General features: G+C 40.1%; 5 protein-coding genes across 7 annotated transcripts; 1 reads left to right on the top strand and 4 right to left on the bottom strand.

The window, feature by feature from the left end:
- Positions 1-11,098: 11,098 nt before the first annotated feature.
- LOC141780062 (uncharacterized) lies at positions 11,099-18,465 on the bottom strand. Of its 2 annotated transcripts, none has more exons than XM_074655126.1 (6): positions 18,287-18,465; positions 16,603-16,777; positions 15,473-15,667; positions 13,939-14,073; positions 13,393-13,548; positions 11,099-12,908 (listed from the first exon to the last, which is right to left on the bottom strand). In XM_074655126.1, the coding sequence occupies exons 1-6, from the start codon at positions 18,343-18,345 to the stop codon at positions 12,666-12,668; spliced, it is 963 nt and encodes a 320-aa protein (XP_074511227.1). In that variant the 5' UTR covers positions 18,346-18,465; the 3' UTR covers positions 11,099-12,665. The 2 variants fall into 2 exon arrangements, with proteins under 2 accessions (XP_074511227.1, XP_074511228.1); XM_074655127.1 differs by having other exon boundaries at positions 16,603-16,805; positions 18,287-18,441.
- Positions 18,466-20,917: 2,452 nt separating this feature from the next.
- LOC141781473 (growth hormone secretagogue receptor type 1-like) lies at positions 20,918-31,457 on the bottom strand. Its single transcript, XM_074657228.1, has 5 exons — positions 31,322-31,457; positions 27,711-27,886; positions 25,330-26,149; positions 22,181-22,479; positions 20,918-20,941 (listed from the first exon to the last, which is right to left on the bottom strand). Exons 1-5 carry the CDS (start codon positions 31,455-31,457, stop codon positions 20,918-20,920), a joined length of 1,455 nt encoding a protein of 484 aa, XP_074513329.1.
- Positions 31,458-36,084: 4,627 nt separating this feature from the next.
- On the top strand, positions 36,085-50,807 carry LOC141780092 (enoyl-CoA delta isomerase 1, mitochondrial-like). Its single transcript, XM_074655181.1, has 8 exons — positions 36,085-36,216; positions 37,045-37,170; positions 38,420-38,547; positions 39,683-39,829; positions 39,947-40,068; positions 41,850-42,028; positions 42,489-43,227; positions 50,666-50,807. Exons 1-7 carry the CDS (start codon positions 36,174-36,176, stop codon positions 42,653-42,655), a joined length of 912 nt encoding a protein of 303 aa, XP_074511282.1. The 5' UTR covers positions 36,085-36,173; the 3' UTR covers positions 42,656-43,227; positions 50,666-50,807.
- On the bottom strand, positions 44,833-51,073 carry dnase1 (deoxyribonuclease I). The gene is made up of 9 exons (XM_074655184.1): positions 50,937-51,073; positions 50,090-50,228; positions 48,668-48,756; positions 48,423-48,503; positions 47,568-47,683; positions 46,818-46,930; positions 46,544-46,698; positions 45,810-45,903; positions 44,833-45,018 (listed from the first exon to the last, which is right to left on the bottom strand). The coding sequence occupies exons 2-9, from the start codon at positions 50,225-50,227 to the stop codon at positions 44,962-44,964; spliced, it is 843 nt and encodes a 280-aa protein (XP_074511285.1). The 5' UTR covers position 50,228; positions 50,937-51,073; the 3' UTR covers positions 44,833-44,961.
- Positions 51,074-58,394: 7,321 nt separating this feature from the next.
- On the bottom strand, positions 58,395-70,750 carry LOC141780096 (deoxyribonuclease-1-like). 2 transcript variants are annotated; one of them, XM_074655186.1, is made up of 9 exons: positions 70,608-70,750; positions 65,088-65,226; positions 64,054-64,142; positions 63,743-63,823; positions 61,614-61,714; positions 60,923-61,035; positions 60,652-60,806; positions 59,939-60,032; positions 58,395-58,583 (listed from the first exon to the last, which is right to left on the bottom strand). In XM_074655186.1, exons 2-9 carry the CDS (start codon positions 65,223-65,225, stop codon positions 58,524-58,526), a joined length of 831 nt encoding a protein of 276 aa, XP_074511287.1. In that variant the 5' UTR covers position 65,226; positions 70,608-70,750; the 3' UTR covers positions 58,395-58,523. The 2 variants fall into 2 exon arrangements, with proteins under 2 accessions (XP_074511287.1, XP_074511286.1); XM_074655185.1 differs by lacking the exon at positions 70,608-70,750 and adding an exon at positions 65,998-66,137.
- Positions 70,751-71,734: the final 984 nt, after the last annotated feature.

Below are 71,734 nucleotides of genomic sequence, written 5' to 3'. Positions count from 1 at the left end.
AGTCAGGATTAATCATCTGGGATGATCAACCTTGAATGTCTGCACAAAATTCGGTGCCAATCCGTTCAGGCAATGTTGAGATATTTTCAACGTGAATGGCCCTATCTAGAGCCAGTGTTTGGTTTGTCCATTCTGGGCTACTGTAGAAACATGGCGGGTGCAGATTTAAATGGCTCATTCTAAAAAAAACACAACAATTCTTATTTTCAGGTTATTATACACTAAAGAAAACATACTTATTAATAATATATTCTATTTCTGCCAATAGATCCCCCTAAATGTTACCCACTGTTCCTTTAAGGTATGTGGTGCTAAATGCTGAGAAATGTTAAGGCATGCTTACAAATGATTAGACATAGGTATTGCATCATAGGTTATCATATTTCAGCTTGGGTTTGATGTGGTTACAATCTGAGAGCAGATAGTAAATTTGCATTCAGATAATACTCAAAGACCATCTTCAGTAATGTTCTGCACTGGTCTATGCTCCATTCCATTAGCACTTGTAATGTAATTAAAAGTGTGTCAAAGAGCAAAAATAAAATGTATGTTTTTTTTATTGTTTTTGCTGCATCCTTTAGTCAAACACATGCCCTGTCCTGGATACCGCAGACCGCCTGCCTTGACATGACGCTAGACTGCTGCATGGTCCACAGAACAAAATCACCAAGTCATTACCTCAGTTATGTTTAACCGTTCTACCATGATGTCTAGGTGACTCACATCATTGTTGAAATGAATGTTCATACTGAAAATGTCAGTAGGCTAAAGAACATGATTTGATGACCTCTGTTGGACTTCAATTATACTGATAATAATATTAAAAATGTATACACGTTTGTCTGTACAAGTATTAAAGAACATTTCTCTGACTGGGGATGTATTAAGTTGACGTCACTAGAGGTTGATAATTGCAATTGTCTTGCAATTTCATCAATAGCAGGATGGAAGCGCTTCGTGCTCCTGCCTCCTTTTCTGTGATTGGCCAGTCTGTGAAAGGCCTGATCAAAAAGTCACATTTATTATACAGTACCTCATAGCTTTCATCAGTATGAAAATAATTGGGCTGCAGGGCGTTTTTTTTTGTAACTGTGGTGTAGTTCGTTTATAGCCTAATTTTAGCTTTGTACTTCTGGTGATTGCATTCACGCTTCAAAAATCATAAAAGTAGTGTTCATTTGAGATTATTTTATGGCACAAAACGTGTAAGTATCATAAATGTTTGTTTACCACAGAGTTTATTTTCTGCAATAATCCAAAACCCAATGGAAAAATCCCACTGGCTCTTTGTCAAGGGAACCAGGGCGATGCTAATTTCCTGGTTGGCCTACAAAAACACGTCATCTCTGGAGCACTTTATTAGCACTAAATACAAGTACAGCTGATGCTGATGGGGATGTCATTAGTTTTGCAGGTATTTGTTCATAAACCAAAGTATTGGACGCATTTTAACCTGATGATGGTGCTAGATGAAAAGTTAATAGATCAACAAAGTTCTGACAGTTTATCATGACGGTGACATGAATGCATGCACCAGATTTCAATCCATCCAATAGTTATTGAGGCATTTCACACAAAATCACAAATGTTAACCTCATGGTGTTGCTAGATAAAACACCAGGGAATCACCAAAATCATTTTGATCCTCTGGGGGCCATGACATTCTGTAAAAAGAGTTTATCAACCCGTCTAGTAGATTTTGAGATACTTCAATGGATAAGTGAAAACTTTGACCTGCTGGTGGCGCTAGATGAACAGTCAGGGGATCACCAAGTCACCAATGTCAGTAGAATTCATCCACCGGGGACCATGAATATCTGTACAAATTTTATGATAATCCATCCAACAGACATTTCAGTCTGGACCAAAGTGGTGGACCAATCGACTGACCAACATTTGGATAGTCTATAAGGGTATATTCTAATGAGCCTGCGTGTAAGGGCATAGAAAGGGCAGTCAAATCTGATTGGCTTGTTGAATGACATGTTTTCTGATCTATAGACAGCCCACAACAAACTGACTGGGTCGTCTGATTTCACAGTTTATGGGTTGGTAGGCACTCCAGATACCCAAATGTATGTGCACCAGCGCTGAAAATGGAGTTTTTCATGATACGTCCCCTTAAAATGAGAACTATTGACATGGTCAGTGGTAGGGAATAACACTCTACTGAAAGATCGTGTGAGCTGTGTGTATCTCTAACCGCCTCTTTCCATCTCTCTCAGGCACAATGTCCATGCCACTTGGTGGTTGTCGAGAAAACTGCCTTCTGCTCCCGTTCTGAGCTTCCGTCACTTTCAGCAGCTGCATGACAATGAAGGTCTCAGAGGAGAAGTTTCATCGAGCACTGCTGCATCGACTCCAGATTAGATTAAATAGATTTATTTCGAACATGGGACAAATAAAAAGAAAACAATACGAGAATAACCAATAAAATGAACAGTAAACATATACAGCAGATTCTAAATAAACCAAATAGATAAATACCCCTTTCTAAAATATAAATAACCTAAACAATTAACTTAAAGGTCTTATTGATAACATTTTTATGTAGACAAATATAAAAAAAATAACAATACATCCACAGAGCCTTTAAAAAGGTTTTGAATAAAGGTATGGCTTTTCCTGAAATTATTATGATAATGAATTAATCATTTAAGAACAAAATGTAGGGGTCTAAAATTAATGTTTTAGTTATCTCTTTGGAAGATATTTGACATTTGGTTCCCACTTTAACAAGGCTAGTGTGGACAAAACAGATAAATGGCTGAGATTGACGGTAAGTGCCTGGCAACAAGTTGTTGTGAAGTAAATGCAATGGAACGTGAGAAGGAGAATGCGACATCTAGTTGCTGAATGGTATCATCATCTAACCCATTCCGTAAAATTAACCCCACAAATTGATATACGCATGCTCTTCCTGGTGGTACAAACACATTGTTTTTAGATTAAATTTTCCTCTTAAGTTATAACCCTGTCTCTGTCTGAGAACATTGTTTGCAGGTTGCCAGGAAGTAAATTCTTTCTTGCTTTGTATGTAATTTGTGCAGTCTTAAATTCTTCCACTTCCGCAAACTTCAAAGCATGTGATTTTAAAAACAGCACATTAGTGTGTTATTTTACCAACTCTCAGCTTAAGTTAGGGCTGTCAATCGATTAAAATATTTAATCGTGATTAATCGCAAATTAATCGCACATATCTTATCTTTTCAAAATGTACCTTAAAGGGAGTTTCGTCAAGTATTTAGTACTCTTATCAACACGGGAGTGGGCAAATATGCTTGCTTTATGCAAATGTATTTGTTATGGGAAATCAATTAACAACACAAAATAATGACAAATATTGTCCAGAAACCCTCACAGGTACTGCATTTAGCATAAAAAATATGCTCAAATCATAACATGGCAAACTGCAGCCCAACAGGCAACAACAGCTGTTAGTGTGTCAGTGTGCTGACTTGACTATGACTTGCCCCCAAACTGCATATGATTATCATAAAGTGGGCATGTCTGTAAAGGGGAGACTCGTGGGTACCCATAGAACCCATTTTCATTCACATATCTGGAGGTCAGAGGTCAAGGGGACCCCTTTGAAAATGGCCATACCAGTTTTTCCTCACCAAAACGTAGGGTAAGTTTGGAGCGTTATTTAGCCTCCTTCCCAACAAGCTAGTGTAACACGGTTGGTAACAAAGGATTCCTTAAGTTTTCTAGTTTCATATGATGCAAGTATCTTCACTCTAGCTTTAAAAGCTACAACCTAAAAATCGCAAGTTGCGTTAATGCATTAAAGACATTAGTGGCGTTAAAACAAATTTGCGTCAACGCGTTATTATCGCTTTGACAGCCCTAGCTTAAATATATTGCTTTCTACATTTATTGGCAGTGCCTGGGGTGGGAAAATTAACATATAACAATTACTTATACAATGTAGTGAAGTTTATGTGGATATAAAAATTCGACACCCTACATCTCGCTGGAGAGTCGGCGAGTGTTTCTCTGAAAACCCCAGATTCGAGTGCTGGCTGAGCTCTGGGAGAGATTTGACTCTGCAGGATGAGCTGTGTGAGACGGGCAACATGGGATTTTGATTTTGGGTGGATTTCTTAAAGGCCTAATTTGAGCTCTAGCTTTTCCCTAACAGCATATTAGCGGTGACATTATCTTGGTGGCATCAGCCCACAATGCAGCGACGATCATCAAGGATGCCGACAGGGTAAAAGTCAGAGTAGATAATTTGGTTTGTGCAGCTTTTAAAGATGTGTTGCCAATGGATGTAATGGGAAAATTATACCATGAGTTTTATACAACTCAGGCAGGACAACACATACTTGAAAGAAGAAGAAAAGTTGTTACCAAACACAAGATAATTCAATATTTATTTTTCAATTTTCCTAGCTCCCAGTCCATCCTTTTGTTTTTCATTCCTTCTGCTTTATACAATGACTCTAGTGAGCAATCCATGGACAAAGATGAAGCCGATCTTAAATCCAGTTATCCACCAAGGGAGCAGTTTTTGCCAAGCAAAATAGGAGGCATCACTCTGGCTGTCACCACTTTCTCCAGGGATAAGCAAAGACAACACGCCTGGTGGGAAGTGCCAACACACTGCAAGATTTCACTAACCCATTTAAGGCAAATTCCTTCCGTACTTTTTTCTCCCACGTCCTTATGACTGTATTGCATAGAAGGATTGTTAGTCACCATGATAATGATGATATTAAATCACAATAATGATACTCAGAAGAAAAAAAACAATATAGTCAAATAAACCACCAAAACATAGTACAAATTAATTTTAAGCTGTGTAATTGCAACACAGTCTCAGGGCAGTTCTTGAAGTAGTCACGATATTTAATCTATTTGGTGGTTTATTGGTTTTCGAAAGGCTTAAAGACAGGCACAGGTAGGTAGGGAGGTATGGGTACAGGTAGTTTGAATGCAAAAGCACATGGCAACTTGCAACAATGCCGAACTTACAGATGAACAAAGGATGTGGGCTGGTATATTGAGGGAATGAGGTGCAGGTGAGGAGGAGGACGGGGCAGGCCAGGCCACTGCAGAGCAGATGAGGGAAGTGAGAAGAGGTGTGTAGATGGGTAGGGCAGTCAGATGATGAGGGAAAGGAGGGTAATTCCAAGTGCATCTGGTGGGTGAATGGAAAAATGTCAATGAAAGGGCCTGGGGAATTAAAAATGTGACTGAAGAGGAGGGACCCGAGAGACTGTGGCTGTGGTCCAATCGCCTTTTTTTGATTCGGAAGGTTCCTCACTGCATGAAATGACCCTGAAGTATAAGTGGCAGCCACGATAAGAGCTGGTGGGATTCTCTAAATGCTAAGGAAAGGTGCTTTAATGCTTCCTTTTCTCCTTTAGCATAGGGGTCCTCTATGAAAGGATAGGAGATAATGCCTTCCCACAATTCCTTGCGACAGCACCATGGCAGACCCACGTCAATAACATCCGCCGTCGCACAATTACGTAGCCTAGTGTAAGTGCAGTCGGATACTCTGAGCACCATGATTATCTTTTCCGAAGTCCCTATGAATTCTCCTTCATGTTTCCTTGAACTCATTTTCCATCGAGGTCAAGGAAAATGTTATGTTGTTACTCTGTACACACGACATCTATTGCACGTCTGTCCATCCTGGAATAGACCATAAAGCAGGGTATACTTTAGGGCGGAGTTACCTTGTGATTGACAGGTCGCTACCACGCCATTGTCCTGTCTGGGTTTCGTCCCTAATTGTCACATTTTGGTCGCCTAAAACCAAGATGGCGACAACCAAAATGCCGAACTCAAGGCTTCAAAACCGTAGTCCACAAACCAATGGGTGACGTCACGGTGACTCCGTCCACTTTTTATATACAGTCTATGGTCAGCCATTGTGTAACTTTGAGCTTCCTTATGCAAATTACATTTTGTTTTTTCCATCGTGTTGACTTCCTCTCTAGTAAGAAATGTATCCTCACAGTTACACATACATTAAAAAGGTATATTGCCATTGTATATAAGCCATTGAAGCTGGCTCTCAGGCTACGAAAACAGCTATTGCTCCCTTGACTATGCAACGTCATGTTTATGCATGCATTTATCTTCCTCATATTTGTCACCCCCCGTTTTTTTAGCCCAGAAGCTCTGAATCCATATTGCATTAATTTGCTCCATATGTTACAATACAAGTCTCCGCTGAAATGCCTCCTGTTGAGCAGCACCACTACAGGTCATGAATACTGGTAGTAAACGACTGGATGCTTCCCCCCACTTCATAATTAGATCTCTCAATCATTTGCTGTAGAGATCTTTGCCTTGCTGGGGGCTTAGACTGAGAGAGAGGTAGGTCTGTGTGTTGTGTGAGGACATTTTAATGTCTGTGTGCGTACACGAGCGTCCATCAAGTACATGTGTGTTTAGCATGTGCTCCTGTGTTTGCTACATGTGCAAGCCTGCATATGATTTATTGATGCATGTGTCAAGAATTTACATCCATGTGTTCCTAGAACGAAACAGGAATGAATCCTGTTGAAACACCGGCTTGTTAAATGTAGCTTAGGTGCACTGAAATGTATTAAGATGTGTATTGAACTTGTGTCAGAAGGAGAGATGCATGCTGCTAATTTCCCCATTGTATCATGGCTTGGGATCACTTCCATGAAACGAATGCTGCTTTGTCTTTTGCTAATTGCACTCAATACTGTTCACAGTATTGTTTCTAGAGAAAGAGGGAGGCTGAGAGTAAATGAACAAGTAATTACATGCATTTTTCTTTTCAACCTCAGCTGCACATGGGCTGCACGATCAACCCAATAATCTACTTCACCACTGTCAGACATTAAAGGAATAGTTTGACATTTTGGGGAATACACTTATTTGCTCTCTGGTGATTGATACCATTCTCATCTCTGTACGGTAAATATGACGCTACTGCCAGCAGGTTAGATTAACTTTAGCACGAAGGATGGAAACAAGAGGAAACCAATGTCCTGACTTTGTCAAAAAAATAAAAAAATGCACACTGTTAAGAATTTCCCAGTAAAATAACAGTAAATAACTGGCAGCAGGGTTGCCTTTATGTTACTGTAAAATTAACATTATTATACTGTCGCTGAAATGTACAGCTTTGTGCTGTTAATGAAAAATACAGTTTGAACTGGTTGGTTTTTTATTAATTTCACAGTATTTTACAGTTAATTTACTGTTTAAAGATACATTATATAGCTGTTTTTCCACCTTTCTTTTACATTATCTTACTGATTTGTTTAAATGCACTATTTAGGTTGTATTTTTTACATACATTTTAATAAACATAATTTTTTGCCTAGATGAATAGACTTAGCAGGTTACAGACATAGGAATAGTCACACTAAATACAATTAAAGGCACTTGTTGGGAAAAAGGTTATAATAGACTTGTTGACACTTTTCCCAAAAATGTCTGTTTCTAGCTGGCTACAAGCACAGAATGCAAACCAGAACAACATGTGAGTGAAGAACAGAGCTCATTCACTGATTTCATGATTCATTTCAGAACTAATTCACTGATTTTCCAATCATGTACAATGTACAAGCCTCACATGTGCAGATCAGGTCCCAGAATTAAAAAAAATACTGCATGAAACTGTTACTGATGATACTTTAGATCAGCAGTAAAGTGCTGTTTTTTAAGAATGCATTATAGTTCAGTTAAAAAACGGCCTATGAGCGTAATTTAACAGATTTTCTTTTGTATTAACAGTAAAGCACTGTTTTTAGCAATAACAGGTTAATACTGTTGAAATCCTGCTGTAAATTAACAGCAGTTGTTAACAGTGCACCTACCAGCTCACTAATTAACATTTTACATCTTGTTGGTTTAATTTGTATAAAAACCAATGGGAGCACTTGCCAAGCAACCAGCAGAGACTCCAGGAAGTTACTGGCCCCAGCCAGGAAACACATAACCCCCCGTAAATTGGAGAATTGTTGTTTTTACGCTTTGGTTTCTGTATGACTGACCCCCAGGGGTCTGTGTTACTCTGTCAGGGGGTCCGCGAAATAATTAGCTATGAATTATATAATTGTGCTGTATCATTAAAAAGTACATATCTCCAGATGGGGACCATTTGCGAAATTAAAACAAACATATTGTGTCCATTATTCCCACCCACGTTAACTTTGGGCCAATAGAAACTCTGGTATGATTGTGAGAGCTGTGAAAGTTAACGCATTGACGCAAATTTGCCATTCAATTTCCTTTAAAAGCCATGAAGCCGACCAAGCTAAAGCAACATCTGATTACAAAGCAACTGGAATATCAGAGCAAAACAAAGTGGTGTTAACGTGATACAAATTGTTACTGCTGGCTCCAGCTTCGTATTTACCGTACAAACTTCAGAGTGTTATCAACCTTCTCATCTAACTCTCGGCATGAAAGTAAATAAGCCGACGGAACCTCATACAACGGTTCGTATGATATCCAAGGCATTCCTCAGTTTTTGTGCGTTTTCCTACCGATGTCCAGCAACACGTGTCAATTCCTACACGTTACATGTACACGGTCTTGTCAAAATAAACTTCTGTCTTGACAGGAAAAAACTTGGTTAGGTTTAGGCAACAAAACTACTTTGTTAGGTTTAGGGAAAAACTGTGTTTTGGCTTAAAATAACTACGGAAGAGGCTTAACTTAAGTACGGAAGTTCTGTAACTAATAAATCGACTTCGACTTCTGGTTTAAAAAATGTATATTCCAAAAAATGTTGAACTATTCTTTTTTTCCCACTTTTTTACGAGGTCTGTGAGAAGGATTGAGCTGGGCCTCCATCAACACACACACACACGCACACACGCACACACGCACATGCACACACACACACACACACACACACACACACACACACACACACACACACACACACACACACACACACACACACACACACACACACACACACACACACACACACACACACACACACACACACACACACACACATTGTCCTGCAATGGCAATGTATCCCATTCAACCCTGCTAAGTGATAGCCTTTCTATTAGCCAGATGACTGCCTGGTGAAAGACTGTTAGGTGAACATCTGCTCCACATATTGTCATTACAATTATTATTAATGAATAAAAAGATCCAGACCAGCATCATTTGATTATTCACCGGGTCATATTCACAAAGGCTTTGGAGGAGGATGGAAGTGTTCTTTATTAGGGAATTATATGGTGTGAGGCAGCGGGTTGATTGGATTTATCAGGTAAATTTAAAATGCAAACGGCTGTATCAACAATGAAGACAGGAAGGTGGTTCGGTGGTGAGTGAGTGATGAAGAGGTGATGGGGACATATGAAAAAAACATTCGTGCAGATAACAGTTTTGTACACACGCAGCATACGACTGAATAATCACGTCTTTTCTTTTCTTTCCATTCCCAGTGAATGGAACAAAATTAAGTGGCTCTAAATTGCTTAAATGTGCCGGCGGAGGGTGGAAGACGAGGGCATCGAAAAACTGATTCCATAATATTGATATCTCTGCTGCCAAAGCACCAGGGTTAATACCATTGACCGCATATATAGGTGGACGACACGTCACCACTTCCTCCCACTGTCAAAAAGTGAAGCCCATGGTAGCTGTTTGGCTAGAAAGACACAACAACTAACCATAATATCTCTATAACTACATTTACGATCAAACTGACACATGTTCTATTACACAGACTGGTGACAGTTATGGAAAGTTAAAGTTACATCTCCTCTCTCGTACAATTCCTGAACCTCCGGTGACGACTACTTCACTCAGAGCAGCTGTCAATCATAGCTGTCAATCTTGACGTCTCACCCCCTTTTTATAGCATCAAATCACTCATTAAAACCAAACTTATCAAAAAAAATTAACACTTGAACAAACATCAGCATGATAAGAACTACCTAAAATTACAGAAACCATCTTTGGGGAAAAACTATTTGACGTGTACTTTGACTTTTTAGTTTGGCCCATGTCCCATCCGCTACCATGGTCGATTCATCACCACAAACGACACCTTTCACATTACGCATAATATTTTGATCGATTATTGATTAAGAAAATACTTATTACTGCAGCTTTAATGTTTGGGCAGGATTAAATGAGGTTACCTGGAATGGAATGAGACCTTTTCATGTGTCTCAAGATGTAACTGCATGCAAAGACTTCTTAAAAACTGGTGAGGAAAGTATTGTGAGAGAAGAAAGATTGATTAACTTTTCAAGGCTATAACCTTTTTTGCCTAACCAGAATGCTCTCCCATATCCTGCATCCACCAGTTCTCAGCTAAAGCAACTTCTGCCGTGCCGCTGCGAACAAACCGAGACACTGTGCATCACACAGCCAAATAAGCATACTACAGTACTTGATAAGCATCTACCTGTATGGGGTTAATGCACAACACAATGCAGCAGCAGATTGACAAGTCAGTAAATAGTTTCTCCCCAGTTTTCTGCTCCACGTATAAAGGTGATAACTGTACCGCTACATGAGAATTGTAAGGTTAGGTGGAACCCAGTGAGTCATATTCAACAGAAAAGTACAGTAAAAAAATTTATAAAATGTTGTAAAATGTCTAAATTGAATTATATAAAATGCAGAAAAAGAAAACACAATAATGTTACAAATGTGTCACGAGATAGACTAATTGAAAAGAGAGGTATTTCTTTTAATAACTACCTATTTGTTCACTAATCATTAATTAATAGGTTGTCAAAAGTGAATCACTTAAAAACGTTTCAAGCAAATATTCACAAGTATTTAATAAACTCTGTGATTGTTGGATTGCCTCCATTAAATAATCACACAGAAGCTTTTTTTCTTTGGTCCACAGCGCCACATGGTGGTGCAGAGCATCTATTACATCATGTGACTGTACTGCAGTTAAACTCAAGAATCAATCACAAACACTCTAACTCCCACACTGTACTGAGCACCCAGGACTGCAGGACACAGTAGCAAATTGCTAATGTGAAATTATGTTGAGAGAAGACCCAAAACATGTTTCACACCTTTCTTCAGCCATGGTAGCTTTGTGGATTAAACAATCACCCTCACACTGATTTAGGACCAGTCACATAATGTGGTAAGCATATTTGATTGCTCTGTACCTTTATTATCATCATCAAACATCAGAAAGGTAATATAAATGATTTAATTTGAAGCACAAATGTCAAATATCATTGTACTATTGTATATCACACTGACAAGAAAATAAAGCAAATATCTGAAAGTTTACATAATACTTCATAATATCCTAAAGAGCAAATGAAAAGGACATGAAAACATAAAGGAATGATAGAACAAAGCTAAACACCAAAAGAAAATTAAAAGGAGAATATAATTTAAATTTCATTCAAGCACGGTGAAATTGTGTAACAACCTACAAGAAAAGTGTTACATATTAGATTGCATCTGTCACCTTCAGATCCCCTGCATTCACGATATCATACCACGTGTACACATGTTAACATGTGCATGTACAGCCAACAGTTAGCTCTATATACACACACATACACTTCAGTCTTTGTACAAATTAAAGCTTCAGTAGGCAACAATTTTTTGGCATCATTGGGCAAAAATTCCATAATAACCTTTCAGCATATTGTAATTCAAGTGTTCTGAGAGAAAACTAGACTTCTGCTCCTCCTCATGGCTCTGTTTTCAGGCTTTAGAAAATCTAGCCCGTAGCGGAAGACTTTGACCAATCACAGGTCATTTTATTGAGAGAGCGTTCCTATTGGCTGTATTCCAGTCATGTGAGCGATGCTTGGTATTCCCTCAAGAGATCTCAACGTGGCTGCCGGGTCACAAACTTTCTAATTGTACAGCTAAACAGTACACTACAAGATGTTTCTGAAAACATTTGAGGCGAGAAATAGGCATTAACGTAACATAATATTGATTCATATTTGATCAGCGCTGCCTAGTTTGACCATTTGGTCCGAGTTTGCGAGTGATTGACAGCCGGCTCTCATAGACGGCAGATGGACAGCAGACCTTAGATCAGCTCTGACTGCTTATTTCCCTCCAGTCTGTGAAATCCTGCACATGCCGTTAGGAGCACCGGAGGACACAGAGGCACATGATTTTTTCAGGTTACATGTTTCATGTACTACTGTCACGATATAGCGAGCGTTTTATAAAAATGCCTACTTCAGCTTTAAGTGCGAAAGTAACGTGACAAATAAGTCAACGTTTGGGTTAAAATATCTACAGAAGTGGCAGAACTTAAGTACAGAAATGACGTTGCAAATAAATCAATGTTAACTTCTATGTTCACCGGTCTCCTGGGCGAAAGTCTAGTGTTTTTTGACCCACCCATCCAACCCGACCTCCTCCCTACGTTTGTCGCTCTTTATACTTCCTGGTTCACGATTACGTGGATTACATACACATTGATTTTGGGGGATATATACAAATTACAGTGCGTTACTTTTCGTACGTATAGCTACGAATGGTGTATGAGAACAGCCTGATTGTATGGGTAACAGTTGAAACACCTGTACTTGTACTGCACCTTACTATGTCACCTGACAGGTTAACTTATGTCAAACCTGTTAAGCCTCTTACTGCTGTGCAGTATTATCTATATAAGCCGTTATGATTTATTCTAAATATCCGGGGCCAGATCATCAACAATAGCCTCTCAGTCGTAGTTGTCAAACCATGCTCAGCTGAAAGTGACCTCGCTGTGCTATCAGAGCATCATGGTGCTTTTGGGAGCTCTGGAAGAACTCCTTTCCCCTCTGCAGGTTCTGGTCTGACAGGAAGCGCTCCACCAGAGTCCGCTGGATGGCCCTATGTTCGCAGGCTTTATGTTGAACTCCATGGCTCACATTTCTCAGAGGCTCCACTATCAGCAACCCGCTGGGGCCAGGACTCAAAGCTGGAAACACTTTAACCTGTTGATAGAGGGAGGGATCATAGGCAGATGCTCATGTTCAATATGTTTCTATGATCAGAAGTACAAAATTCTGTAACTTAATAACCGGAAATATTCTGCAGACCTTAAAATGATAAAGTGGGTAAAATAAACATTCAGTTACCAGTTTATTAGGTACACCTTGCTAAAACTAATGCAGTCTAATACAATAGTCCTGCAATCCTACCTTCATGAAGGTTATAATGTTCAGTTTTTGTTGAAACTGATTTTAAAAAGGTGTTTATTCAACTGATCATTTAGGATGCTGTTGAATTGTGTTGTATTATAAGTGATCCAAACTTGTGGGTTACCTTCTAGACATGACTATTCTCCATAGGAGTTTTCAACCTCTCCCTTGGCTAGCGGGTAGTAAATCTCTGCACAGTAAACTGCATAGAAGAATCATTCATTTTCTCTTATCTATATCAAATTGAAAAGGATGCCATGAAAGAGTAGAGCAGTACCGATTTGACCAGATACTCTTCGTAGGTCTTGAACAGCGGAACAACCTGATGCAGGTAGTCCAGATGTAAGCCCTCTCCAGCTGATGGGTCGGTCAGACGCTTCCAGTGAAGGATGATGTGGACGTGGAGAGCAGCTCCGTTCACCCATTGCTTTACCTGCACACAAAAGTTACAATAATGTCTTTACACCCTCACTTTAACCCTGTGTTTAAGATTTAAACCTGGTCTTACAACATTTTGTTTGGATATTGGGCACATTTGAGCCAACCATGCAGCAGACCAGGATCAGGACCAGCAAACTAGGGTTAAAACAAGGATTATCATACTTCTTAGATTAACTGATGAAGTATCCCAGAGTTACAGGACCAAAAGCGCTATGATTCGTTGGATGGTTACAGTGTAGCAAAGGACATCCAGCCAGGTTAGTAGTGATAAGTACTAGCATTAATTATAGTTGTGAAAGTCGCAGTAATAACAGATGTACAAGCACCATCGTTACTATCATTTGTAACTCTGTAGTTGCTTTGTATCAACGACAAAGCCAACCCCGGCAGAGCTGAGAGCGCTCCACTCCAGTAGCTCCATCCTCCCATAGGAATCCATCAGCTCGGATCGCAGCTTTCGCTCGACGCTCTCCAGCAGTGCCACCATCTTCTCCTGGTCATTGGCTGCTCCGGGGACCTGCCATGGGTAAGATGATGTTTAGGTTGAATCTCCACAATGTCTTCAGACTCTCGTTCATTACAAAATATATTGTGTTGTGTTGCCTATACGGGTCAGTACAATACAAGAACGATACAACATCATTTTTGGATAGTTCTACATCTCAACAACTTTGGATATTTTGGAGACAGTTCTGCCCCTGCAGGTAAAATGCTGCAGGATATTTGCCATTTTGTGTGCTTAAGGGATTCTTTACTGATAAGAGAAAATTAAAGTTTTACCTAAATATACAAAATGTTATAATGCATGTTGTTTTGGTGATACTACTCAGTTTGACCATCAAAATGGTCCATTAGAGAATATGCCTCTGTGAAACTTTGCTATCAACTTATTTTGTGTATCAGTGCTAAAAACCAGCAAGGATCAACATTTGGTGAGATGAGTATGACCTAGGCAGTTCAAATATACTGTATGTAAAATGTTGCTAAGATTAAGACACTTTTAGTGGATAATTATTTAATCATATATTTGCTGAATTCTAGGGTTAGCATATAGCGGTAACACTGAAAATTGACCAGTTGTGGTTACTATGTGTTACTATGTTGCTACAGCATTATTTGGTCTGGTATAACCATAGACTGCATATAAGAAGTGGACGTATTCACTGTGACGTCACCCATCGGTTAGTAGAATGCCGTTTTGAAGCCTTGAGTTTGACATTTTGGCCATCGCCATCTTGGTTTTTTGCAACCAGAAGTGACACAAAACCAAACGCTGAATAAGACATTTTTAGGCACCCAAAATGTTACAATTAACTTTCATGAACTGAAACACGCTGTGAAATGGCTAAAGTTCTAAGACGGAAACACGGATAGCTCCCAGACTGGACAACGCCGTGGTAGTAACCTGTCAATCACAAGGTAGCCACGCCCTAAAGCATACACTGCCTTATTGTCTATTTTACTCTAAATGGGACCATAATTATAATGAAACAAGTGATTGAGATCATAAACTAATGTTTACAAGGTTTACTGAGGTAATAAATCAGGTGAGAAGTAGGCTCATTTTCTCAAGACTTCTATACAATCAGACTTCTTTTTGCAACCAGAGGAGTCGCCCCCTGCTGGCTATTAGAGAGAATGCAAGTTTAAGGCACTTCAGCATTGGCTTCACTGACCTTATGTCTCTTCTCTACTTGAGTGTCACCGTTACACTATATTTTAGCATTTAACATTATCACGTAATTGCCACTTGTAGCCACATTGGCCACTGTTTACAAAAACGTTATAGTCAATATAACCAATCAATTCCAAGTTTTTTTTAATAAATGTTATAATTTATGCTAATGAGTGGGTTCAACCCTTAATAAATAAAGTAACTATATGTTATTACTGTACTACATCTAAAATGCAGCCACCTGTTTGAGAAACTCGCTGGCAATGGAGCTGATGTCCGACCCGGCGTCAGGCCCGAACATTCTGCGTATGGGGTCTGGAGATGGGGGGCGGTCCTCGGGACTCCTCGAGCCCAACCCAGCGGTCCGGTGATGGGCTAGCATCTCAAACAGGACTGAGAGAGCAAGTGCAACAACACCCACACTCCCATAACTCACCTACAGAATCAACACACACAGACAATTATACTTCATCATTTGGACATTATTAAAAACCTTTCAGACAAAGCAAGTGCAGAATTATTGATGATATTTAGGAGTGGAAATGCTTCCTTTCTGCATTATATATTAATATATATGTAAGTTATATATTAACTTATATCTTAAAGTATTTTGGTGAGAAGAATCCTGATAATCGCAAACTTTCTCAAGAGAATTAATCAAATTTCTTGATTTTATGTTTTAGGAATACCCAACCCAATCTTACGGAAAGGTGTATAAATAGCATGACATTACAAGGATATTCTGCGTGTCATGGGAACGCATTTTAGCATTACGTTTTACGCTGTTAGCGTTTAGGCAACAAATCTACTTAGTTAGCTTTAGGAAAATCATCATAGTTGGACTTAAAATAAGTACATAAAATAAGTAAAATACATACGGAAACAATGTACCAGAAGTACACATCACAAACGTCACTAAAAATCATGTCACAAACTTCACTAACATAACTACAAAATAACTCAACCACACTTTGGGACACAAAAAACGGTCTCCTGGTTGAAAGTCCTGTGTTTGTTGGACCATCCACCTCAACTCCCACCGACCATAAGCTGTCTTTCTCACTTTTTATTCTACATCACTAGCTCTGAGCGTAGCATATTTACGTAGTTACGATTACATTGCAGTCAGTACAGACCACATGGCGTACACATGACACGCCAAAAGCAATAAAAGAACGGCGTTCTTATTGCACGCAAAATGACTTGCAAATTACCGTGGCATTCATACGCCATTTAGTGCAACTGGACTCAAAATACCATAATGTTCCTGGCATGATTAATGGGAACCCTGTATAACTTGTGTTTCTGCCTGCCAAGACCACCGGGGTTATAAAGACAATGACACATGATGGTTGCAAACAAAACACCAACCGTGGTGTTGTTTCCAAAGAGGGTGTGGATGTCGCGGTTGAAGGCAAACCTCTGCTGCCGGGTCATAGCGCTCTGCAGGGTGGAGTACTGCTGCTCCAGAGCCCAGGAGGAGTTCAGGGACAGCAGAGAGGCCAGTGAGGCGTCCAGGGAGGCATCAGGAACCAGGCCTGCATGGCTGCAGAGTTACGACATTCTGGGTTGGACTGATACGGTCAAATTTTCAGAACTTATATTAATGTCCTCACTAAGAAAAAAGCAATGGAAAAAGTTTCTCTTTGCATTTTTATGGCCTTGGGGCAAAAATAACAACAATCAATGATTTTTTTTAAATATAGGCCTCTACTAAACGGTAGAGATATCACTTCATGGTAAAAGAAAAATACAAACCATGTAGAGTTATTAGCCTATGCTGGTAATAGGTTAGTTAATCAATTATGTCAAGTTGTTACCAAGAAATTAATAGTAATACCAGTACTAGTATCATTTATATAATAGTATATACACTATAATGGAATAACATTAATTATATGATATTAACAAATTATATTAACAACGGTAAATGTTCATACGTTTTTCTATTTTATAAAAAATTGTAAATTAATTATCTTAGCATCATTACTTTTACCAGTTCACCAGGACTTATTTCACCCATCAGCTGCTATATACAATGCTGACTTAACTGTACAATAATTTGAGCAATAATTCAACTGTGTAATACTGTCATTAATACTGCATGTATACTGTACATTCAGGAAATATTCTTATTAATTTCTTATTTATACAATTCTTGCATTTATATTTAACACACTTAATAGATCCCCCTTCTCAGCATTTTGTATTTACTAATAAGTATTTTGTATTTACCTTTTTTTGCACTGTGGTTATATGCTATATATTGCACATCTTAATGCAAATATTTGTACATATTTCATATTTTTTTATATTCTCATTTTCTTATTTTTAATTTTAGTACTTATATTTCTTTACATATTTTTTATATTGTGGCATTATGTACACATTGTAGCATTATGTACATCATTTACATGTTATGCACTCCTTAATTTCTATTTTCTTACATTTCTTTATGTTTATACAATAGCAACTGTAACGCCCCAATTTCCCCTCGGGGATCAATAAAGTATTTTCTGATTCTGATATCATGGACTTACATTAAATGTATCATTATTAACAACAATAAATGACCAGAAGCTTTTATATTTAGTAGAAAATAGTCAATTTGAATTAACATCATTAGCTTTACTATCTTTACCATAAAAGGACAACTGAACCGTTTGGTAGAGCATGTTTTCAGAAAAATATTTTTTTATATAATAATTTCTTTTGGTATCAAGTTACATACTTCTGCTCAGTAAGGCCTTTTAAATTATGATATGTTGGAAAAATATGCCTACCTATAAGGAGGCAAACTGAAATGGCATGCTATTTAAAGAAACAGCGACATCTAGTGGATGTTTTTTAGCACAACATACCTAAACCGAGTGGTAGAGATGGCTCAATCAGGTTGAGTTAAGTTCAACACATGTTTCAGATATAGTGACTCAAAATGTGCTCTACCAGTCAAGCAGAACATTAAAGGGATAGGCTCAATTACAAATAGCAAAAAGACATATTCCAAGACACTACCAGGGTTGACAGGTGTTCAGTTTGCTGCCTCTTTGCATACCTGGCGGTGTCGTACAGACAGTCTACGGTCTTTGGAGAAGTACTGCAGTGTATTCCCATCTCAGCATCCAGAGCGACTGTAAACGGCCGCACAGAAACTGACGTGAAAATGAAAAACCACAGCGGAGTTCCTGTGTCTGAACATACAGAAGGAAATCAACAGTGTGTTTCACAAGCTTCAGTCACTGGGTACAAAGTCTAGACACACACACACAGCAAACAAACCTCTCAAATACAGAGATACCCATAAATACAGTACAGTACATGACACATCCCAGAATATGGTAAATCTAATGTCTAAATATTTGAAAAGGTTAGCATGGCTACTGTGTAATAAAAAGGCAGGTAAAAAGCAATAACTTTTTTGGCATTGGAACATAATAGAGCAAAGCAGCTGGGAAATTCCATTGTTTCTACAGTGTTGCTGTCTAACACATGAGCACAAGCCTTTACATGATCTAATGTATTAAATTGAAATAATAATTTTGATATTTTGGTAGGAGACGTATAGTGTGAGTAGTACGCTAGCAGAGCAGCAGCTTCAGTGTAAAAACGACACATTCCAGGGGGTTATGATGTACCATTTCTTGGCTGGGAGAATTCCTTGAATCTCTGCAGAAATAGTCCGCTACATAACCACCGTAAAACCACAACGTTTCATTTTTGTATGAATTAATAACCAAGATATAACAAGCTGGCTGTTTACCCTGTTTCCAGTCTTTGTGCTAAGCTTCGTAAAGTATCTATAAACATTATTTACATGGATAGTTAATACTTTGTCAATGGTTAATTATTAGTTTCTGGTCCATCTATCTATGTAATGTTTATAGATGTTTTACAAACAATTTCTTAAAGGTTTACAAATCAATTTGGTAATCACTAACAAATACTTGATATAATATATAAAATCTTATAATGTGTGCAACAATAAACTGTTAATAAATAGTGCACTAATGTAATCAGAATGTAATTGTTATCGTCTCTTATCAGCTATGATATAATATAGAATTTCAAAACTAATTATTTCATATTACACAAACTAATGATAAATTAATAAAAATTATAGCATTACTAATAATTAGTAAACATTATTAATTATCATTTCATTGTTTGTTAACAGTAAAATAACAATTAACTAAGTTTAATTAACCATTTATATATGATGGTTATTATAAAGTGTAACCACACTTTGTCTGACATTTGCGTTGTATGCTGAATAAATGTCTCTTATTTATTTCTTGTGTATTTTGAACACCTAGCATGCACACAGATTTGGTTCTCTAGGTTTTGTTAGGAAGAAGAAATGCAACGATCTGTCTACGGCCTGTAACCATATAATACTAATCCTTGTTTCTGCAGTGTGTTCAAGTGCAACAGAAGACATGAGGCAGTGCAAAGAATTTTGTAAATTTGCCAACATTTTACGTAAATACATAGCAAGCAAGTCCTACAATAAACAAACAAATAAAATGACCATGCACATAAACAGTTATATATCTTATATGAAACAATACTTAATAGATAACTATATTGATGTTGATCCCAGGGGATTCCTCGTGTCAAATACAAGCGAAATATTAAACAAATATGGTAGATCCTTTCATTTTACAATGTAACATTAAAGAAAATGACTAACACAAATGGTCATATTGATTTATGATATTATAGAGTCTCAGTAAACTACATATAATCTTTAAATATTTGAACATTTCTCATACTGATTTGGTTTGTCATCAGGTCTGTACTTCATATATACATACGAACGTACATACATTCTAAAAAGAGACCTGATCTCATAGCAGAAATTGCCTGGGTTACCAACACAATCAAATCAATTGTCCCTTAGCCCGAGGCCAATCTGTCCACCGAACTTCAGGAAATCCATTCTGAGGTGTTTCCCGCTGGCACACAGAGAGAATAACATGGGTGGAAACATAACTAGAGGTGATAAAACCTCAAGTGTGAATGGAATAAAGGCATTTATATCAGTATCTGACACATCAGGACTCGTAATGTAATACAGTATCATGTCAAAAACACATCAGCCCGTATGAAACTACATGAATCAAAGTGATAGCCCTATTTCATGTGTGTGTGTGCTTGTGGATCTGTGGATGTGTGAACATGTTTTGAGCAGGCCGCTGTTAACTTTACTTGTGTACACGTACAATTTCTTCTGTATAAAATACATATTGTGGAAAGTACCTCATTTAAAGCTGTAGTAGGCGAGATTAGAGCAAATATGATTAAAAAAAGTTATTTTTATAACGCTATATCGCGACAGTAGTACATGAAACAGGTAACCTGAAAAAAATCATGTGCCTCTGTGTCCTCCGGTGCTCCTAACGGCACGGAGAAACAAGCAGTAAGAGCTGATCTGAGGTCTGCTGTCCAGCTGCTGTCTATGAGAGCTTGCTGTCAATCACTCGCAAACTCCGATCAAACGGTCAAACTAGGCAGCGCTGATCAAATATGAATCAATATTATGTTACGTTAATGCCTAAAGTTTGTGAAGCCGCTGCCATTGTGAAATCTGGTGAAGGAACGCTAAGTTCCGGTTGCATGACCGGAGCACAGCCAATAGGAACGCTCTCTCTCAATGAAATGACCTGTGATTGGTCAAAGTTTCCCATCACGGGCTGGAGCTTTCTAAAGCCTGAAAACAGAGCCATGAGGAGGTGCAGAAGTCTTGTTACCTGTCAGAGCACTTGAATTACAATAGGCTGAAAAGTTATTATGGAATTTTTGCCCAATGATGCCAAAAATATACTGCCTACTGCCACTTTAAAAGACACAGATTCTTAAAGTTAGTTAGCCCTACTTTAAACATTAAAACACAAGATTCTCACTGTGCTAAAATAAGTAAACTGCAGTGACGTTTGGCTGGGTTTTGTATTTTTTTCTAAACCTAGTATAATATTCACATGCAATATATACACTGTTACTATAGGTGCTGTAATCAGTAGGCGATTTGTTAACTTTTAAAAGGGTGGACGGACCACAGTGCCACCGTTTTGCTAGTTTTATAAAACTGTGTTCTTCAAGCTTTTCTTTTTACGGCTATGGACGAGGACAGACTTATATGTGTGCAACGCACAGAACTGGCCGTAAATAGGCAAGAGGCTGTGTGTCACAAACTGACGCATATCCCAAATGCGCTGTATACGTATATGTCCAAAGAATGCTCCAAAACCTGAATAATATTGGCCCATCCGCCCATGTCTTAATTGGAAAATGCTCCATTCGGAATATCCAAACGGAATATGCTGTTTACACGACCCGTATCAAATTCTGAAAAATTGTCATATTCGGAATAATAGCGGAATATTAGTGTGCATGTAAACATAGTCAATGTTTAATTAAAAAGTGTGTGCGTCTATTTCTGCGCGTGTAGTGTTCACCCTTACAAAGTGGTCGTGGAGTGCCGTGTTGTGAGTGTGCGCAGGCGGTGAGACTGTGTGTGAGAGTGTGTGCGTATGAGGCTGTGCACGGCGTGTCTATATTTAGCAGACATCAGGTTGTACAGTAGAGGATTGATGGCAGCACTGAGGCAGTAGAGGACAGAGGACACCAAGTTGAAATACTGAGAAAGATAGTACAAAAATAACAAGTGTGTGTGACGGTGTGTGTCGTTGAAGCGTGTGTCATTGTGTGTGTTATCATTGTACATGTCGGTGGGTGTCACGGTGTATATGTGTGCAGTGGGAGGTGTGTGATTAGGTGTGTTATTTTGTGAGTTTGCGCAAATGAGTGTCCTGTGTGTATTGGTGCTTGTGTCAGCATGGAGACTAGTGTGTGAATGTGACACTGTGTGTGTGTCATTATGTGTAGTGGTGTTATGCATTTGATTGTTTGTGTCTCTATTGTCTGTAAATCTACTGAGGTGTGTGTCTACATCAGTGTGTGTGTTGTCACAGAACATTTTGCCTCCCTCCGTGTGATCGTGTGCAGTCATCTTTCCAGTCTTGAAACGCGTGTCCGAGTCCGAGTCCGAGTGGCTAATGGGTTCAGCAACAGTGTGAATGTCGACATCTCTGTTTATGCCGACATCAGAGATAGTGTTAATGTCTGAGTGTAAGTCTGTGTCCGTGTATGCTTCCTGTCCGTCTATGCCGATGCCATGAGAAAAAGAGTAAATGGTCCGACCCACATGGAAGGGCAGCCAGCACAGGACGAACGCTAAGACAATCACTCCTGGAGAAGGTGAAAACAGAGGGGGGCGGGATGGAGAGAAAAACACAGAGGGATTACATTAGAATCATTAATACCTGAAGGTGGGGAAAGATGTCTCTTACACTAATAAACCCAGATGCTCCCCCTGCAATTAGCAGTGGCGGCTGGTGGAAATGTTTCTAGGTGGGGCTGTGCCACATCCAATCGATTTCAGTAAATATACCGGTATGATTTAATGCAAAAAAAGTGAAGCTACCAAAAACACATTACTACTTTGCAGTTAAATAATCAACACTTATTTTATTCCAACAGGAGCAGTAAAGAATGCTTAGGAAAAACACAACAGTATAAAATGTACTCAGCGGTGGAAAGTAACGAAGTACATTTACTCAAGTACTGTACTTGAGTACAATTTTGAGGTACTTGTACTTTACTTGAGTATTTCCATGTTCTGATACTTTCTACTTCTACTCCACTACATCTCAATGGGGAATATTGTACTTTTTACTCCACTACATTGATTTAATAACTTTGGTTACTTTACAGATTCAGATTATTAATACAAAATATAATCATCTAATAAATAATGATGTATCATTATAGATTAAACTACCCAACAGTATACTGTATAAAGTCATTAAAATGAGCTCCACCTTTACCAGCTGCAACATTGATGAACACATTAATGCATCAATACGTATAATCCAATAATATACATTAATCTGCATAATGTGTACTTTTATGCTCGGTACTTTAAGTATATTCATATGCTAATATTTTTTTGCACTTTTACTTAAGTAGGATTTCGAATGCAGGACTCTTACTTGTAACAGAGTATTTCTACATGGTAGTATTGCTACTTTTACTGAAGTACAAGCTCTGAGTACTTCTTCCACCACTGCTTGTATTATAATACAATAAACGTGTAATACAATAATAATATAATATAACAATATAACATGAAATAGAAATGTTTACTTAATGTGATGCCCCTAGTGACCTTGCTTTATTTGGTAAACCAATAGTGAGGTAAAGATCAGGGGAAGTAAACATGAAGTGTCATTAGGAAAACTGCCGTTAAGTCCTGAAGCTATTCAGACACCTGAATGTACATAAGCATGGGACTCAAGTGCTCTGAGGCGTAGACATAGTAAACTCCAGCAACAGCCTCAAGGTGATCTATTGACAGTATGTGGAAATCATACCAGCTACATAATACAGTTTCCATGTCCAGACATCTGTAGAATATGTCACAGACAGTGAAGGTGATCTATTGACTGTATATTAACTTCATACCAGCAAGACTTTACTACAGTTTCAATGTCTATCTGTAGAATATGTTACGGAGATGAAATAAAGTAAAGACTTATTTTTAAATCAACACTTCCTGCTTTCATTTCAAAATAAAAGCTCTCAGGCGTTTTTTCTATAGACAGAATCCCTTTATTTGTTAACACGAGGCTTTTATTCTGAAATATGATTCCAGGGTGGTGCCCCGTTTATTATTAATATTTATTGATAATTTTTATTAATACTAATAATTCTATTGATATTATTAATTAATTTGCTAATAACCAAACCTGTTCCTGCCAAATCCCTACAGCTATTTGAGTCAGTATCGGCCCGATATCTGATCCGGTATTGGTATCGCTGCATCCCTAGGCCAAACAATATATTACAATTATAACTACTTAAATCACTGTTATTCTTAGGCTATAACTATATATAGGCCTATATAACTATAAAATAACTATATGTGTAGCCTGCACATTTTCAAGAAAAAGTAGTATTAGTAGTAGTAGTCACGAAGTTTAGAAAGAAAGGGAAGTATTGTGTCTAATATTAGAGTGCTGAACCCAGACAACCCGGAAAAAAGCCAATGGGATTTTTCCATTAGAAACACCTAAATGTGTATTTTGGATGTTTTCTCTGCACTAGTCTGAAAGAAGACATGTTGTGGAAGTAGCGTGAAATAGCAATGTTTTTGCCTGGGATCATTGGGGTGTCATCCTTAAAGGGACTATTTGTAACTTTCAGAATTGCTTGTTAACAGCGACACCTGTGGCCGTTAAGTCAATGAAAGTCAGCTTCGGGTTCGCGCTCGCTCGCTCTAAATAGACATGAACGAGCATCGGTCAACACAATGAGGCGACACACGTCAGCTAAAACCACAATATCACTCTATATTTCAGCTGCTTGGCAGTAATGTTAGCTGACCAGACAAAGGTCTCTCCGTGAATCAATGCTGATCCTAGTGTTGGCTTTTCCTGCTTCAGCCTCCGGGGCTGAAGCAGGAAGAGAAACGTTATCGTCTCCCGACTGCGCCCGCAGGAAGACACCGGCACTCGGTCGGAGACGCTAACGTTTCTCGTTGCGGAGCCTCGACACTTCACAAGACACGGGAAACCTCTGCTGGTCTGGAGGAGCTGCAGCATTTATTTCTGCACAAACGTCCACTGTACATTCACTAGATATTCTCAGAGCTACTAACTCTTCTGCAGTGTGGAGTGAGCGCGCGTTCACGTCTAGAGGTGGAGCAAGAGAGCGAGAACGCGCGCGTTGTGTGAGTGAAGGCAAGCAGACAGAGGAGCAGAGGTTCCGGCCACACGCGAGCGCGCATAGGATCCCGACCCGGTAGATTTATACGTGTAAGAAGTTACAAACAGTCCCTTTAAATGTTTACATATTTTTTTACTTTTCTGTTTAAGTTCAAGCTTTGTTTTGTTTATAAACCTGCTTGGTGACAAGCTTGGTTAGTGGTCCGTGTAAATATTTAATAAAAACTTGTATTTATGTAAGCACTAGTTTCTGTGTGTTCTTATTATAATAAACAAAGGACCTCAGGGTGTGTGTTGGTGGTGTGTTTCTCACCCAGCATTTTGACAGTGTGCCGGTGGCTCTGGTCCCTACGGCTGCTTTGTGGACGGAGCCACAGTGTCCGTCCAATCAGGCTGTAGACCACTCCCAAGATGCTGACAGGAACCAGGAAGTACAAGTTCGAGAGAATCATCATGGCCGACAACAGGCCGGAGGAGGCGGCGTAGTGTGTGCAGCGGCACTCTCTCTTGTCAGTCCGTCCCCTGGGACCTCCATCAGTGCCTTCTTCCCGTCCTCCTCCCTCATCTTCCTTCATTTTATTTTGCCGCTCTCCCTCAACTTCCATCTCTCCTCCTTCATCTGCTTGTTTTCCAACTTGTATTTGTCCTCCATCTCCTTGTTTCCTCTCATCTCTTTCTTCTATTCCCACTTTTCTCTCTCTTAACTCCCCGACTCTTTCACCCCATCCCATTTTCTCTTTTTCTCCCCACTTTATTCCCTCTAATCCTCCATTCATTGAGGCCATGTGTCCACTTCCTCTTTCCCCTCCACCTATCATAAATCCTCCCTGTTCTCCTTCCTTGCCTGTCCACCCTCCGAGCCCTAGCTCCTCTCCCTCGACTTCCTCCACTCCAACCATGACCAACACCGGTGCCGCACTAACGGCCGCGCCCAGCCACAGGCAACCGATGAGAGCCCTTGTTCTGCGCCGTGTCACCAGGGTCTTGGCTGTGATTGGCCAGCAGACAGCCAAGTACCTCTCCAAGGAGAGGAAGGTGATGTGGAGGATTGTGCAGAAGGTGCAGCACTCTGAGAGGAACATAGTCAGCTTACAGACAAGGTCTCCTAAGGGCCAGGGTCTGGGCCTCCAGAGCTGGAAGAGACGGAACAATCATTTTACCCTGGAGACAGCTCCGTTTGCACCTTTATTCCACTTGATGACACAGCTGTCACATTCAGGTGTGCACCGACCTTTTTTAGACAAGAATAGTGATGTTTCACAACAAGACAGTTGTTTCAGCCGAGAAACAATTCAAATCATGTGCCAGCCAAAGAAAAAGAATGATGATACAGGACATCTAGACAAGTGCCAACTGAAATTAATTTCCACAATGACAGTGAACATGTTGTCAAACCAGAACTGGCAGGGTAAAACACACACTCTGTGTAGTATGGGCATATTGAGTCCCAGGCATAAGAAGTAGCCTGCTTAAACTAGCTTGGTGGCCTACAGTAGCATTCCAAATGACAGCTACACCTTTTTTAGCCACACTAGCAGCGATGAGGTTGACCTCTCTCTAAAACAGAAACAGTAAGTAGGCTGCTTCCTGAATATCGTATTGAGAATAGCCCCTATTTAAAGGAGCTGAATGCGAAATTCAGAACAGAGGGATTGCCTCCATACGGTTCTCAACATGGTGACGGCAGTGCTCACAGAGCTAACAGTGTTTACCTGGCGGGCAACTGGAGGCGCTACGCTTCCACGACGATGCCGTCGGTCCAGTCCGTTCTTATTCCCAGGGCGCGAATTATCTTGTGTGTGATACCAACATACAAGGCACCCTTTAGTGCCTGCATGAAACGCGTTGGGATTTCAATTAACTACAAAGAGGCCGTGAGCTAACCAGTGGTGCACACTCACATGCACTAAAAGGCCCGCACGGCCGGTCCAGCTATGTTAACAACACACACCGAGAGAAAGAGACTTCATTCTCTGCTCAGGTAGACATTACTCCACTATATCTTTACATAGCAATAGTTGTTTGCGGCTATATTAACGCTCTGGATACTGAATAGAGCACCATTGAAGTCTCTTGTGTCCCAAAAGGTTTAAAATTAACTTATAGCCAAATCCAGAGTTATTGTCCTAGGCATAGGCCTTATGAACATGCATCAGACCCACGGGACTGCGCCCGAATGCGCCGCCCTGACAGATGCGGTTCAGCTGTGTGTGGCTGTAATAATGGATTTATTGGCCGTAATTCATCACTTTTATTATCTTCTAATACATTCATGGGCTGTAGGCCTATGCTGTAAGCCTGTACCATGGATATGTTAACGTCTCTGTTGCCAAACAACCGGCTATAGTGGATAGTAGCATGACCTAAACGTAATTACTAGTTACTAGTAGTTAATAGGCTTTTACTAAGATTTTATTTTTCTAATCTTGATTATGATATGTCGCCAGGTTAGGTTGTTAAACATGGCCTGTTGGTTTGTGTGTCTCATTATGTACGTACCATAACAAATCTCATGTTAGTACATAATGATTGATTAAAATTATGATTTAAGCAGCGGTGCAGCCTCCTTAACAAACACTGTTGTGGCTACTAGGCTAGGCTACTGCGAGCAAGCAAGCTCATGAACGTGCGGTGCTGCCAAAATATCAGTATCTGGTCAGACCATAATATCACCATGTATGTGTGTGCATGTACCTTATAGAGCTCCAGAGGCAGCAGCAGGAGTATCAGCAGATCACTGACAGCCATGCTGCTCAGGTAGAGATAGGTAGAGCTCCTCATGTGGGGTCGGAGCCAAACCACCAGAATAGTCAGTATGTTTCCCAGAAGGCCGAAGAGAATCAGCGGAATGTATATGACAGTTACGCACACTAGAAGATGAAATATTATTATGTTTTATCAGACAGTTTGTATTTATCTCAGAACTGTACACACATAGTCAGCCATGGATGGAAAATGAAATAACAAATGTAGAATTTTACTGCAACATGTACTTATAATTACCAGAACAGCTAGCCTGTGGGAATTTAAAGGAATAATTTGACCTTTTGGGAAATAGCCTGGCTCTGCCAAAAGTTCAAAAAATCCATAGCAGCACCTCGAAAATTCATTAATTAATATGCTATGACTCCAAAAACTGAAGAGCAACATGATGTGGTTTTACGCAGAGTTTATATGCCGAACCCATAGACTGTATGTAAGAAGTGGACGTAGTCACAATGACGCCGCCCATTGGGTTGCGGACTGCCGTTCTGAGGCCATTTCGGGATTTTGGCCATCGCCATATTGTGTTATTGCAACTAGAAGTGACACGAGAGGGTGGAGCCTTGTACAACCAAATGCTGAATAAGACATGTTTTAGCGACCAAAAACGTTATAATTACCTTTCATGAACTGAAAACACACTGTGAAAGGGTTAAAGTTGTAAGACGAAAACATGGACAACACCCAGACCGGACAAGGCCGTGGTGGCAACCTGTCAATCATAAGGTAGCCCCGCCCTAAAGCATCCCCTGCTTTATGGTCTATTTGACTCTAAATGGGGCCATAATTTACTAAATGAACATCATACTGTGTTGAAGAAGACTTGAAACTAGAGATTGAGACCATAAACTCATGTTTACAATGTTTACTGAAGTAATAAATCAAGTGACAGGTAGGGTCATTTTCTCATAGACTTCAGAGCAGTCGCCCCCTGCTGGCTTTTAGAAAGAATGCAAGTTTAAGGCACTTCCGCATTGGCTTCACTTTTCAGAACCGGAGGTTGCCCCCACTAGCCGAACCCTCTATACCTCTCTAACTAAAGCTTTTCAAACTCTGGCATAAAATTGTATGTTCATGTAGGACCACGTCATTAAGAGTATGTGGCTGAGTGAAAAAAATTGTTTAGTATTATGCTAAGCTAACCAGCTGCTGGCAGTAGCTTCATATTTACCATAGCAGGCTGGTCTCATACACTGTTTGTAGCTTTACCTACGAAAAGTAACGCACTGTAATTTGTAATTTGTCCCACAAAATCAATTTACGTGTAATTCACGTAATCGTGAACCAGGAAATATAAATAGCGAAAAATGCCGCGTAGGGAGGGGGTCGGGGTGGACGGGTGAAACCGTGTGAAACCAGAAGTCAACATTGATTTATTTGTCACGTAACTGACGTACTTATGTAACGCCACTTCTGGAGTTATTTTAAGCCAAACCATGATCTTTTCCTAAACCTAATTAAGTCATTTTGTTGCCTAAACCTAAGGAAGTTGTTTCCTGTGATGACATGTTTATTTTGAAAAGACTGTATGCATGTATGCACTTGGTTCTGGACATTCTTAGGAAAACGAACAAAAAAATGAGGAATAACTTTTTCGTAACCGAACCGTTGAATGAGGATACGTTGACCATAGGCTACAGACAGGAGAGTGGTATCAATCTTCTCATCTGACTTTCGGCAAGAAAGAGAATAAGCATACAGACGTAGGCAAAGTTGTTGGTAACGTTCCGTTAAAGAGAGAAAAACCCACAATGGTCACTGAAATAACTTGAAACTGACAAAAGTAATAATAAATAAAAATTTACTGAAAATGAACTAATGAAAATCAGATATTGTTTTTGAATTGTGGTTCAACAGAATCATTTTAAAAAACAAACTAATGAAACTGACCTGGACAAAAAATTATGGTACCCCTAGAAAAGATGTAAAATAATGTGACCATAGGGACATGTTAAACTAAGGTGTGTCCTGTAAATAGCATCACATGTATCTTCAAACTTGTAATCAGTCAGTCTGCCTATTTAAAGGGTGAAAAGTAGTCACTGTGCTGTTTGGTATCATGGTGTGTACCACACTGAACATGGACCACAGAAAGCTAAGGAGAGAGTTGTCTCAGGAGATCAGAAAGAACATTATAGACCTTCATGTTAAAGGTAAAGGCTATAAGACCATCTCCAAGCAGCTTGATGTTCCTGTGACTACAGCTGCACATATTATTCAGAAGTTTAAGGTCCATGGGACTGTAGCCTACCTACCTGGACGTGGCCGCAAGAGGAAAATTGATGACATATTGAAGAGACGGATAATACGAATGGTAACCAAAGAGCCCAGAACAACTTCCAAAGAGATTAGAGGTGAACTCCAAGGTCAAGGTACATCAGTGTCAGATCGCACCATCCGTCACTGTTTGAGCCAAAGTGGACTTAATGGAAGACAACCGAGGAGGACACCAAATCATAAAAAAGCGAGACTGGAATTTGCCAAAATGCATATTGACAAGCCACAAAGCTTCTGGGAGAATGTCCTTTGGACAGATGAGACAAAACTGAAGCTTTTTGGCAAGTCACATCAGCTCTATGTTCACAGACGAAGAGATGAAGCATCCAAAGAAAAGAACACTATACCTAATGTGAAACATGGAGGAGGCTCGGTTATGTTATGGGGCTGCTTTGCTGCATCTGGCACAGGGTGTCTTGAATTTGTGCAGGGTGCAATGAAATCTCAAGACTATCAAGGCATTCTGGAGCGAAATGTGCTGCCAAGTGTCAGAAAGCTTGGTCTCAGTTGCAGGTCATGGGTCCTCAAACAGGATAATGACCCAAAACACAGCTAAAAACACCCAAGAATGGCTAAGAACAAAACATTGGACTATTCTGAAGTGGCCTTCTATGAGCCCTGATCTAAATCCTATTGAACATCTGTGGAAGGAGCTGAAACATGCAGTCTGGAGAAGGCACCCTTCAAACCTGAGACAGCTGGAGCAGTTTGCTCACGAGGAGTGGGCCAACATACCTGTCGACAGGTGCAGAAGTCTCATTGAGAGTTACAGAAATCACTTGATTGCAGTGATTGCCTCAAAAGGTTGTGCAACAAAATATTAAGTTAAGGGTACCATCATTTTTGTCTAGGCCAGTTTCATTAGTTTGTTTTTTAAAATGATTCTGCTGAACCATAATTCAAAAACAATATCTGATTTTCATTAGTTAATTTTCAGTGAATTTTTATTTATTATTACTTTTGTCAGTTTCAAGTTATTTCAGTGACCATTGTTGGTTTTTCTTTCTTTAACGGAAGGGTACCAACGATTTTGCCTATGTCTGTATTTCACAAAAATGTTGAACTATTCCTTTAATATCAAAGGAAATATGGTGCAGTTTTTAATTGTACTGACAATTTCCTTCAATCAAACAAAGTCAAAGGGGATAGGAGACTATATCAGTCTTTGTGATTTATGTTCTTTTTTGTTTTGTTTTGGTGCACCTTTAAATTTTGATTAAACATTATGCAATAGCAGTATTTTCCTATTGTTTTTTTTTACCCACCTAGCTCAATCAATCCAAACAAAGGTTCCTCCCACTGGCACTCTTGGTTCAAGCAGTCCTCCGGGAAGCCAGATGCGAGGCCACAGTTTTCATCTTCACAGCCACTGCCCATGTCGCCCAACTCCATAAGATCCATGGTGACGCAGGGTGGGGTCGGACAGAAAAAGTGAAAGCGGCGGGGGAGAGGTGTGTGTCCCCCCGGGTTACAGGGCGAAGAGGTGACGCACACTGATGGATTTCCTATGGCGCTCAATCACAGCTAACACTGAAGGGGATGGTCAGGGTGGGAAAGTGCTGTCTAGTCAGAACAACAGAAAAAGAACATATGAACACATTTACAAGAAATCACACAACAATTGCATGTAATATTACTCTGCATATATGAATAAACACACATGCAGGCATGCATAGAGGATGTGCACTTTGAGGCAGTTAAATCAACACTACATACTGTTTATGTCATGTTTATGTTGTCCCCAAAAGATCCCCAAAAAATTAACCAAAAATTGTTGTACACATGGGGGATCTTCAATATAAACAAGGTCCATTTATCAAAGATTTAATTGCTATTTAATTAGCTGAATCGGGTATTGGTGACAATGGGGCAGATTATATACTATAAACATTATATACTGGAATTTAAATTCCTGTTTAAGTTTTGATAACATTTATTTTTGCATTAAAACAGTTTACTTATAATTTCTGTTAATTTTGAAGATTTTTTTTACCAAGTTGTTGGTGTACAATTTATTATTTTAATAATAAAAAACAATTCACTAAATTGATGTCATGTTATCCATGTATTCATTGGTCACATTTTGTTTTACAAAGTTAAGAAAGTGACGTTTAAGTCCAGCCTGATGTTGCCTTACACATAAAAGAATGATCACATAGTCACTTCCACACAGCGAGACATACAGCTTATCAATTAAACACTGGCCTCGGTATCGGCTGTTACCCAAAGCTCAGGCATTGCTATCAGTATTGGGACTGAAAAAGCTGGATCGGTGCATCCCTATTCCTTATTACTTTTGTTATTTATTTATTTTTATCACTGAAACCATTAATATCAATACGAATTAACCAATTTAAAAGTCAACTTGTCATTATTACATCATCCACAAAACAATCTGCACCTAAAAACTGTACATTAGTGGTTACAGCTATAATATATATATATATATATATCATGTGAAATGTAATTTAAGGTAAAATAATATACTCACGGATTGAGGGGAGATTCAGCGCCTGGTGTATCTCTCTGCTGCAATCACACACTTGTGCTTTACTGTGACTTACACACACACACACACACACACACACCCACACATCTATCTCTCCCCTCACTCTCTCCCCTCTTATCTCCCCTCTTATCTCTCCCTTTCTCTTCCTCTCCGTCTCATATTTTATGGTCTGCGCTTTCCTGTATACTTAAGCTATTTCACATTACGCCACTTTATAGGAATAAATGTTTACCAACAGTATAAAATTACCTTTTCACCTTGCTAACTAATTTCAATGTCATAATAAGAGTTCTTTAATACAGTGATTCTCAAAGTGGGGTCCGGTGACCCCCAGGGATCCTTAGCAATCTGTCAAGGGGTTCACTAAATAATTTGCTATAAATCATAAAATTGTGCTGTGTCATGAAAAAATGCATATCTCCAGATGGGGACCATTTGCAGCAATAAAACAAGCATTTTGTGTCCATTACTCCCACCCACGTTAGCTTTGGGCCAATAGAAACTCTGATATGATTGTGACACACAGCAATAATGTCATTATTTTAAAGTTGAAGCACTAACTGAAAGTCAGCTTTAGACTGGTCAATTCAAATATCTAGAATTATTAGGACTATGCCTTGCTACTGTTCATTTTCTAAAAGCTTTTAAGATGAATTACTTGAAATGTAGGCTATAAATGATGTCAAGTTGAGTCCAAATGCAATTTGAATAAAATCACCCTCTGTTTAAAAGGTATATAATTGGTATTAACATTCAATAACATTGCAAGTTATCCCCTCTGTGGGACTAATAAAGGAGTATCTAATTTATCTGATCTTAACATGATTCAAATGTGTTTCTGTTTATCACTATGAAACAGGTCTGAAGTATTAAGGTTGAAAAGTTTTAGAATACAAATAGTTCCAATGGCGTCTAGGAGTACAAATGGTAGTAAGCATTATGCTTAATCGTTGTTATGATTAAGAGGGGGTCCTTTGAAAATGTTCTCCCCTGTAAAGGGGTCCCTAGCCCCAAAAAGTTTGAGAACCCCTGCTTTAATATATACTGTAGCAACAGTGAGTGGTGGAGGAAGTATTCAGATGCTTTAAATAAGTAAAACCGATACGGCAATATAAACATACTCCATTACAAGTAAAAGTCCTGCATTTCTATTCCTACGGTACCGTACATTCCCACTTAAAGGTATATTACGCAGGAATTTTATAAAAATAAAAAAACAATGTATAAACTCCATACTAAAATAATCCCTCTCAATCATCATTCACGAGCCACTAGAAGTGTGTAGTGGTGTCTGTATCTGCAGAGACCCTGCGCTCTGCCTGGATTTTCTCTTTTATTCTTATTATGCCCCCGCACCTGCGACAACCGTGTCCGTCCGTCCTGTATGTACGTCCGTCCGGACCATTCTCGTGAACGCGATATCTCAGGATCGCCTGGAGGGAATTTCTTTAAATTTGGCACAAATGTCCAATTGGACTTAAGGATGACCTCATTTGACTTTGGTGGTCAAAGGTCAAGGTCATTGTGACCTCACAAAACACATTTTTGGCCATAACTCAAGAACTCATATGCTAATTGTGACAATTTCACATAAATGTCTAACAGGACTAAATGTTGAAGTGATGAGATTTTGGACAGACGTGGATGTAAACTGTAACTTCACTGGTTGGCGGAGGCATACGACCGCAAGGCGGTAATTCTAGTTTTGCTGTGTTCAGCAGTGTATTGCTGCCACACCAAAAAAAAAAAATGGATCAGTATCATATTGTTATAACGTGAAATGTTTAATGTTTTAACAATATACTGTAAGTGATTCAAGATTCAAGATGTTTATTGTCACGCCGGTTGTACAGGTACAAACGTGTGAAATACTTTTTGCTGGGAAGCTCCATTAAAATAATAAATTATATTACATTTACATTTACGTTACATTTACATTTGCATCACAATTATAAAAGGAAATACTTTATACAAGGGCATATTAAGAACATATACAGGCATATTAAGAACATATGTATTAAGAATATATACAGTATATACAGTATAAGATATATCTTTGTGTAAGAATGTGTCAAATTAATTATAGATTTAAAAGTCTGATGGCCTGGGGGAAAAAACTGTTCCTCAGTCTGCTGGTGTGAGTCCTGGGGGTCCTGTATCTTCTACCAGAGGGCAGGAGGGAGAACAGGCTGTTGTGGGGGTGTGTCGTGTCCTTAATGACCCTCTGGGACTTCCTGAGGCACCGCTGGGTGTAAAGCTCCTGCAGGCTGGGCAGCTCGCACCCGGTGATGTGTTGGGCCGAGCGCACCACCCTTTCCAGCGCCTTACGGTCCACGTTGGTGCAGCTGCCGCACCAGGTGGTGAAGCAGCCTGTCAGGAGGCTCTCTATGGTGCCCCGGTAGAAGTCCCTGAGGATTTGCGGTTTCAGCCTGAAAGTCTTGAGTCGCCTCAGAGCGTACAGTCTCTGCTGGGCCTTCCTGACTACAGTGGTGGTGTGGGTGGCCCATGTCAAGTCCTTATGGATGTTGACACCCAGGTATTTAAAGGTGTCCACCCTCTCCACCGCTGTGCCGTTGATGGTGACTGGGGGGTGAGTGCAACCCCCCCTCCTGTAATCCACGATGACCTCCTTGGTCTTTGAGATGTTCAGGGAGAGGTGGTTGTTCTGACACCACTGTTCCAGGATGGTCACCTCCTCCCTGTAGGCCGTCTCGTCGCCATGGGAGATCAACCCCACAACTGCTGTGTCGTCCGCAAACTTCACGATGGTGTTTGAAGCTCTTGTTGACACACAGTCGTGGGTGTAGAGGGAGTACAGGAGGGGGCTGAGAACACAGCCCTGAGGTGCTCCTGTGCTCAGAGTCAGTGAAGTCGAGGTGAGGTTGTTGATTCTCACCACCTGGGGGCGTCCCGTCAGAAAGTCCAGGATCCAGTCACACAGTGGTGTGTTCAGGCCCAGATCCTTGAGCTTAGTGACGAGCCTGGAGGGCACTATGGTGTTGAACGCTGAGCTGTAATCCATGAACAGCATCCTCACATAGGTGTCCCTTCCTTCCAGGTGGGAGAGGGCGGTGATGATCACGTTATAACGTGAAACGTTTTATGTTATAACAATAAGTTATAATTTTGTAACATAAAAAGTTTTGTGTTATGACGAGATAAATAGTATATTGTATAAAGTTTGTATGTTGTAATAATGTGAAAATATCTTCTTATAGCGTGAAAAACTTCTTGTTATAACAAGAAACTTTTCACATCATAACGTGATCCGTTTTTTTTTTTTTCCTGGTGTGGCAGCAATACACTTCAGGAGTGTTTGGGACGTTTCTGAGGGTCAGTAAACAGTCTTTGGGCTCCACAGCCAATAAGCAGAGTGCACAGCCCATTCTCATTCCCAGGTAGTCAAACACCGGCACATTTTCACACCCCTCGCCTTAGTAATATTTGAACAAAGCTAAAGAAGAAGAAGCTGATCCCGCCCATTGTGATGATGGATGTATAAGAGAACAATTGTGATGCAGTCTTGCTATTGGTGGAAGTAGCAGTGTGCTGTCGGCTGCTATCCCTCTACTGTCTCCCGTCTCCATCCAGAGTCTGAGCAGGACAACATGGCATTGAGAGCTGCATTGAGGAGCAAGTGCAACTTGTCCGGTATGTCTGCATGTGTATGAACCTTTTATTCCAATGGAGTGTCTTGAATATTACAAATTGCCAGCAGGCCTCTGGCTGTCACAGGACAGACAGATGACAGTTTTGCACTTTTTTCCTTCCATTTATAAAGGGTGCAAAACCAAGAATAAAGCTTATATGTAATTTGTTTGCTATCACTTTCTATACATCTTGCACTTGTCAGTGTGCTAGTAAATTCCCTTTACTATCTGTTTCTCTGATGTTTCTCGTCAACCAGCCGCAGAATTTCTTTCCTGCTCCAGTTTAGTTTTCCTCATGTTTCCTTCCAACCACTTTTCTATTATATGTATCTATATGTTAGAAATATATTAGTTCATTTAACATATTAATTGCTACTGAAGACATTCAAGATTTCACACAAATACAATGTAATTTATTTAAAATTAAATTAAATTACGAATATAAAAGTAGTACAAAATGTTTATTATTATTATTATTATTATTTAAGAATGAACAATATGGCAGATGAAGGGTTTTTCCTCCTCTGACCATCCATATGGTTAATCTTATCACCCAGAGCTGCTCCTATAAAGTTACTGGGTCTTTCTGTCCTGTTAGTAAAACCTTTTTACTCCATCATTCTCAAGTGTAATTCTTAGAAGCTTGATCAGTATGTGCCATCAATCCATAACTAAACTGTAAGTTGTTATAATTGTAAGTTTAGATTTTTCTGATTTGCAGATATGTACTAGATATAGTGGATATGTACTGCATTTAACAGATCTACCTCCCAGCCACTAACACTGTGTGTGTGTATGTGTGCGTGTGTGTGTGTGTGTGTGTGTGCAGCTCTACTTTCCCAGCGGTCTTCCTGCAGCAGTCATGGCAGAGTATGTGTGTCTCCTGTCCTCGTCGCTCAGCGGAGGAACAACTTCACCTCTCCTAAGATAGAAGTGGATTTTGACCAAAGCACGGGTAAATAGATCAGTACAACTTACTGTATGTGCTGAAAATGCTGGAGCCACTTTTGTTCCTGTCTCTTTGATCAGGGGGAGAACAACTGCTAATGCCTAGTTCACACTATCACTCCCTCCAGGAAATATACGACACCGTGGTTCTTCTGTTACTGTTGGATTTATTCCTGCACCTCATCAACATCACCGTCATCAAATCCACCGCCGAACTGTTCAAAATACATTACAATGCACAGAGCAAACACAGCGCGTCACACACAAACTGTAAACAGAACTGGTAAATATGTGCGACGAGACGAAACACAAAATAAATATACCTCGCTGGCTGCACACAACCGAGAGGGAATGAGTCGACTTGAATATAGTTTCTTCAAAAATATGGGCAATGCAATCATCTTAAACTTAAACTTAAAGTCCCTACCGAAATGGCCTGTGTTGAACAATGATAAAATATTATAAATATGCGTATTGTTATAACTATTTACTTATTTATTTATTAAACTTTTTTTTCGCCTGTTTGCTTCTATACTCTTTGTCTTGCATGCTAAATATCTGGACCTGTCGGGGAACTACATCCAATGAGAGCGCTAGACATGGGTTGAGGGGAAACCTGGAGGAGGGGTCGCCTGTAACAAAAGGAACTTTACTGTTTGTGTTACATTTGCAAATCAGATCAAATTTGTTGTTGCACATAGAGGGAACTATAAACAGTAAAGACGTGTGGAAATCGGCTAATATGATGTGAACACGGGTGCCAACGACAACATCAATAATCATATAAACTCTGTCACTTCTTGCCTGTGTTATCGTGACAAAACGTTGTTTGGAGATCTCATCAGGGATTCCTCCTGGTGAAAGATCTTGTAGTGTGTGATGCCCTGATGCCGGTCAGTCACGTAGTGTGAAAACCACGACGACTTCAAGACTCCCGATTACAAGACAACAAGTTGTGTAATGTGAACTTGGCTTAATTTGATTGTAATTCAGGGTGACATCATTACGGGGGACAAACCTGTGTAAAGGCTCCCAGGAGAGTCTGAGCCGTTCATGTCTCTCTGTTTTTGACTGAACCTACCAAGAGACAGCCGGCGACAGGGAAATGTAAATTACATATTATAAAACACAATTAGAGCTGAGACTTCAAGTTCCCTGTTATCATTTCTACCCCTTCATATCATTTCTTTTCCTCTTGAGATGGATTTTTTGTCAAAGCATTGAGGTAAAAGATGAGCGTCTCTGTCTCTCTGTAGGTGTGGCTGTGATGCGCATGCAGAGTCCCCCGGTCAACAGCCTCAGTTTAGATTTCATCACGGAGTTGTGCATTGGTGTAGAGAAGCTGGAGATGGACAAAAGCTGCCGAGGCCTCATCCTCACCTCGGTACTGTATAACCTCATCGTGGTACCAACCACGTCACATTGCTAAATGACGCTCAAAACTTAGTGTAAATGTTGGCGTGGCCATTTTCACAGGGGTCCCTTGACCTTTGACCTCAAGAATAAGACCTATGTGACCTATATGACCTGAAGATAAGTGAATGAAAATAGGTTCTATGGGTACCCACAAGTCTCCCCTTTACAGACATGCCCACTTTATGATAATCACATGCAGTTTTTTGCTTGCAGTATAATATAGTGTTATTTTCGCCTATTCTAAAAATGGTGTATCTGAATATTTCTGCATACTGGGGTCCCTGAACAGTCTTGTAAATACATAAATTGGGTATCTCTGTAAATCTGAGACTATTGTGGATTCAATGATCCCAACTGTATTCATATGTGATGATGTTAATCCCCATAGTAGACATTTCATTGTAGTGAGACCATTTTTTAAGAATTTGACGTCACTTTATAGAATAACCTATGGTGACCTCTAGGATAATCACTGCCTCATGAAACTTTACAGCCACAAACTACAGACCTACGGCATTCAAAGGATTTATGGCCTTCCTAGGTAGATTGACAATAAGGGGGTTTCTGAGCAGTTTACCAAACAGTAGTGCTCGCCATCTAATCGCCGAAAAAATGCTTTTTCTATGGTGTTCCTCAAGGTTTTGGTGTCTTAATGTGGTATTTTGGAGGGATTATTGATCATTTTTATCATTTCTCGAGTGGTAAAAAACTGGTTAAATTAAGCACCAAATCGGTGTAATAAATGGTGTCAACCCAAAAATTGCTGCAACAACTTATGAGACATAATAGAGCATGGGGATGACCATCATATACTTCTATCATAATGGTCCAAGCCCTTATACACTTTCACAATTTGTTTTAATTAATTGATCCATGGTTATTTATGATTTATAACTAGAACAATGTTCTGAGCTGCATCTGAAATCAATCTTCAGGTTCCCAGCTTTCAGATGATGTACACCACTTCTATGTGACATCTACTGCTGACCTGCTATCTCCCCCTAAACCCCCGTACCCTCCTAGAAAAGACAAAAACTAATTTTTATATATTGCAGCAAACATTGACCGTTTACCCTGAGTGTGTGTTTGTCGTTTAAATCCAGAGCCAGCCCAAGGTATTCTCAGCCGGGCTGGACATCATGGAGATGTACGGGAAGAGTCCAGAGCGCTGTGGGGAGTTCCGGAGAGCCGTTCAGGAGATGTGGCTGAAGCTCTACAGCTCCAACATGGTCACTATAGCTGCAATCAATGTACGTACTGTTTAAACCTACCCACCCACCAACCCTCTGGTAGTCACTGTGGTTGAAGAACAACTCAAACATCATCAGCAGAAAAATAATAAAATGGCTGCGTCACTCCTTCCACAGGGTTCCAGTCCTGCAGGGGGCTGTCTTATGTCTCTTACGTGTGACTACAGGATCATGGCGGACAACCCACGTTACCGCATCGGCCTTAATGAGACGCAGCTGGGCATCGTAGCGCCGTTTTGGTAAGGAGTTATAAGTATGACAACACAGATGACTGTTGTGGTTATGTTCATGAGGATGATGATAATGTTTTGTTATTGGTATTTTTGGTGTAAAAAAACTTCAGTTTTTTCGAATGGCCACGAGAGGCTGGCTCTAGAAGCGAGTCAATCCCCATAGAGCCCCGTGTTAAAATGCTCAACTTTACATCAGAAATAAACATGTTTACAGCCTGGTACAAAAAAACTGTTTTGTCTCTATAGCTAATTTCCCCGTTCATGATAACTGTACGGGGGTGAATTTTTAAACAACTCACCGTTTAATTATTAATTAATCTATTAAGCCTTAAAGTTAGGTATAATTGAGGGCATGGCTGTTCTGAGTGACAGGTGGGTTCCGTACCAGGTTGCTAGATGCTAGCTATCTGCTCTGCTGCGTCGACCCAACGATCCGCCCATTTTTGGATTAGTTAAGGTCTCTGCACACCAAGTCCATATTTTTCATATGCGTTTTTTTTAATCCGTCATCTGATAAAAAACATTAGGCACAGAAACCTTGCACATTGAGTCCGATGCATTTAATTATTCTATTTCTTGCAAAAATTCTGAGTACTAATGAATGAATGACATTAGCACGAAGTAGGGCTGTCAAAGTTATTCACAATAATAACACTTTAACGCAACTTGCGATTTGTAGGTTGTAGTGGGCTCAGTTTTAAAGCTAGAGTGAAGATACTGGTATCATATGGAACTAGAAAATCTAAGGAATCCATCGGTACCAGGAATAACTGTCATGTCCATTTTCAAAGGGGTCCCTTGACCTCTGACCTCAAGATATGTGAATGAAAATGGGTTCTATGGGTACCCACGAGTCTCCCCTTTACAGACATGCCCACTTTATGATTATCACATGCAGTTTTGGGGCAAGTCATAGTCAAGTCAACACACTGACACACTGACAGCTGTTGTTGCCTGTTGGGCTGCAGTTTGCCATGTTATGATTTGAGCACATTTTTTATGTTAAATGCAGTACCCGTGAGGGTTTCTGGACAATATTTGTCATTGTTTTGTGTTGTTAATTGATTTCCAATAATAAATATATACATACATTTGCATAAAACAAGCACATTTTCCCACTCCCATGATGATAACAGTTTTAAATACTTGACAAATCTCCCTTTAAGGTACATTTTGAACAGATAAAAAATGTGTGATTAATTTGCGATTAATCGCAATTAACTTTGGACAATCTTGTGATTAATCACGATTAAATATTTTAATCGATTGACAGCCCTAGCAAGTTTTTGCCAGATTTCGCAATTTGCGGGTTACCTTCTAGACACGACCAGACAAAGTGAAAATGTTTATCGGATTCCATTTTGGATGATGACCTTTGCACGGACGGTGGCTCTGAGTGATCAAACAACCCTCTTTTGCCTTTTGACGGATGCGGAAAAACGCAGAAAATCAAACCTGTTCCGAAAACTTTAATGACTAACGAAAGTTTCAGAGTCGGTGTGTCAACTTGATTGACACAACGTGAGGTCATATTCATATTTAAACGTGCAGCAATTTCAGACAAAAAAAAAAACAGACTTGGTGTGCAAAGGCCTTTAGCCTGTTTTGTCACACCTAAGATGGCGACGGCTGGAGCCACCCACTTTGAGCTTCACAACGGCTCTTCAGAAACCTATGGGTGACGTCACGGAGACTGCATCCATATTTCATACAGTCTACGGTTGTTATGTACAGTTAATCAAACAACTCTGCTGATCCCTTGCACTGTGTCACCTGATTGTCTGCAGGTTTAAGGACACCATGACGAACACAGTGGGCCACCGAAACACAGAGTTGGCTCTGCAGTTGGGGCTGCTCTACAACCCGTCTGAGGCCCTGAAGATAGGAATGGTGGACGAGGTGGTACCTGAAGACCAGGTCCTCACCACAGCCATGCAGGCCATGACCAAGTGGTTGGCTATTCCAGGTATATTGACAGCTGTTATAGCATACATGATCAGTGAACTGGCCAGTGCAGCTACATTTTTATACTCTTCCACCTGTGGTTCTTTAGCTTCAGTGTTTGTTCACACGGAAAAACGAGTAATGCGAAGCAAATTTTCGCTAGACATGCCTAAGAGGAGGAGGGGTTTCCCTCCATATAGATACCAACAACGTTTCATCAAACATGGCCAAGATAACCACTATTGTGCTTTGTAAATGTTGTGGAAGTCCCAGATACGTCGGAAAACCAAACTGCCCTGAAATTAATCGAATCGAAATCGTATCATGGCAGACTCGGCAAATAACGTATTATTGAAACTGGTGATTTACAGCCCTACTACCTATTGGCGCTACCAATGAAATTACCAGTACCAGCATTAATGCAGGGGCAGAAAACCTTCACTCCACTTTTGGAGCTAATTGTTCATCTGTTGACTTTACAGACCACGCCAGACAGATCACCAAGTCCATGATGAGGAAGCCAACCATCGACAAGCTAACATCCAACAGGGAGGATGACATCAAAGATTTTGTCGACTTCATCACCAAGGAATCCATTCAGAAGTCGCTCGGCATGTATATGGAGATGCTTAAAAAGAGAAGGCGCTAGAGGACAGAGGGAAACGTAGAAAATGACATGGATATACACGTATCCAGGGGGAGTTTGTGAGGTTAGTTGAAAACACATCTGACGTCAGTGTCATGTGCTTATTGGTGTCAACTGTGCTAAGATACTTGAATACCAGCTCACCTTCATGACAGTGTTCAACCAGGAAGTTTGGCGGAGAGATACCCAGGATTGTCACCAATGATTCAGTGACAAATCCATGTTTTCTATCCAAATTTCTACGTACTTTAGTTAAAGTAACATCAGTAAATTACAATGTACTTTCAAACCTTCCGCTCAATCGGAGAATATTTTTGTAAACTAAGGACATGCTAACATGTCCCCTCCTTAGGGGGGCGCCAGCATTTGTCTGCTCTGAGGTTGTCAAACTTAGGTTTGCTCATGTATAACTAAAATCAGAATAACACAATTGCTGGATAATTTAAACAAAAGTCTGTATATAAAACTGTTTAAAAAGATATACATTTTTTGCTACTTGGAAGCAAAATCTAACAAAATATTCTGCTGCAGTCCATATCTGTTGGCGTTTAGCCTTTCAAAAACAAAATTTTACGGTGGTCAAAAAAACGATTTGCTCTCCCGCTTGACACATACAAAGGAAGCCCACACCTGTATTAATGGGACGGTCTAGCAGCAATCAAATGACACCATAAATTACATTTATGTTTTTGTTTTTTTTTAAAGTTATTTTTTTGGGGGCATTTTCCATTTTTTTTATGACAGGACAGTGGATAGAGTCTTGAAAGGGGGGAGAGAGAGAGTGGATGCGGAAAGGGCCACAGGCCGGATTTGAACCCGGGCCGCCGCGGTCAGGACCAAGCCTTAATACATGGACGCCCGCTCTACCAACTGAGCTAACCCAGGCGCCCACATTTATGTTTTTAACCACAATAACAAAAAAAATATTTTGGCTCTAACATTATTATAGTAAATTTATGAAGTTGTTACAAACCGCTATTTAAATCCATTCATTACACTTCTCAGCTTATGTGTTCTTGGTTTTGGAAAAGCAACCTATGATTGTTGAGCTATGATTGGACAATTGCTGTTTGGGGGAGGGGTTTAGTGAACAGTCAGTTATTGCCACAGACAGGTCTCCAACAAGTGCCTAGCTTTACTGTACCTTCAAGAACCATAACAACTAATGGAAGTGTCCTTGGGTGCATTTGAACAGCCCACAGTGGGAAAAGCCTTTTGTGATCTCTGAATAAATGGGTGTATTTACTGTATGTGGTCAGAGGATTTAATGATGTGATTAAAGAATGAGTTGAAGGTGTCAAAATCACTGTCACTTTAATTTTTGGCTGTATACTTTATCTTAAAGGGGACCTATTATGCTTTTTCCCTTTCCTTTAGTGGGTTATATAGTTTTTTGTGCATGTAAATAAAAGGTCTGCAATGTTACAAAGTCCACACCAAAGGGAGCCTGAAAGGCCTCGCTTGAAGTCCCGTCTTTTCTTCAGTAACGTGGTGATATCACCAAGTAACACACTTTGCTATATCGGCTAGTTTGGCACGCCCTCAAACAAAGCGAGTTAGAGCGGAGCTGAAGTCCAAAGAGTTTTGTTCGGTTGACCAATCACAACAGAGTGGGCCAGCTCACCAATCCGGGCAGACTGGGCTTTTCAGGAGGGGACGGGGTGGGGGCAGGGCAATACAGAGCATTTCAGACAGAGGGTGACAGCCGGTATGAGAAAAGTAAATCGTTTTTTGAACATTAAATCATGTAAACATGTTCTGGTAGAAACCCCAAATACAAGTTTGCACCTGCAAATTAGCATAATAAGTCCTCTCATCTTCATGGTCACACTGAAAAATATAGTCTACTGCTACTGCAGGTACCATGATAATATGAAAATAGCTTTAGTTTTAGTGCAAACATTTTGAATTCCTGCACATGTAAATTGTACTGCTCTTGATACAATAAAGGTGAATGGACCAAATGTTTTAAAATTGTCAGTGTGTCCTTTGAGAATCGGCCCAGTTCCCTAGATAAACATTGCCCTTCAGTAGAAATAGATTTCCAAATATATAAAAAAAATCTCTTATCAAATGCTTACAAGGGGCTTTTTTTCATGCTTCTAATCTTTAATACACTTAAATAAGAGATTTGACTCCTCTTTTCACATGCCTGTTCCAAGAAGCAAGTTTGCATGAAATCATTTGGCAGATTTGTTTAATTTGGTCTTGTAAATTCAATGCTGCATGGTTGCAGAGAATTCCCCCACTGAGCAATCATAATTCAGATTCAGCCTGGAGGTCTGTAGGCTGGTTGCAGGTTTCATGATTCAGGCAGCAGGTATCAGCGTCACCTCCACAGGGAAATGGTCACTGACAGCCAATGCCTGAGAGAGATAGAGAAAACTTTGTAGTGGATTTCCCCATGGTACAAGTTGTTAGTCTAGCTTGGCATACAGATTGCCTCAGTTAAACAGAAATCAGGTGTTTTCTTTGTACAATATGTCTTATTATGTAGGCTACTGTAAAACTCAATATAGGTCATCAAAATACGTATTTCACCAAGTGGGCTACCTCCGGGTCTGAGAAGTGAAGCTAATACGGAAGTGCCTTAAACTTGCATTCTTTCTAATGTCCAGCAAGGGGCGACTCCTCTGGTTGCAAAAAGAAGTCTGATTGTATAAAAGTCTATGAGAAAATGTTTATATTATTATCTTACTATTATTACCTCAGTAAACATTGTAAACATGAGTTTATTTTTTCTGAAATAAGGTCCCATGGGGTCCACCGTAAGGGGAGGGACTTCGCCTCTCTATTCAGCGTTCAGTTGTACTTAGCTCCACCCTCTCGTGTCACTTCTGGTTGCAAAAAAAACAACATGGCGACAGCCAGATTTCACGATGGCGACGACCAAAATGCCAAACTCGAGCCTTAAAAACCGCAGTCCACAAACCAATGGGTGACATCACGGTGACTACGTACACTTCTTCACTTTGTCACTGTGCACTGACCATGCCGTCACTACACTTCTACATCACTGCTGCAAGGTAAAAACTTAAAAGGTCAAACAGAAACAAGATCTTCAGCCGGTGTTAAGTTACTCTCAATAGACTCAGCGGTTTTGTACCTTGCAACTGAAGTGAATTATATTATAGAGGAGAATTAAAGTTGTTTTTACCAGACTGTGGCTGAGATTCAAGTCCACCATGTAGTTGTAGACCTCAGCACTGCCGGGCACCACTCCCCTCATCATGTCAGTAGTGACCACAATCCTGCAAATACAGGAAGAGGGGAGGAATTAAGAGTCAGTGTGTCATGGATGTATTAAGAGAACTGGATACAGCGTTGGAGGCGGGGCGCCGTTCATTCCTATGAGAGTTGCTCAGTGGCGCATGAAGACAAAATGGCTCCACTTCCATCTGGAAAAGTACCCAGATCTTTTGGCGACCTTCCGCATCCATTGGGCCAATCGGACATGCGCGGTAGCGTCCACCCAGTCACATGACTCGGTCACGGGGTCCCAACGTCAAGCCGTCGTCACGGCTTGCGCTCCAGCCTCGGTCTGGGTCTCATTATTCACATGAACGGAGGAAGGGAAATAACTCTGGATTCAGCTATTAGTGCGTTTTACAACTTTTAAAACCTAATGATTTAAATAAGGGCTATTAGAGTGTTCATGCTGTGGAGTTTATTTACCTAAAAAAATGATCTGCTGAGCTACCGACATCTCTTTCCCAATGTAAGTCTATGGGGAAAAAGTATTTTTGGGCCCAATGGCATCACGTGACGGACACGGAATTTGTAGTACCACCGTTTGGCCACTACGAAAATTGGGATCAACGACCGGCGCTCTTCCTGGGGGCTTGGTGTGTGTACATGTAAGTGTCCATGACAGTGTCTGCGTGTGTCCACCTGTCATAAGGGCAGGTAGTGTGTGACACTGTGGTGTCAGCCTCGTCGGTGATCAGCCAGTGGAAACTCTTGTCCGTGAAGAGACGGATCTTCTGCCAGTCTTTGCCCGATACATAACTGCAGCCTGTGTTGAAGTCGCCCAGCAGCACGATGTCCTGCCGGTAGAATTGAAATGGTTCAACCTCTCTCCATCTCATATTTTACGTGTTTTTTTTTTAACAGTTCTACTAAATATTTGGTTTTGTGAGTGGGTGTCTTTGTGGAGAATATTCACATTGGTGCTCCAGCGTTTGCGGACATCAGTCACCACATCATGGAGAGCATCCGTTTCCTTCACAGCGGAGTCTGGGGAGGTGTGCTGGGGGATCAGAACAAAGTTCCTCACAGCTGGAAAACAGGAGGGAGGAAGGAGTGAATTAAGAGAGAAATGCTTGAAGTAGAAGAGACAAGTTGAGAGTTTTGGATATGGTAGACATCAATCATTTTAACAAAAAGCAACAAAACGGTTTGTATGATTATCTTACGAAAATGTATTCCTCCTTTTTCGTGCATTTTCCTCCAAATGTCCGACAATTTCCCCTCATTACATACAGTATAGTCTTTTCAAAATAAACTTCCGTCTTCACAGGAAACAGCTTGGTTAGGTTCAGGCAACAAAACTACTTAGTTAGGTTTAGGAAAAGATTGACAAAGATAGGTTTAGGGAACAAAACTACTTAGTTAGGTTTAGGAAAAGATTGACTTAGTTAGGATTAGGGAACAAAACTACTAAGTTGGGTTTGGGAAAAGATCGTGGTTTGGGTTAAAATAACTCTGGAAGTGGTGTAACTTACTGCAGTTACGTGACAAATAAATCAACGTTGACTTCTGGTTTCACACGGGATACCTCTTCCATTTATTGCTCTTTATACTTCTCGGTTAGCGATTACGTGGATTACATATAAATTGATTTCGTGGGATATATGCGAATTGCAGTGCATTATCGGTATAGCTACAAATGGTGTATGAGGCTTCCAGGTCCTACCGGTTTGTTTGGAGGTGAACATGACGACGAAGGGCTCTCTGCTGAAGGTGTCTGTCCCACAAGGCTCACAACCGTCATCGTAGGTGTAGTTTTTAGCCACGGACACCGTCTGCTCCCTGGAGAGGAAAAATACTACTCAACCACATCTGTCATTGCCTGTAAAGCTTTACTTTTGAAGACATTTTCACACAGTGTGTAAAGTTCATCAACTATTTTCATAGTCAGCTATTTGCAGCATTACTGGAGCAAAAGTCAGTTATCAGTCTTGTGTCTTCTTGGGCTTTTACACAATTAAAACAAGCATATTGTGTCCAAAACTCCCACCCACATTTGCTTTGGGCCAATAGAAACTCTGATATGATTGTGACACATCACATTAATCTGTCATGAATCAGTCACTTCACTCGAACCATTCCTGCTAGCTAGCTGGCAAGCATGGAGGAATATTTGAGTCGGTCCACATCGTCCAGCGATGCTAAACCCAAACTAGCCCTATTGAGAAAATATGACGACAGTTATATTGAGTTTGGTTTTATTGAGAACAGCGACGGGAGACCAAAATGCCTCATGTGTCTTCAGGTGCTAGCCACACACTGTATATAAGAAGTGGACCTAGTTCGTGACGTCACCCATTGGTTTGTGGACTGCCGTTTTGAAGCCTTGAGTTCGGCATTTTGGCCGACAGTGGTGGAAAGTAACTAAGTACATGTACTCAAGTGCTATGCTTCGGTACAATTTTTAAGTACTTGAGGGTTTCCATTTTCTGTTACTTAATGCTTCTACTTCACTACATTTCAAACATTAAATGAGAAACAAAAGATAGTTTAACTGTTGTAATGGCTTCTCTCTGTTTACCTGTAGAGGAAAAGATATCTCTCCTTATAGGTGCTGCGACCCAGAGGCTCACTGACGATGTACCTGAACTGAGGAGAACCTCTGGGAAAACACAAACACACACACACGGATGTAGATGAAGAGCATCATATTGTTTATCTGAAATCATAATGTGAATTTATGAGCTGTCCAACCAGTCTTCTATAAAAGGTCACCGTATTCTGTGTGTAATAATAATACTGTGTTTGCCGTGTGGTTAGTCTTACTTGTTGACATGCTCCATGAGTTTTTTGGTTGCTGACAGATCGCTGTCTCGGACTTCCTGGATCAGAATGATGTCATAGCGATGGACAATCTGAAAGACAAAAACACAAAAACAACACATATCTGGTGAAAGTTCTTGTGGCAGTGGTGTCTTTTTATATTAGTGGATGGTTTCTAGTGTTGTCGATTCAAGTATGGTTCTCCTAAAACAAACAGAAATAGAAATAAAAGACATGAACCAGCAAAACATCTATTTTTTCAGTATAATTACGTAATCTGTGCTCACTATTGTTCTAGGTAGTAAAGGGGCACTCCACTAAATTCTACACACAAAAGTTCACAAGTCATGGGAAGTACTCCCACGACCTATGAAAATAGCTGTATAATGTCTTATACGGCTCTGGACGGGAAAACAACCCCTATGATGTCTTAGTGATGTCATCAGGGTTAAATGAGCTCGGGCTTGGACAACACAAACAGAATCCTACGTTACAAACTGGGAATGTAGCATTTAAACTGGTAGTAGGCAGGATGTTTTTGGCATCATTGGGCAAAAATCCCATAATAACCTTTCAGCATATTGTAATTCAAGTGTTCTGAGAGAAAACTAGACTTCTGCACTTCCTTGTGACTCTGTTTTCAGGCCTTAGAAAATCTAGCACACGACGGGAGACTTTGGCCAACAGGTAATTTCAGAAGCCAAGGGGCATGATGCCAAGTGGCGTGTTGAAAAAAACACCCCCAGTGTGTAAAGGCCTTTACTCTTGCTGGTCTCTCCAATGTTACCTACCCAAGCTTGTAATGGAAATTCTGTCAATATTCCAAGATGAGTCCTAATGAACGTTGAAATCAAGATCCCAAACAGATGAAATGTCTTTGTTGTATTTTATTCTTGCAAGCAGAGGCACTGGTTATACAGAGTCGCACAAGGTCTGCAGAAGAGTGCTCCACAGGAGATTATTACAATGTGACTATATAGAAATCTACAACAGGGACTGTGAGAAAAAGAGTTGTTTTGCTCAGACAGTGTCCCAGTAAAAGTCAACACTCAGTACTTTCCCACTACATGAGACGAAGAGCACACAGACAGTAACTTTCCACTGTTGCATAAAGAGACATCATTACATACAATGTAATTTTCCATTACAAGCTTTAATCTACCTCTTGTGTGTCCCCTTTAATCTCCAAAATCCTCTGAACAATACAGTATTGTAAGTAGATCTAACAACATGCTTATATTTCTAATGTGCTACCAACTTATTACAATGGAAAGGAGGCCAAACGTAGCCTCAACTTTGTGGTATGTTACTCAGCACCCTTTCAAATATCATCTTTATACTTCAAATGGGGGTATTTGTGATGAGATACAGTGTAAGAAAAAGAAGAATATTGCATGCATAAAAAATAACTGTACAGTTTCTGACCGTGCTGATGAGGTTCATCAGAGTTGTGTTGGAGGCTTTCTTGTCTCCAAATGACTTGATGTTGAAGGCTCCCAGCAGCAGAGAGGTAGACAGATGCAGCAGGGTCAAAAAGAGACCCAAAGCACACACCAAGCGCATCCTGGGCCAAAGAGGTCAGAGAGTAAAACAGACTAACGTGTATTTAAAATATATAATTCTAAATCCTGATTGTATGACACATACAGTAGACAGTTATCATGCCTATGTGGGTCACAGGACTCTGAAAGACTCTTGTTCCCTTAGCCTTGCTGTGGGAGTCAGACACGGACGTAACACCTGCACCCCTGGACACATGACGACATGATCCCTATTCCTGCAGTTTATCTAACTGCATGGCACATTTCATGTTCTGCTTTTTGCATGAAGCATGATCCTGGGTAAAATATTACTCAAGTAGGAGAATATTATCCTGTTACCCTGGTTACACTGGTGTGGAGGTGATTCTTGGTGCAAAGGTTGTAAAATACGGACATCAGCTCGGGGGTTACTTTTTGTTATGGTGATTCTACATGTACTGTTGCTGTTTGTTACATTTAGTCAGCCAGAGTAAAACCATATTATTATTATTATATATATATTATATATAATACCACCATTACTATAACATAAAGTACCACCTTTACATCTATTATAGTGATAGCCTGCAAGAATTCTATGTAATTCCATGTCATTCTAAACAACAAACAGGTTTATACTGAATAATTCATCCATATTACTGTAACTTTAATAAAAAAAAAAAACGACTTATCATTGCTCAGCTTGCATCTGCTGTTTTTGCATGAAAGAAGAGTCAGAGGTGCATATCTACCTGCTTCTGTGAGTCGTGTTGGGAAGGAGAAGGCCTGTTGTAAGCAGAGCACAAAGGCTTGCTTGTGTGAATCCACAGAGGAGGCTCCACTACAAATGCTGAGCAGAACCAACGATAGTGTCTCTCGTGCGGTTTTTATTTACCTAAAAGTGCATGTGACTGGGTCAGGCTGGGGCGGGGTGAACAGAGGAGGTGTGTTGTGGATGGGGTACGGGGTTTCAAGGTCATGGAGATCCTTAGCTCCTGGGCAAAATTGACTCTGGCGACGGTTTTATGTCTCTATGTCGGTGTTACAGTTACATTAAAACCAGTTGCCTTGATAAATGAGTTTGCTCATACTTATTACTACATTTATGTCCTCTCATATCATCAGATCAAATAAAATTAATGCGGCAGTACTGTAGGTAGAATGTTTTTAGTTTAGTTTAGTTTAGTTTATTAAGATCCCCATTAGCTACAGCCTTGCAGCAGCTATTCTTCCTGCGGTCCACAAACACACTTACAATATGTCAGTGTAAGAATAAACAGGACAAGACAAAAACACTCACACAGAATGGTATAACATAACATTACAGAATAAAACAGCACAAGACTGAAACACAGACTCAGACTAGACAAAATTTAAATAGTCCGTTATACTCCATTGTCCAGCAGTTATTGCAAATCACATCATACATCCTACAAGAAGTAAGTAGCCTACATGAAAAATAGTTTGTCTCTTTGCTTCTATACTCTTTGGATGGCATCATAAGTTGTATTTTAAAGTTTGTAAGTTTTTTTTTTTTTATTATTTGTTATTTCAACTGGTCAAAGCACACACCCCTCTTAAATAGAGGCTATTTTTACCTGCAGTGTTCACAGTAGCAGTGAGAAGGCAACAGATGGCGTGAATACATGATAAAGAGAGTTGATTTAAGGTAATGTGTGATGGAAACTTTCTCCTCTATTGAGCCACGTTGATATGGTTTTCATGCCAAAATGTAATGTAATATCTTCCAGTAAAAACAAGAGGTGCCATGAGGTGAACAAAACTAAAGCCTGACAATAAGATATGTGTCGTTTTAAGACATTAACTTGTATTTTCTGAAGGATAGAAGTAGCTCAGGTCTGTAAATATGGCCCAAAGTGAAACATGTGTGCTGTTATTGAAATTTATTGTTTTACACTTATGTTATTAATACTATTTTTTTCAGAGGTAAATACATTTGAACTATAATGTTCATATAATATATGAAGCTCAGGATCATAGTTCAATTCAATTTATTTTAATTCAATTTATTTATATAGCATCAAATCATAACAGAAGTTATCTCGAGACACTCTTGCGTGGGCATCCAGGTGTTACCCCGTTCCATGGATATCTAGGAGAAGAGAAAGCACAAAGACTCTAGGGAAGAAACCAAGTTAGTAACATGCATTAATGGGACAGGAATTCTGTAAAACAGCAGGTCCGGATCGTGTCAATCTATGGACACTGGAGAACCACATAGGGGTAAAGTCGGTGTCCTACCTGACATCCTCAAAGCTCTATGCAAACATGCATTTCTATATTATTTTACATCTTCAAAGACCGGTTTTTGCAATAAGTGGAGAATTTATTTGTAGTGGTTGGCCCCTGGGCAGGCTTGCATGTTTCTCAAACTAATTCTGTGGGAGGCTTGTTAAACTTTGCAGGTGCACATCTATAACATTATTAGCTATAAACATGTCACGAGACTGTGAGTCAAATAGTTTTAAAGATCCAGTGTGCAAGATTTAGGGGGACTCATTGGCAGAAATGGAATATAATATTCATAACTATGTTTAAGTGTATAATCACCTGAAACTAAGAATCATTGTGTTTTCGTTAGCTCAGGATGAGCCGTTTATATCTATATATGTATAGAGTCTGCCCTAGAGAGAGCCTTTAGCGTTTTTATGTTACCTGAAGGTCACCGTAGTTCTCCGACACGCTTGGAAAGGGAGTAGTAAGTGGAGGGGTATCATTTGGTTGCAATCTGCAACCTATCCACTAGATGCCACTATCCTACACACTGTTCCTTTAAGACAGTGGTCTCAAACTCAATTTACCTGGGGGCCGCTGGAGGCAGAGTCTGGGTGAGGCTGGTATTCCACAAAAAAAGCATTGTTAAAAAAAAAAACAATCTTCTCAAACGTCATTATTAACAGTTCTTTAACTTGAATGGGTTCTTCTGAACATGAACGGTTCTTCTGAACATGGCCTATTGCGTCTCCCACTTTTCCTGAAATTGTCTGTGCTCGTCACCAACCTTTCTCTTCACTGCAGGCTTTGAAAAAGACATGATTGGGGCTGTGTGACAAGATATATATTCATTCCACTTGGTGTCACTCCGCAATAAAGTTGTGCCTGCTGTGTTTGTGTTGCTCTGCAATTACACCACCATACCACTAGTTGGCGGCGGCGTCTCTATGAGTTTCCTTCTTCTTCTTCTTCTTCTTGTACTACAAACAGAAACTGAGCGGAGTTGGAGCTAATAACTGTTGAACCACAGAACTTTTACTGACATTACTGGAACGCCGAAAAGAGAAAATATATCTGAGTGGATTTGTGTGAACAAACATTGAAAAGATGGAGGCAGAGAGAAGTAGAACTTTCTGTGGTTGTCCGGGGTCCTGGCCGCTCAGCATCGCTGAGAGACTGGACCAATCACAGCTGTTGCGGTCTGCGTCACCGCGACGTGTAGTTACATTTCTGGAGAGGTGCACGTCAGGCTACGGCGTCGATTCAACGCAGAAGTATAAATCAAGCTTTAATCAAGCTTATGCGATGTTACACGGGCGCCGCCATAGTTGTTGTGAAATGTTTCTCTGCTTGCATCAAGCCCGGCCGATTGCCCGTCCCCGGGAGCCATATACCCCACTGTGATTGGTAGGTTCGTTCAGCTCAGGCTCGCGCAACAAAGGGACCTTCCACACACAACGCGGCAAAGTGCCATTCACATAAAACTCGCGGGCCGAGGGCGCCTGGTTAGCTCAGTTGGTAGAGCGGGCGCCCATGTAACAAGGCTTGGTCCTGACCGCGGCGGCCCGGGTTCGAATCCGGCCTGTGGCCCTTTCCGCATCCACTCTCTCTCTCCCCCCTTTCCAAGACTCTATCCACTGTCCTGTCAATAAAAATGAAAACATGCCCCTAAAAAAATAACTTTATAAAAAAAACAAAAAAAACCTTTCATATCAAGGTGGGGGCCACAAAATATCGTCTTGCGAGCCGCAATTGGCCCGCGGGCCGCGAGTTTGAGACCCCTGCTTTAAGAGCTTTATTATTTTAGGTTATGTACCATGGAGGACTCAATAAATATAAATAAAAATAAATATACTCTATGACTATATTATCATTATATATTATTATCATATTTAAATAAAATAAATAAATAAATACATTTATAAATATATATAAAATAGATTTAAAAAATAAAAGCAAAAATAAATAAATACATTTTAAAAATCATAAAAAATAAATACATGAATAAATAAAGGTGGAAATTAATCAGAAGAGTAAATAAATACGGGAATTAATACAAAGGTAAATAAAAAAAAAGCAAATTAAAACAGAAATATCAATTTATGTCACAATTTATTAATTAATTAAAGTTATTTTCTTATTTATTCATTTATTTTTTATTTTGGCAGGCTCTGTCCTCCATACACCTTTACCAGCTGCAACGTCAGTGACACTTTCACATTAATTATAATCTAGTAATATAATATACATTATTTTGAAATGGACCATTCTGCATAATGAATAGCTTACTTTTACTTTTGGTACTTAAAGGGACTATTTGTAACTTTCAGAAATGCTTCTTAACAGCGACACCTGTGGCCGTGAAATCAACGAAAGTCAGCGTCGGGCTCGCGCTTGCTCGCTCTCAATATACCTGAACGAGCATCACTCAAAACAGTGAGGCGACACAAGTCAGCTAAAACCACAATATCACTCTATATTTCAGCTGCTTAGCAGTAATGTTAGCTGACCAGACGAAGGTCTCTCCATGAACATGATTTAGATCTGATCCTAGTGTTGGCTTTTCCTGCCTAAGTGCAGGCTGAAGCAGCGGCGCTCTGCAGCGTGTCTCCCTGCTCTCTCCTCCCGCAGCCGGAGAGAGCAGAGGAGACACCGGCACCCGGTCGGTAACGAGAGGGTAACGTTACTAGCTAATGAGCTCCGTCACTTCACAAAACACGGGAAACCTCTGTTGGTCTGGAGGAGCTGCAGCATTTTTTTTCTGCACAAACGTCCACTGTGCATTCACTACATATTCTCAGAGCTAAACTAACTCTTCTGCAGTGAGGAGTGAGCGCGCGTTCACGTCTAGAGGTGGAGCGAGCTGAGAACGCGCGTGCTCTCTGAGCGAAGGCAGGCAGGCAGAGTTGGAGAGGCAGCGGCCACACGCGAGCGCGCATATGTGAGCGCGCATGTGTGACGACCCGCTACATTTATGCACGTACAAAGTTACAAATAGTCCCTTTAAGGTACATTTTGAACAGATAAAAAAATTTGTGATTAATTTGCGATTAATCGCAATTAACTATGGACAATCTTGTGATTAATCACGATTAAATATTTTAATTGATTGACAGCCCTAGCAAGTTTTTGCCAGATTTCGCAATTTGCGGGTTACCTTCTAGACACGACCAGACGAAGTGAAAATGTTTATCAGATTCCATTTTTGATGATGACGTTTGCACGGACGGTGGCTCTGAGTGATCAAACAACCCTCTTTTGCCTTTGTTGGCTCTGCAGTTGGGGCTGCTCTACAACCCGTCAGAGGCCCTGAAGATAGGAATGTAGGACCAGCTGGTACCTGAAGACCAGGTCCTCACCACAGCCACACAGACCATGACCAAGTGGTTGGCTATTCCAGGTATATTGACAGCTGTTATAGCATACATGATCAGTGAACTGGCCAGTGCAGCTACATTTTTATACTGTTCCACCTGTGGTTCTTTAGCTTCAGTGTTTGTTCACACGGAAAAAGTGAGTAATGCAAAGCAAATTTTCGCTAGACATGCCTAAGAGGAGGAGGAGTTTCCTTCCATATAGATACCAACAACGTTTCATCAAACATGGTCAAAATAACCACTATTGTGCTTTGTAAATGTTCTGGAAGTCCCAGATACGTTGGAAAAAAATAAACTCCCCTGAAATGAATCGAATCTAAATCGTATCATGGCAGACTTTGTGATATCGGCAAATAACGTATTATTGAAATTGGTGAGTTACAGCCGCTACCAATCAAATTACCAGTACCAGCATTAATGCAGAGGCAGAAAACCTTCACTCCACTTTTGGAGCTAATTATTTTGTCTGTTGACTTTACAGACCACGCCAGACAGATCACCAAGTCCATGATGAGGAAGCCAACCATCGACAAGCTAACATCCAACAGGGAGGATGACATCAAAGATTTTGTCAACTTCATCACCAAGGACTCCATTCAGAAGTCGCTTGGCATGTATATGGAGATGCTTAAAAAGAGAAGGGGGTAGAGGACAGAGGGAAACGTAGAAAATGACACAAATATACACGCATCCAGGGGGAGTTTGTGAGGTTAGTTGAAAATCAGCTGTCAGTGTCATGTGCTTATTGGTGTCAACTGCGCTAAGATCCTTGAATATCAGCTCATCTTCATAACAGTGTTCAACCAGGAAGTTCGGCAGAGAGATACCCAGGATTGACACCAATGATTCAGTGACAAATGAACGTTTTTAATGTACTTTCAAACCTTCCGCTCAATTGAAGAAATTATTTTTTGTAAACTAAGGACATGCTAACAGATAAACACTGTTAATCCAGTGGTTTCCAACCTGGGGTCTGGTCCCCCTTTAGGTTGCCGCCAAAGATCGCTGGGGGTGCGCCAGGATTTGTCTGCTCTGAGGTTGTCAAACTTAGGTTTGCTCATGTATAACTAAAATCAGAATAACACAATTGCTGGATAATTTATACAAAAGTCTGTATATAAAACTATTTAAAAAAATCTAAATTGTTTGCTACTTGGAAGCAAAATCTAACAAAATATTCTGCTGCTGTCCATATTTGTTGGCGTTTAGCCTTTCAAAAACAATATTTTTACTGTGGTCAAAAAAACTATTTGTTTTTTGACACATACAAAGGAGGCCCACAACTGTATTAACGGGACGGTCTAGCAACAGTCAAATAACACCATAAATTACATTTATTTTTTTAACCACATTAACAAAAAAAATATTTTGGCTCTAACATTATTATAGTAAATGTATGAAGTTGTTACAAACCGCTATTTAAATCCATTCATTACACTTCTCAGCTCATGTGTTCTTGGTTTTGGAAAAGCAACCTATGATTGTTGAGCTATGATTGGACAATTGCTGTTTGGGGGAGGGGTTAAGTGAACAGTCAGTTATTGCCACAGACAGGTCTCCAACAAGTGCCTAGCTTTACTGTACCTTCAAGAACCATAACAACTAATGGAAGTGTCTTTGGGTGCATTTGAACAGCCCACAGTGGGAAAAGCCTTTTATGATCTCTGAATAAATGGGTGTATTTATGTGGTCAGAAGATTTAATGATGTGATTAAAGAATGAGTTGAAGGTGTCAAAATCACTGTCGCTTTAATTTTTAGCTGTATACTTTATCTTAAAGGGGACTTATTATGCTTTTTCCCTTTCCTTTAGTGGGTTATATAGTTTTTTGTGCATGTAAAAGGTCTGCAATGTTACAAAGTCCACACCAAAGGGAGCCTGAAAGGCCTCGCTTGAAGTCCCGTCTTTTCTTCCGTAACGTGGTGATATCACCAAGTAACACACTTTGCTATATCGGCTAGTTTGGCACGCCCTCAAACAAAGCTAGTTAGAGCGGAGCTGGAGTCCAAAGAGTTTTGTTCGGTTGACCAATCACAACAGAGTGGGCCAGCTGACCAATCCGGGCAGACTGGGCTTTTCAGGAGGGGACGGGTTGGGGCAGGGCAATACAGAGCATTTCAGACAGAGGGTGACAGCCGGTATGAGAAAAGTAAAGCGTTTTTTGAACATTAAATCATATAAACATGTTCTGGTAGAAACCCAAAATACAAGTATGCACCTGGAAATTAGCATAATAAGTCCTCTCATCTTCATGGTCACATTGACAGATATAGTCTGCTACTCGGCAGGTGCCATGATAATATGCAAATAGCTTCAGTTTTAGTGCAAACATTTTGAATTCCTGCCACTGTAAATTGTACTGCTCTAGATACAATAAAGGTGAATGGACTTTTTTTTTGTGCTGCTCAAAACGTTTTAAAAATGTCAACAGCAGTGTGTCCTTTGAGAATCGACCCAGTTCCCTAGATAAACATTGCACTTCAGTAGAAAGTGATATCCAAATATATAAAAAAAGACGTCTTATCAAATGCTTACAAGGGGCTTTTTTTCATGCTCCTAATCTTTTATGCACATAAATAAGAGACTTGACTCTCCAAAGCATTTGGCAGATTTGTTTAATTTGGTCTTGTAAATTCAATGCTGCATGGTTGCAGAGAATTCCCCCACTGAGCAATCATAATTCAGATCCAGCCTGGAGGTCTGTAGGCTGGTTGCAGGTGTCATGATTCAGGCAGCAGCAGCCATCAACTCCACCTGAACAGGGAAATGGTCACTGACAGCCTCTGCCTGAGAGAGATAGAGAAAACTTTGTAGTGGATTTCCCCATGGTACAAATTGTTAGTCCAGCTTGGCATACAGATTGCCTCAGTTAAACAGAAATCAGGTGTTTTCTTTTTACAATATGTTTTACTATGTAGGCTACTGTAAAACTCAATATAGGTCATCAAAATACATATTTCACCCAGTGGGCTACCTCCGGGTCTGAGAAGTGAGGCCAATGCGGAAGTGCCTTAAACTTGCATTCTTTCTAATATTATATAATATATTATATTTTTTATATACTATTATCTTACTATTATTACCTCAGTAAACATTGTAAACATGAGTTTATGGTCTCAATTGCTAGTTTTAAGTCTTCTTCAATACAGCATGATGTTCATTTAGTAAATTATGGTCCCATTTAGAGTCAAACAGACCATAAAGCAGGGGATGCTTTAGGGCGTGGCTACGTTGTGATTGACAGGTCACTACCATGTCTCATAGAGAGGCAAAGTCCCGTCCCCTCCGGTGGACCACCATGGGACCTTATTATTATTCGTCAACGGTGAGCGACTAATCCTTTTTTGATCCCGTTTGAACTGCACCATGAATCACACATATGATGTTTGGCAATTTAAAACATAATCTTGCAAGTCAAGAAAGTCGCTTTTTGTTGAAAAATTGTGAAACTGTGAAGACTGAAAATACATAATTAGAAAGACTAGGAGTCACTGGATAAAACACATCAGGTAAGATAACCTTTCATTTGTGCGTGGAACATAGCTAAGTTAGCCAGGTAGCTAGTGTTGGTGACGTATATTGTGCGAGACGAGAGAAACTGAGCGGTTCCACACAAAACTAATTGATACTACGACAAAATGTGACTTTCTTGACTTGAAAAATTATCTGTGTGTTATACGTGATTTGTGGTGCAATTTAAACGGGTTAAAAAAAATATTTCTCTCGCCGTTGACTACCGTATTTATTTTTTCTGAAATAAGGTCCCATGGGGTCCACCGGAAGGGGAGGTACTGTTCAGTTGTACTTAGCTCCACCCTCTCGTGTCACTTCTGGTTGCAAAAAACAACATGGCGATAGCCAGATTTCACGATGGCGCAAATGCCAAACTCGAGGCTTCAAAACCGCAGTCCGCAAACCAATGGGTGACATCATGGTAACTACGTACGCTTCTTCACTTCGTCACTGAGCACTGACTTTGCCCTCACTACACTTCTACATCACTGCTGCAAGGTGAAAACATAAAAGGCCAAGCACGAACAAGATCTTCAGTCGGTGTTAAGTTACTCTCAATAGACTCAGCGGATTTGTACCTTGCAACTGAAGTGAATTATATTATAGAGGAGAATTAAAGTTGTTTTTACCTGTTTTTGGCTGAGACCCAAGGCCACCTCGTAGTTGTAGACCTCAGCACTGCCGGGCACCACTCCCTTCATCATGTCAGTAGTGACCACAATCCTGCAAATACAGGAAGAGGGGAGGAATTAAGAGTCAGTGCGTGTGTGTCATGGATGTATTAAAAGAACTGGATACAGCGTTGGAGGCGGGGCGCCGTTCATTCCTATGAGAGTTGCTCAGTGGCGCATGAAGACAAAATGGCTCCACTTCCGTCTGGAAAAGTACCCAGATGTTCTGGCGATCTTCCGCATCTATTGGGCCCATCAGACATGCGCGGTAGCGTCCGCTTGGTTACATGACTCGGTCTCGACTGCGCAGTCATCACGGTGTGAGTCTCATTATTCACATGAACGGAGGAAGGGAAATAACTCTGGATTCAGCTATTAGTGCGTTTTCCAACTTTTAAAACCTAATTTTTTAAATAAGGGTTATTAGAGTGTTCATACTGGGGAGTTTATTTACCTAAAAAAAATTATCCGCTGAGCTACCGACGTCTCATTCCCAATGTAAGTCTATGGGGAAAAAAGTATTTTTGGGCCCAATGGCATCACGTGACGGACACGGAAGTTGTAGTACCACCGTTTGGCCACTACGAAAATTGAGATCAACCACCGGCGCTCTTCCTGGGGGCTTGTGTGTGTGCATGCAAGTGTCCATGACAGTGTCTGCGTGTGTCCACCTGTCATAAGGGCAGTTACTGTGTGACACTGTGGTGTCAGCCTCGTCGGTGATCAGCCAGTGGAAACTCTCGTTTGTGAAGAGGCGGATCTGCTCCCATTTGGAGCCCGATACATATTTGCAGCCTGCATTGAAGTCGCCCAGCAGCACGATGTCCTGCCGGAAGAATTGAAATGGTTCAACCTCTCTCCATCTCATATTTTACGTGTTTTTTTAACAGTTCTACTAAATATTTGGTTTTGTGAGTGGGTGTCTTTGTGGAGAATATTCACCTTGGTGCTCCAGCGTGTGACGACATCAGTCACCACATCATAGAGAGCATTTATTTCATCCACAGCTTTCGTTGGGCGGGTGTGCTGGGGGATCAGAACAAAGTTCTTCACAGCTGGAAAACAGGAGGGAGGAAGGAGTGAATTAAGAGAGAAATGCTTGAAGGTGAAGTGACAAGTTGAGAGTTTTGGATATGGTAGACATCAATCATTTTAACAAAAAGCAACGAAACGGTTCATATGATTATCTTACGAAAATGTATTCCTCCTTCTTCTTGCATTTTCCTACAAATGTCCGACAACGTGTAACACCCGTGTCAATTTCCCCTCATTACATACAGTATAGTCTTTTCAAAATAAACTTCTGTCTTCACAGGATTGGTTAGGTTTAGGCAAAGAAACCACTTAGTTAGGTTTAGGGAACAAAACTACTAAGTTGGGTTTGGGAAAAGATCATGGTTAGGGTTAAAATAACTCTGGAAGTGGTGTAACTTACGGCAGTTACATGACAAATAAATCAACGTTGACTTCTGGTTTCACACGGGATACCTCTTCCATTTATTGCTCTTTATACTTCTTGGTTAACGATTACGTGGATTACATATAAATTGATGTCGTGGGATATATACGAATTGCAGCGCATTACTTTTCATCGATATAGCTACAAATGGTGTATGAGGCTTCCAGGTCCTACCGGTTTGTTCGGAGGTGAACATGACGACAAAGGGCTCTCTGCTGAAGTTGCGATTGGTGTCATCGTAGGTGTAGCTGTCAACCACGGACACCATCTTCACCCTGGAGAGGAAAAATACTACTCAACCACATCTGTCATTGCCTGTAAAGCTTTACTTTTGAAGAACTTTTCAAACAGTGTGTAAAGTTCATCAACTCTTTCTCATAGTCAGCTATTTGCAGCATTACTCGAGCAAAAGTTATTTATCAGTCTTGTGTCTTCTTGGGCTTTTACACCAATAAAACAAGCATATTGTGTCCAAAACTCCCACCCACATTTGCTTTGGGCCAATGGAAACTCTGATATGATTGTGACACCGCACGTCAATCTGTCATGAATCTGTCACTTCACTCAGGGAGCAACAAACCGTTCCTGCTGCTGCTTAGCTTGACTTATTAGCCAGCTAGCTAGCTTGTGAGTATGGAGGACTATTTGAGTCAGTCCACATCGTCCAGCGATGCTACACCCAAACTAGCCAAATTGAGAAAATATGACGACAGTCATATTGAGTTTGGTTTTATTGAGAACAGCGACGGGAGACCAAAATGCATCATGTGTCTTCAGGTGCTAGCCACAGACTGTATATAAGAAGTGGACCTAGTTTGTGACGTCCCCATTGGTTTGTGGACTGCGGTTTTGAAGCCTTGAGTTTGGAATTTTGGCCGTCGCCATCTTTGTATTTGGCCATTGCCATGTTGTTTTCTTGCAACCAGAAGTGACACGAGAGGGTGAAGCACAACCGAACGCTGAATAAGACATTTTCAGGTGACCAAAAAGGTTATAATTACCTTTCATGAACTGAAAACACTGTGAAAGGGTTCAAGTTTTAAGACGAAAACACGGACAACCCCAGACCAGACAGCGCCTGGTAGCAACCTGTTTATCACAACGTAGCCCCGCCCTAAAGCATACCCTGCTTTATGGTCTATTTGACTCTAAATGGGACCATATTTTACAAATGAACATCATGCAGTATTGAAGAAGACTTGAAACTAGCGACTGAGACCAAAAACTCATGTTTACAATGTTTACTGAGGTAATAAATCAAGTGAGAAGTAGGCTCATTTTCTCATAGACTTCTATACAATCTGACTTCTTTTTGCAACCAGAAGAGTCACCCCCTGCTGACTATTAGAAAGAATGCAAGTTTAAGGTACTTCTGCACTGGCTTCACTTTTCAGACCCGGAGGTTGCCCTCTGGTGCTAGCGAACAAAGCCATGAAGCCTAGCCAAGCTAAAGCGACATCTGATTATAAAGCACCCAGAATATCAGGGCAAACAAAGTGGCATTAACATCACTCAAATTGAAATGTGTTTCTGTTTATCATTATCAAACAGGTCTGAAGTATTTATATTGAAAAGTTTCAGAACACAATTAGTTCCAATGGCATCCAAGAGTACAAATGGTAGCAAGCATTATCCTTAATCAATGTTACGATTATGAGGGGGTCCTTGGAAAATGTTCTCCCCTGTAAGGGGTCCCTAAAAAGTTTGAGAACTCCTGCTTTAAAGGTCCAGTGTGTAGGATTTAGGGGGATCTATTGGCAGAAATGGAATATAATATTCACAACTATGTTTTCAGTAGTGTATCCTGAAACTAAGAGTTTTGTTTTCTACATAGGGAGCGGGTCCTCTTCACGGAGTCCGCCATGTTGCTCCGCCATGTTTCTATAGTCGCACAGATGTTCTCCCACATTTTTAAGTTACCTGAAGTCCATCATATTTTCTCCAACACGCTTGTAGGGGTGGGATGAGCAGAGGGGTAGGCTATTCAGTTGGTTGCAATCTGCAACCTCACCACTAGATGCCACTAAATCTTACACACTGGTCCTTTAAATGCCTTTAAAATTGAAAGAAATTGCATTTAATGGAATGAAAATGCTAATATCTACTGTATATTGAACCATCTTTCATTAAACACTGTGGTGGAAAGTAACGAAGTACATATACTCAAGTACTATGCTTCAGTACAATTTTGAAGTACTTGAGGGTTTCCATTTTCTGTTACATGCTCCTACTTCACTACATTTCAAACATTAAATGACAAACAAAAGATAGTTTAACTGTTGTAATGGCTTCTCTCTGTTTACCTGTAGAGGAAGAGATATCTCTCGTTATAGTGAATATTACCCATCCAATCACTGACGATGTACCCGAACTGAGGAGAATCTCTGGGAAAACACACACACACACACACGCACGCACGCACGCACGCACGCACGCACGCACGCACACACACACACACACACACACACACACACACACACACACACACACACACACACACACACACACTGAAATCATAATGTGAATTTATGAGCTGTCCAACCAATCTTCTACAAAAGGTCACCATATTCTGTGTGTAATAATAATACTGTGTTTGCCGTGTGGTTAGTCTTACTCGTTGACATAATCCATGAGTTTTTTGGTTGCTGATAGAGTGGTGTCTCGGACTTCCTGGATCAGAATGATGTCATAGCGATGGACAATCTGAAAGACAAAAACACAAAACAACACATATCTGATAAAAGTTCTTGTGGCAGTGGTGTCTTATTACATTAGTGGATGGTTTCTAGTGTTGTCGATACAAATATGGTTCTCCTAAAACAAACAGAAACAGAAATAAAACACATGAACCAACAAAACATCTCTTTTTCCAGTATAATTAAGTAATCTGTGCTCACTATTGTTCTAGGTAGTAAAGGGGCACTCCACTAAATTCTACACATAAAAAGTTCACAAGTCATGGGAAGTACTCCCACGACCTGTGAAAAGAGCTGTATAATGTCTTATGCGGCTCTGGAGGGGAAAACCATCCCTATGATGTCATAGTGAAGTCATCAGGGTTAAATGAGCTCGGGCTTGGACAACACAAACAGAAGGATGTGTTGGGCAGGATGTTTTTGGTATCATTGGGCAAAAATCCCATAATAACCTTTCAGCATATTGCAATTCAAGTGTTCTGAGAGAAAACTAGACTTCTGCACCTCCTCATGGCTCTGTTTTCAGGCCTTAGAAAATCTAGCACATGACGGGAGACTTTGGCCAACAGGTAATTTCAGAAGCCAAGGGGCGTGACGCCAAATGGCGTGTTGAAAAAAACGCCCCCAGTGTGTAAAGGCCTTTACTCTTGCTGGTCTCTCCAATGTTACCTACCCAAGCTTTAATCTACCTCTTGTGTGTCCCCTTTAATCTCCAAAATCCTCGGAACAATACAGTATTCTAAGTAGATCTAACAACATGCTTATATTTCTAATGTGCTACCAACTTATTACAATGGAAGGGAGGCCAAATGTAGGCTCAACTTTGTGGTATGTTACTCAGCACCCTTCAAAATATCATCTTTATACTTCAAATTGGGGTATTTGTGATGAGATACAGTTTAAGAAAAAGAAGAATATTGCATGCATAAAAAATAACTGTACAGTTTCTGACCTTGGTGATGATTTCCATCACTTCTGCGTTGTCGGCTTTCGTGATTCCAAATGACTTGATGTTGAAGGCTCCCAGCAGCAGAGAGGTAGACAGATGCAGCAGGGTCAAAAAGAGACCCAAAGCACACACCAAGCGCATCCTGGGCCAAAGAGGTCAGATAGTTAAACAATTGTAAAGACTAATGTGTATTTAAAATATATAATTCTAAATCCTGATTGTATGACACATACAGTAGACAGTTAGCATGCCTATGTGTGTCACGGGACTCTGAAAGACTCTTGTTCCCTTAGCCTTGCTGTGGGAGTCAGACACGGACGTAACACCTACACCCCTGGACACATGACAACATGATCCCTATTCCTGCAGTTTGTCTAACTGCATGGCACATTTCATGTGCTGCCTTTTACATGAAGCATGGTCCTGGGTAAAATATTACTCCAGTAGGAGAATATTATCCTGTTACCCTGGTTACACTGGTGTGGAGGGGATTCTTGGTGCAAAGGTTGTAAAATACGGACATCAGCTAGGGGGTTACTTTTTGTTATGGTGATTCTACATGTACTGTTGCTGTTTGTTACATTTAGTCAGCCAGAGTAAAAACATATTATTATTATTATATATATATTATATATAATACCACCATTACTATAACATAAAGTACCATCTTTGCCTCTAAATAAATGTGGAATGTAAAATCAAGCAAACCCAGTCATGCTGGATTACAACTACTATGGTGTTAGATAGCCTGCAAGAATTCTATGTAATTCCATGTCATTCTAAACAACAAACAGGTTTATACTGAATAATTCATCCATATTACTGTAATTTAAATTAAAAAAAAACTACTTATCATTGCTCAGCTTGCATCTGCTGTTTTTGCATGAAAGAAGAGTCAGAGGTGCATATCTACCTGCTTCTGTGAGTTGCGTTGGGAAGGAGAAGGCCTGTTGTAAGCAGAGCACAGAAGCTTGCTTGTGTGAATCCACAGAGGAGGCTCCACTACAACTGCTGAGCAGAAACAACGATAGAGTCTCTCGTGAGGTTTTTATCTACCTGAAAGTGCATGTGACTGGGTCAGGCTGGGGCGGGGTGAACAGAGGAGGTGTATTGTGGATGGGGTACGGGGTTTCCAGGTCATGGAGGTCCTTAGCTCCTGGGCAAAATAGACTCTGCATGGCGATGGTTTTATGTCTCTATGTCGGTGTTACAGTTACATTAAAACCAGTTGCCTTGATAAATGAGTTTGCTCATACTTATTACTACATGTATGTCCTCTCATATCATCAGATCAAATAAAATTAATGCGGCAGTACTGTAGGTAGAATGTTTTTAGTTTAGTTTAGTTTAGTTTATTAAGATCCCCATTAGCTACAGCCTTGCAGCAGCTATTCTTCCTGCGGTCCACAAACACACTTACAATGTGTCAGTGTAGGAATAAACAGGACAAGACAAAAAACACTCACACAGAATAATATAACATAACATTACAGAATAAAACAGCACAAGACTGAAACACAGACTCGAGACACAAGACAAGCTCCTGACAATCAGAAAATAATTTGTGTAGCCCGTTTCACTCCATTGTCCCGCAGTTATTGCAAATCATATCATACATCCTACAAGAAGTAAGTAGCCTACATGAAAAATTGTTTTCTCTCTTTGCTTTTATACTCTTTGGATGGCATCATAAGTTGTATTTTAAAGTTTGTACGTTTTTTGTTCTGTAAAACAACAGGTCCGGATCGTGTCAATCTATGGACACTGTGGAACCACATAGGGTTAAAGTCGGTGTCCTACCTGACATCCTCAAAGCTCTATGCAAACATGCATTTCTATATTATTTTACATTTTCAAAGACCGGGTTTTGCAATAAGTGGAGAATTTATTTGTAGTGGTTGACCCCTGGGCAGGGTTGCATGTTTCTCAAACTAATTCTGTGGGAGACTTGTTAAACTTTGCAGGTGCACATCTATAACATTATTAGCTATAAACATATCACAAGACTGTGAGTCAAATAGTTTTAAAGATCCAATGTGCAAGATTTGGGGGGACTCATTGGCAGAAATGGAATATAATATTCATAACTATGTTTAAGTGTATAATCACCTGAAACTAAGAATCATTGTGTTTTCGTTAGCTCAGGATGAGCCGTTTATATCTATATATTTATAGAGTCTGCCCTAGAGAGAGCCTTTAGCGTTTTTATGTTGCCTGAAGGTCACCGTAGTTCTCCGACACACTTGGAAAGGGAGTGGTGAGTGGAGGGGTATCAGTTGGTTGCAATCTGCAACCTATCAACTAGATGCCACTATCCTACACACTGTTCCTTTAAATGCTTTATTATTTTAGGTTATGTACCATGGAGGGCTCAATAAATATAAATATAAATAAATAGTCTATGACTATATTATTATATATTATTATCATATTTAAATAAAATAAATACATTTAAAAATATATATAAAATACATTTTAAAAATAAAAGCAAAAATAAATAAATACATTTAAAGAAATCCTAAAAAATAAATACATGAATAAATAAAAGTGGAAATTAATCAAAAGAGTAAATAAATAAGGGAATTAATACAAAGGTAAATACATAAAAAAGCAAATTAAAACAGAAATATTAATTTATGTCGCATTTTATCAATTCATTAATTACTACATTTATTTTAATATTATTTTTGCTTCTTTCAATGGCATATTTATTTATTTATTGAGTTGTTTATTTATTTATTCATTTATTTTTGATTTTGGCAGGTTCTTTCCTCCATACACCTTTACCAGCTGCAACATTAATGACACTTGCACGTTACTTATAATCCAATAATATAATATACATTATTTTGAAATGGACCATTCTGCATAATGAATAGCTTATTTTAACTTTCGGCACTTTATGTAGATGCTAATGCTTTTGTACTTTTACTGAGGTAAACTTTTGAATGCAAGACCTTAACTTGTTACTTGTTAGAGTATTTCTACACTTTAGTATTGCTACTTTTACTTAAGTAAACGATCTGAGCACTTACTCCAGCACTGTTGGCAGCACAGCAATGAGGAAACAGGACAAGTGAGTGGATTCTTTATTTCCTAGTCCACACTAGCCCAGTGGGTGGCGATAAAGCACTAATAAACTGGGAAAAAAAAGTTCGGAAACTTGTGTTTGGTCGATTATTTCTCTGTTGTTACAATGCTAATTGGCATTGTATTTTACATCGCTGGACAGCCTGTTTATTCACCTTCACAATGATGTCCAACTTTTAAGGATCATGCATTTATGGGATGAGCAGCACAGCTGATTATGTGGGTAGCGCCAAAGAAAATTTGCCAAAATGCTCTGCCGATGGTAAACAGTGTATTCTCCTGTTAGTATTGACTCTTGTTTTGAGTTGTTTGGTGGATTGGATGATTGAACTCTCTATCAGTAACAAGGAACAAAAAAAACACAAGTTTCCGAACTTTTTGTTCCCAGTTTATGTTTGATACCAACCGACAAATAAACAGTAATATTTAAAATTAAACAGATAGATAGACCCATATAGGTTAAAAAAATATAAAAGCAAATGAAGTGATAACAAATAAAAACATAAAAGGAAATTAAAGCTGCGAGCAGCGATGAACGGGCCCTCGCCTCTACTCGCGCGTCGGGGGTACTGGCGGGACGCCGATTGACGCGGCCGGGCACGGTGAAACCGAAACTCTGACGAGCGCCATGACGCCTGCCACAGGGCTCTACAACAAACGGTTCACGAGTTATGAAAGGGGGCATGGCTAATGTGTAGGGGACGGGGATAACAATACCGACTTAACAGGCACTCTCTGCTGAGTGATATGACACCTCCCACAAGACTCTACGACAAACAGATCACGAGTTATGAAAGGAGGCGGGGCTTATGTGTAGAGAGCGGGGATAACCTTCACCAATGAAACAGGCACTCTCTGCTGAGTGATATGACACCTCCCACAAGACTCTACGACAAATGGTTCATGAGTTATGAAAGGGGGCGTGGCTAACGTCTTGGGGCGGGGCTATGAGTATATTTTTGCTTGTACATGTCATCAGGACTGGACCACCATCATACCTGAGAAGTTTGTACTAGAACGGACTATGTACACTTGAGTTACAACAACTTCCTGTTTCATGGCGGAGGGCTCAAAATGGCCGCGACGCCACGGTCAGGTCGTTAGGTGAAAACTCACCATTTTGATAACTTTTCATCCGCAAGGTCTTTAGATGGTCCTGACCAAATTCAAGTTGATCTGATGAAATCTGTAGGAGGAGTTCGTTAAAGTACACGCCCTATAAAACGCAAAAAATGGGCAAAAATCGCATATTAAATTCAAGATGGCTGACTTCCTGTTGAGTTTTGGACATACCTCCAAGAGGCTTTATTGTGCGTCTCCACATGTTACATCTGTCTGCCAAATTTCATACATGTAGGTGAAACCGGAGCGAGGATCTAAATTTTTCCAATTTTCTAGGGGGCGCTAGCGAGTCATTTTGCAACACTCAAGGCCGAGACCCTTAAAATATGAAATTTTTTACCGCGTCTGATAAGTGTGCCAGGTTTAACAACTTTTTGAGATGACTAAGGTCGTCAAAAAGGCGAGAAAAATAATAATAAGAAGAACCCTTACAGTTTCAATAGGGCCTTCGCTGGCCCGACGTTGTCGGTGCTCGGGCCCTAATAATAATTCCTTCAGTTTCAATAGGGCCTTCGCTGGCCCGACGTTGTCGGTGCTCGGGCCCTAACTAGCAAACACACTCTGGAAACTAACTAAAATGAAATCGAAAAGTCTAAACTAAAATAAAATAAAAACTTATTGAAAATTCAAAACTATTACAATATAATAATATAACATATATGTACACAGATGCTTAGTGTTTTTTTTTAATTATGATGGTGCCTTCAAATGAAACTTGTGAGCTTGTGTTTACAACATGGGAAGTCGTGTACACGATATGCTCGACGTTCAAGTGGTTAAGTCGTGAAGAACGCCGCCGCTAAGCAACGGCAACGTTAACGTTAATGTCGGCGTCTAGAAGCCACAGAGTCTAACAATTTAGCAAGCTATCAAGCGGGTAACATAATGCAGGAAATGCAAATGAATATCAACATTTCCTCAGACATATTATGAAATTACCAAGAAAAACAATGTACGACTAAAATTACAATATATTAACTTATTATACACTGAAAAAGGAACTTCCATGACTTCCACCATTTCTGACAACGTCAACAAACACGTCACAAGTCGTGAACTTTCAGAAACTTTCCACTTACGAGGTCGTGAACACGACACAAGTAGGGCGTATATGAACATATGGACTCGTAAACACGGTAAACACGGTAAACACGGTAAACACGGTAAACACGACCCCCATTTGAAGACGCCATTATATTGTTTGCCATTCTTTATGCAACAATATTTACATTAAAATATTCGTTGACATATCTCATATAAAAATGATTTATTCACCATACATTTAACAGAAATATTTTGGTTTTCCTTTACCTCTTGGAGGAGAAAGATGTTCGATGGAGCCGCTGAAGCTGTCTTCTTCTTCTTCTGCATTAGGAGGCGAGTTGTTGCTGCGTTAGGTGGCGAGTTGTTTCTGCAATGAATGCAGTCAGAAGGAAGGAACATTTTTATAGAGGAGTGTGAGATCGTTGCTTCGAAGTGGCACCGTGACCTTATTTGGACACTAAGAGTTCTTCTTCTGTGGTTTCTCAGTAATGAGGAAGTTTTATAAAGATTAGTGTCATCAGTAAAATAGGAACTAACAAGTAAGTTGGTTCCATGTGATGGAGCCACACCTGTCACGCATCAGCCACAAAGAGCAGAATGTTTTCTACACTCTAAATGTTTCATTGATACTTTAATTATATTCTGTCTGAGAACACACAAGTGTTCATTTTCATTCTGAAAAGTCAGCTTTTTAAAGACCAACATGGCTCACTTCAAAATTTTGTTTCAAAACAAAACTCCTCATTATACCTCTAGTACCCAAAAGTTGGGTCACGTCCAAAATTCGACACTACTATGCTATTCAGTATGTTAAAACAGTATGTGAGATATTTTAGTACGTCCAAAGCCTTAGTATGAAACCAATTTACATACTATTTCCGGTGAAATATTACAGTATGCAACGCTGGACACTACGGCGGCATAAATATCCCACAAGGCAATGCGGTAGTGACGACAACGTGCAGAACAGACGTTGACAGACAGCTCTGTGACATCAATTATGCCTCAATTTAACTTTGAGTATAAGATTTCACTTTGCTAGGCGTAATATATATTTTAGATTAATTCAGACATGAGATTGGTACGGGTTACCGTGGTTACACTTCTCTAATCGGCGAGGAGGCTCTCAGGAAGTGACGACATAAATAAAAAAAATAAAAAAGATGGCGACGGCCAAAAACCAAGATGGAGACGGACAAAATACCAAGAAGGAGACGGCCAAAAACCAGGATGGAGACAACCAAAATACCAAGATGGAGACGGTCAAAAACCAAGATGGTGACAACCAAAATACCAAGATGGAGAAGGCCAAAAACCAAGATGGAGATGGCCAAAAACCAAGATGGAGATGGCGGCCAACGTCTCTGTAACGTCATTAATGCTTTGATTTAACT

The sequence above is a fragment of the Sebastes fasciatus genome, chromosome 13 (genome assembly GCF_043250625.1).
Source record: "Sebastes fasciatus isolate fSebFas1 chromosome 13, fSebFas1.pri, whole genome shotgun sequence".
In the NCBI taxonomy this organism is placed as follows: domain Eukaryota; kingdom Metazoa; phylum Chordata; class Actinopteri; order Perciformes; family Sebastidae; genus Sebastes; species Sebastes fasciatus.
Note: the sequence above shows the minus strand (reverse complement) of the source record. Positions and strands in the feature narration are given on the sequence as shown.

Coding starts and splice junctions, on each gene's coding strand:
- LOC141780062 (XM_074655126.1), bottom strand. CDS start 18,345: ATGGGAATACACTGCAGTACTTCTCCAAAGACCGTAGACTGTCTGTAC. Junction 14,074..15,472: donor CCAGCGAGTTTCTCAAACAG/GTGGCTGCATTT, acceptor TACCCATGGCAG/GTCCCCGGAGCAGCCAATGA. Junction 12,909..13,392: donor AAGAGTATCTGGTCAAATCG/GTACTGCTCTAC, acceptor CTCTATCAACAG/GTTAAAGTGTTTCCAGCTTT.
- LOC141781473 (XM_074657228.1), bottom strand. CDS start 31,457: ATGGATCTTATGGAGTTGGGCGACATGGGCAGTGGCTGTGAAGATGAA. Junction 27,887..31,321: donor GTTTGGATTGATTGAGCTAG/GTGGGTAAAAAA, acceptor TTCATCTTCTAG/TGTGCGTAACTGTCATATAC. Junction 20,942..22,180: donor GTGACAACACACACACTGAT/GTAGACACACAC, acceptor CTCTGTTTTCAG/GCTTTAGAAAGCTCCAGCCC.
- LOC141780092 (XM_074655181.1), top strand. CDS start 36,174: ATGGCATTGAGAGCTGCATTGAGGAGCAAGTGCAACTTGTCCG. Junction 39,830..39,946: donor TCACTATAGCTGCAATCAAT/GTACGTACTGTT, acceptor CTCCTTCCACAG/GGTTCCAGTCCTGCAGGGGG. Junction 42,029..42,488: donor CAAGTGGTTGGCTATTCCAG/GTATATTGACAG, acceptor TTGACTTTACAG/ACCACGCCAGACAGATCACC.
- dnase1 (XM_074655184.1), bottom strand. CDS start 50,227: ATGCGCTTGGTGTGTGCTTTGGGTCTCTTTTTGACCCTGCTGCATCTG. Junction 46,931..47,567: donor GTTCACCTCCAAACAAACCG/GTAGGACCTGGA, acceptor CCTGTTTTCCAG/CTGTGAGGAACTTTGTTCTG. Junction 45,019..45,809: donor TGAATCTCAGCCACAGTCTG/GTAAAAACAACT, acceptor TATCTCTCTCAG/GCATTGGCTGTCAGTGACCA.
- LOC141780096 (XM_074655186.1), bottom strand. CDS start 65,225: ATGCGCTTGGTGTGTGCTTTGGGTCTCTTTTTGACCCTGCTGCATCTG. Junction 63,824..64,053: donor CTCATGGATTATGTCAACGA/GTAAGACTAACC, acceptor GTGTTTTCCCAG/AGATTCTCCTCAGTTCGGGT. Junction 61,715..63,742: donor AGATATCTCTTCCTCTACAG/GTAAACAGAGAG, acceptor TTTCCTCTCCAG/GGTGAAGATGGTGTCCGTGG.